Source organism: Palaemon carinicauda, chromosome 14, assembly GCF_036898095.1.
Source record: "Palaemon carinicauda isolate YSFRI2023 chromosome 14, ASM3689809v2, whole genome shotgun sequence".
Taxonomy (NCBI): Eukaryota; Metazoa; Arthropoda; class Malacostraca; order Decapoda; family Palaemonidae; genus Palaemon; species Palaemon carinicauda.
In genome coordinates this window covers 24,453,270-24,525,358 of record NC_090738.1, presented here as the reverse complement: position 1 = coordinate 24,525,358, position 72,089 = coordinate 24,453,270, and the positions used below count along the sequence as shown (strand labels likewise).

Sequence of the window (72,089 nt, the reverse complement as noted above, 5' to 3'; positions counted from 1 at the left end):
ATATATATATATATATATATATATATATATATATATATATATATATATATATATATATTTATATATATACTGTATATATATATATATATATATATATATATATATATATATATATATATTTATATATATACTGTATATATATATATTTATATATATATATATATATATATATATATATATATATATATATATATTTATTTATATATATACTGTATATATATATATATATATATATATATATATATATATATATATATATATATATATATATTTATTTATTTATATATATACTGTATATATATATATATATATATATATATATATATATATATATATACTGTATATATATATATATATATATATATATATATATATATATATATATATATATATATATATATATATATATATACCATCTGTAATTACGAAGGTTAGCTGTCGTTGTGTACTTAGAGTAATTTCAAAAACCAGGTCGCAGTTTATCATTCGAACCACATTTTTAGCTTTAATGATATACTTTTACCTTTCCGTTCGCAAAGTTTAGAAATCAAAGCTATTGTTGACCGCTATAAGCTATTTTTCTTCCACAGGGTCTTCCGTTGTGTTCGAAAAACCCTTATAAAGATATTTTCTTTAAGCAGAGACTATAAATTTTCAATCTCTAACAAGTCGAAAAAAACTGGTGTACGTAAATCAATTTAAAATATATTTAAATTAAGTAAATGCTCTCTAATAAAACAGGTATTCTTACGTAAAGTTCTTGATTTTATAAGCATGCAGAAATATGCTTGTAATATATAAGCAAAGAATCATCTCCATATTACGTGCTATGATAGTGTGAAGTTTATGTTACACTTTATTATTATTATTATTATTATTATTATTATTATTATTATTATTATTATTATTATTATTACTAGCTTTGCTAGTATACCCAAGGGCTCCAACAAGGAAACATAGCTCAGTTAGGAGAGAAAAATATAGAAACAAATAAACTGCAAGAGAAGTAATGTTCAATTAATATAAAACATTTTAAGAATAGTAATTTCTGTGTTTATTGTTTCATCCGGCTGATGCTACATCAGCGGTGGTGTGTAAGGAAGGTCAAGGATGAAGGAGTTGGGTAGAAATACCGGAGCATTTCCTCGTTACTATTGGGTTATTCTCGTATATAGAATAGTACACATACACATGTATATGTGCGCTCATGTATTTGTATAAAACATATCTACGTTTCCATCTCAACAGAACAGAAGGCTACTTACTAAGCATTGCCTTTGTTGTTATTATTATTATTATTATTATTATTATTATTATTATTATTATTATTATTATTATTATGTACAGTAGTAGCTTTTAAACCTTTGAGGATCAATTATATTTATTCTAATTTGTATTATTTACAATGATAATGGCCGAAATTATTTTGTAAATAAGAAGAGAATGGCCTGCAAATGGTTTAATAGCTCTCATTGGATTGTTTTGCCGGATGAATGCGTCAATTAAAGAAAATTCATTTTCAAGTAGCCACCCATTAATCGAAAAGCGTGAAGAATTGGGTGATCTCGATTAACACATTGGTTGAATGGTATTTTAGATACGATCTCGGTGATTTCTTTTATTAAAATTCAGTCGCTAGTTTCCCTGGGAAAAAAAAATCTTGATTGTGATTTCGAGAATCCTGAAAGTTTAGCTGCAATTTTGTTCAGTAATTTGTGCTTCAAGTGCCTGTAGTCGAACACTGGATTTTAACCTTTGTTGCAATATTGCAACATTTATTTCAAGCACATTTATTTTCATTGATTTGTATACAGAAATTTCGTCTTTTGTGCCCTTCTGCTGTCTAAAATACCCCTTCTAAAATAATGCTCCTAATCTTTAGGAACACATGAATCTTTTTTCCTAACGGAGGGAGTGTAGTTACACTTGAGGATACTATAGTTAATTTTTTTTAGTGAGGTAGATTTGCACCGACTCGCAGGGGTGTCATTTTCGCTCGGAAAAGTTTTCTGATCGCTGATTGGTTGGTCAAGATAATTCTAAGCAATCAGATAGCAAGAAACCTTTCCGAGCTAAAAGGGCGCTAATGCGAGTCGGTGCAAATGCGCCTCATTAAAAAAAAAAAATTGAGTTTAGTAAATATTTGTGTACTCAAGCCAGAGACACTGCATTTGTTTTGAAATTGACGGCTCTATGTTATCTAGATGCAGTCATTACAAGCGTAGACTAATGGCCAAGAAAATCCAGTCATGTAAATTGTAATAATTTCGTTGCGAATGTAAGTGATTTTAAGGAGTTATGAATGAAATCGTTGAGTATTTTTTTTACAGTTTGATAAAATATTGCATCAGCAAATGTGATTATGAATGCCAAAGGTAGAATTATTCGTGATGAAAAAGAAACACTGTAGAAACTACTCTTTTTCAGTACATAATTGGGTCTACGGTAGGTATTAAATCAATATGTATTTAAACCGAATGTTGTAGATACTTTGTTACTTATATTCTTAAGTATCGAAATAATGTTTAGATAGACATCATTATATTTGTACTTAGATATTCAAGATTATCTTGATATCAGTAAGCTGGGACTTCCACGTAAGTCTTCCATTGAGAAATATATTTATTGACGCCTTTGCTCTTTGGGATGAGTTCATTTGTTGCCATATAAAATTCATTTTAAAGGCAAACTTTTTTTAAAATTTATTATGAAAGCATAAATTTGTTATGCAGTGATGGATAACGATGAATGTTAATCATCACTGATGTAAGACCACTTTTTTACTCTTTACCAATGTCAGGAATTTACATTATTTTTCTCCTTTTTATTGTGAATTTATTGAGATCATGGTCAGTGATTGGAGTGAACATTGCTCGTTATGGATGTGTATGATGAAATAATAAGCCACTTATTATTTAGTTTTCCTTACATTATTCTACAAAGAACGGATATTCATTGTTATATATAAATATATATATACGTATATATGTATACGCATACAAACAGATATATATATATATATATATATATATATATATATATATATATATATATATATATATATATATATATATATATATATATATATATATATATATATATATATATATATACCTCCAAAATGTAGAATATCGTTTGTAAAGGGTACTTTGAATCATTCGTACCTTTGAAACTGTCCATTGTAGTGAAAGTAATATGAAGGCAACTATGTAGATGTAGATATAAATATGTATGTTAGTTGATGTAGATATATTGTATATAATGTATTGGAATATTTTTGTATAAAATATTGTAAAACATCAGCAATAAAACTTGAATATTAATCTGTGAATCTCCTTTTTCATTCTTTGTTTGAAAAGGAGCCATTATAGTCAAATATTCATTATTACGAATCTTCGCATTGTGTTGAAGCCTCGTTCAGGTGTCCATAATGGTTGGCTCTTCTTTGAATGTGGCTATATATAATGGGTATATTAAATGACAGCGTGTTTAATGCAAGGTGTACATGACTTCACCTTTCTTATATTTTTGTTAATGTCCCCCATACAATAATGCTCGTTTTCTGTGATTAATAGAAAAAGAAAACGAGGTTAATGTATTCTGATAACATTATTGGATCTCTCTGCTTCAGTGCCTGTATGTTATACAGTACAGTATGTAGGATGTTTACTCAGTCTATGCCCATAATAATGTTTTTTTTTTTTTCTCTCTCTCTTTTTTTTTTTTTTTTTTTTTTTTTTTTTTTTTTTACATGATTAAGTAGGAGTAATTATAATTAAACATAAGTTTATAGATACTGCTTTCAGAAATGTGTCGCAAAATCAATTTCCTAATGACTCGTTATTCTGTGTAAGTAAAGATATTTAGTCTTAATTGTTATCCAAATCAATTTTTATATTTGTAAGTCATTCGTTTGGTCATCGTTTAGTTAATTTAGTGGACATTAGATGTTTCTATGCTGCAGTTTATTATTTTATTTTTTTTAATTTTTTTTTTCCATTCTATGTGATTTTGAAAAGATAGAAAATTTTTAGTTTATTCTCGAATTCCCTATGTTTTCGTTTCCTCTTTAGTTCTTGATGTAATTTATTGAACAATTTAGTTCTCATGTATTCTAATTATTTAATGTTTATTCCATCTTGATTTTATTTATTATTTTGTACATATTCCTATGTATGTTCAGTGATATATTGTAGTATGGTCTATTATATATTCTGTCTTATTTCTATCTTTAATAGATAGCCAATGAAGTTCCACTGAGGTGTGAGTAACCTTATTCATTAACGATTTATTCAAATGATGAGGCATCTTTGCTAATATACCCACCAGCTAGTTAAATAAAAATTTTGCTACACAGGTATAAAAGACTTTCAAAGTAGTCTAGTCTTAGTGTTAGAGAGTCACGTACAGTAATTTTTCATGCATGTTTAAGTATTTCTTTATTAAAGCTCTTTCTGAAGTTATGATGTTCTAAGTTCACTATATTTGATTTATATCTTGAAATTCTACTCATGTTATATAGTCATAAGTATTTAATATCACACATTATTGGGTTCCCTTTTCACCCTATTAATATAAGATCTATTTTATTTTATTAATTTTCATTTAGCAACAATGTTTTGATGGCCTTCATTGTTTCCTTGATTTGGTTAAATTATCCTCTGTGTCCTCCATAATGAGTCAAAATTGCGTATCATCTGCACATAACTGGCATAAGTCATGTTTCATAAACTCATACCACTGTATCAAACGTTTTAGTTAGATCAAGCATTAATAGAATTGTTGACTCTTAATTGTATATATGTCTGAAGGGGTCATGTATCACAGAGAATATTATCTATACTTCTTAGTTTCAGCTCCTGCTGTAGCCCCTCCCACCCCCCTACCCCGTTTCTGCATTTTTTTTGTAGAAATGGCAACTTCGATATTGCTTTGTTCACCGTCTTGAGAAACTGCAATGTCCTAATTTTTATGATAATGCTTAATCACAAGTTCTGAGATGAAATTATTCTCATCTCAATTCTAATGTGTGATTCTCAGCAGTTACTGCATAGACATCTATTACTGCTTATGCTTGAGTAAGTATTGGTAACTGTTATATGATTTTATAAGCAGTATTTAGAAACTGAAAACAATTTTATATATTTAATTTTAATTTTGTATCAATTGGTTTTTTAAAGTGCAGTATGGTAGGTTTTTTATTTATGCAGGCCACCTGTATATATGTATGTGTATATATATATATATATATATATATATATATATATATATATATATATATATATATATATATATATATATATATATATGTGTGTGTGTGTGTGTGTGTGTGTGTGTGTGTATTGTTTAGAATCTAAGAATAAAAATGTTAATGCCTCATTTCGCATGAATTCAAAGAAATTCTTTTTAAAGAAGGAAAACGAGTTCATTTACATAAATCGCATCTGAAAATATGATGCAACACAAATGCCAATGAAACTTTTCTTTGTGGTTATTGATTTTGCGGGAAATATTTCATAAAGTATATTCAGGATAAGTAGTATATCAAATTTTTATGAATAAAAAAGAGAAATATACTTTTACTTATTTTATATAGCGTTACGCTTAAAGTCAAACAGACCACTTTTGCCCCAGAGGCCTGGGTTTGCATGGCCTAATGTTTATTTTGTATTTTAAGGCAATAGTGTGATTTTAAACTTTCGTATATTACAACAACAGGTTGTTGTGATTTACATGCACATTTTAAGAATTTACATTTAGAATCTTACTCCGTTAATGCAACTGAATTCATACTAAAGAGAAGTAACTAATTATCCTATTAATTTTTCAAAGGTGGTGGTGAGATTCCATGATGCCCATAATTGTAAAGAAATATCCAGTCAGATGCCCACCTTGCTCTATACTTTCGAAGAATTTTCTTCAATCAAAACTATTCGAAGGTGAGTTTCCTTAATTTATTTATATATTTTTTTTAATGCAATACCGTGAATTAATACACAAATATATCTTTTGTTAAGGAGAAATGTTGAGTCTACTGTTCGCCTACGTGCGAATTCTTTGTGTCCGGTTTTTAGATTTTTTTTTACCAAATCTGTGCAGAATTCGTTAAATAAATAACATTTGTGATGCCCGTATCGTTGTGATGAAAGTGACAGTGGTTTAGACATAGGTTATCAAGTCTAGATAAGATAGTGCAATCGATAAGAACCCACTTACAATGGAGGAATGCATTATTCGATTGGTTGTTATCTGCAACTTTATCATTATTTTCCAGGTCATGAACATTTTGGAGAATAGCGTATTTCATTCATCTTTGACATATTATTATTATTATTGTTATTATTATTATTATTATTATTATTATTATTATTATTATTATTATTATTATTATTATTATTATTATTATTATTATTAATCAAGCTAGAACTCTAGTTATAAAAGCAGGATGCTAAAGCTGAAGGGCTTCATCAAGTAAAATAACCCAGTGAGGAAAGGAAACAAGGAAATAATATACTTATATATATATATATATATATATATATATATATATATATATATATATATATATATATATACGTGTGTATATATATATATATATATATATATATATATATATATATATATATATATATATATATATATATATATATATATATATATATATGAGAAGTAATGAATAAAAATATACAAAAGTAACAAAATTACTTTAGATCAGTAACAACTTTGGAATAGATTTGTCATATTTACACTATGAAGAAAGACTTGTGTTCAACATAAAAGTATCGCTGGAAATTTGAACTTCTGAAGATCCATTTGCTGATTAGGAAGATCATTCCAAAATCTGGTCAAAGCTGGAATATAACGTCTAGAATGCTGTTTAGTATTGAGCCTTATGGAGAAGGTAAGATTATAGCATTAAGCCCTGTCCACACGACAAAGTATGCCCGACGGGCAAACAGTGATACCAGGCCACAATAGTTAGTAAGAATGAGGGTTAAGACGTCAGAAGCGGGAAAACCACAGACAGGGATCTGACATCATACAGTGTTGCCAGATCCCTACCTTTAATTTTCCCGCTTCTGACGTCATCAACCCTCATTTTCACCAACTATTGTGGCCTGGTATCACTGTTTGCCCGTCGGGCATGCTCGATCGTGTGGACAGGCCTTTACCTACAGGATGGTACAGTCCAGGAAGATCTGAATGTAAAGAACGGTTAGACTTATGAAAAATCTTAAGCAACATGCATAAAGAACTAACTGAATGACGGTGCCAGAGATCAATATCCAGATCAGAAATAAAGGGTTTAACAGTCCGCAAGTTCTTATCCAACAAATTAAGATGAGTCAGCAAATAAAGATCAGACAGGAGGTTAATATTCGAAACAAGGTAGAATGAAAGAATTAAAACATTTCTTCAGAATAGATTGATCACCAAAACTCTTTATTATTATTATTATTATTACTTACTAAGCTACAACCCTAGTTGGAAAAGCAGTATGCTATAAGCCCAGGGGCTCCAACAGGGAAAATAGCTCAGTGCGGAAAGGAAAAAAGGAAAATAAAATATTCTAAGAAGAGTAACAACAATAAATATATCCTATATAAACTATAAAAACTTTAACAACACAAGAGGAAGAGAAATAAGATAGGAGAGTGTGCTCGAGTGTACCCTCAAGCAAGAGAACTCTAACCCAAGACAGTGAAAGGCCATGGTACAGAGGCTATGGCACTACCCAAGACTAGAGAACAGTGGTTTGATTTTGGAGTGTCCTTCTCCTAGAAGAGCTGCTTACCATAGCTAAAGAGTCTCTTCTACCCTTACCAAGAGGAAAGTGGCACTGAACAATTACAGTGCAGTAACCCCTTGGGTGATGAAGAATTGTTTGGTAATCTGTGTTGTCAGGTGTATGAGGATAGAGGAGAATATGTAAAGAATATGCCAGACTATTCAGTGTGTATGTAGGCAAAGGGAAAATGAACCGTAACCAGAGAGGAGGATCCAATGTAGTACTGTCTGGCCAGTCAAAAGACCCCATAACTCTCTAGCGGTAGTATCTCAACGGGTGGCTTTCTCATTAAGTCAATTTTGTGCAATTGATAAGAAACAGAAGAAATGTGATTCTCAAAAGTAAACTTGTTATCAAGAATCACTCATAAAATTTTAATTGAGTTATATATAGTTCAAGAAACATCAAGGCAGAGATATGGATGTTGAGGAGCCACTGTTCTCGACCTACTTACAATCTATACTTTGAGTTTTGTTAGCGTTCAAGTTCATGCCCCATAATTTGCACCATTCACTAATTTTAGTAACTGGGTTTTGTTTGTGTGTGTGTATATATATATATATATATATATATATATATATATATATATATATATATATATATATATATATATATATATATATATATATATATATATATATATGTGTGTGTGTGTGTGTGTGTGTGTGTGTGTCATCAACTGTTAGTAGTTAGTAGAATGGCCAGGGCACCAGCCACTCGTTGAGTACTACATTGAATCCTTATATCTGGTCATGGCTCATTTTCCCTTTGCCTACACATACACCGAATAGTCAGGCATATTCTTTACATATTCTCCTCTGTCCTCATACATCTGACAATACTGAGATTACCAAAGAGTTCTTCGATCAAGGGGTGAATTGCTGCACTGTAGTTGTTCAGTGGGCTACTTTCCTCTTGGTAAAGGTAGAGGAGACTCATTAGCTATGATAACTAAATCTTCTAGGAGAAGGTCACTCCAAAATAAAACTATTTTTCTCTAGTCTTGGGCAGGGCCATAGCCTGCGTAATAAGGTCTTCCACTGTCTTGGGATAGAGTTCACTTGCTTGAAGGTACGCTGGGGCTCACTATTGTTTCTTATATATCTTCCTCTTTTTTTGAAGTTTTAATAGTTTGTATATGAATGATTTATTTTGATGTTACCGTTCTTAAGATATGTTAATTGTTAATTACTTCTCTTGTAGTTTGTTTATTTTCTTATTCCCTTTCCTCTCTGTGTTATTTTCCTTGCTGGAGCCCTTGGGCTTGTAGCATCTTGCTTTTCCAACTAGGGTTGTAGCTTAGCAAATAATAATAATAATAATAATAATAATAATAATAATAATAATAATAATAATAATAATAATAATTGTCCACTGCAGAACAAAGGCCTCAGACATGTCCATCCGCTTGTGTGTTTATGGCCTTACTCTGCCAAGCCACACCAGCAAACTTTCTTAGCTCGTCAATCCATCATATTCTCTTCTTTCCCCTGCTTCCTTTGCGATCTCTAGGAACCCATTCTGTTATTCTAAATGTCAATCTATTTTTTCTCATTATTTGTCCTACCGATGTCCATTTCTTTTTCTTACATGTTAGAATATCCTTTATTTTAGTTTGCTTTCGTATCCATAATGCTCTTGTTCTCTCTTAGAAGTATTCCCATCATTATTTTGTTCATAGCTCTTAGAGGTGTAACTAGCGTCTGCTCTAAGGCTTTGGTAAGGCTTCAAGTTTCAGATGCATAAGTTAATACTGGTAGGACCATCTGATTATATACTTTAAATTTTAGAGAAAGATTTATTTCAATTTTCATAGTCTCATTTTGTTTAAAAATAGCTCTCCATCCCATCCTTATCCTGCTTTTAATTTCGACCTTATGTCCTGGGGAAACATCTAGTGTCTGCACTAAGTACGTATATTCATTAACAATCTCTAGAGGTTCGTCCATAACCCTTATTTGTTGTCTCTGCATTTTCATTGAACATTATCTTAGTTTTACTCATATTCAGTTTCAGTCCTACCTATCTGCAATTCCTCCCATTATTCACTAAACAGAACTACCGGTATGTCATCTGCAAATCTTGAGTTGTTAAGGTACTCCTCATTAATATTAATTTCTACATTTTCTCAATTTAAATTTTTAAACTCTCTCTCTCTCTCTCTCTCTCTCTCTCTCTCTCTCTCTCTCTCTCTCTCTCTCTCTCTCTCTCTCTCTCTCTCTCTCTATATATATATATATATATATATATATATATATATATATATATATATAAGATGAGAGTTTTCGAATATTATTTATTTAGGAATCAACAGGATATATTCGATCTAGACACTATTTCTATTCCAGCTTCAATGGCTGTGTTGGTGGGATGTATGATGACATCGCTGCGCACTTTCTAAAACTGTAATCAGTCGATGTGGGTACTTGTCTTAACTGCGCGTAATGTAGATCATTCCTGACCTACCACCCACAAGTCCTCCAACAGTAAAAGGGTACTCTAATTATCTTGGGACTGGCAGCGTAGCGACTAACTCGGGACTGAAAGGTTGCACTCTTCTGCTGCGCCCCCCCCCCCCCCCCCATCAAAGAGGATTGTGGCGTAAGTAGAGAAGGAAGGATAAAAATGTATGTTTACACCCTCTGTTTTATTCAGTGTCAGCCAAACCCTTCATTGAAATTAGTATTTCATAATACCAAAAAAAAAAAAAAAAAAAAAAAAAAAAAAAAAAAAAAAAAAAAAAAAAAAAAAAAAAAAAAAAAAAACAGAAAACCAAAGTTTAGAGAGTAATATTAGGAAAGTGTTAGAAACGTGTAATTTCTCATGGTGAGTGGTTCACTTGTGACTAGCGCTTAGTTCGCGATAGTTCAGTAACATTCCTAGCACGAACCTTTTATAATTATTAATTTGTACATATGTGTAATAACCACACATGTAGCTCAAAACCCCGGTAAGATAATGCACACTTGTGTAGCATTACTGCAACTCCCGTAAGCCTGACTGTTTATATATATATATATATATATATATATATATATATATATATATATATATATATATATATATATATATATATATATATATATATCGGGCTGATAAAAGTCCCGCTTCATCATTCATCTGGTGGACTATTTGCTTTGTTGTACATATTGATGTCCCCTTTCTGAGTGGGAATACCTTAGCGTGGTGGAAAGGGTTTGTGTATCACCATGATCAGCAAAGGTGCTCTAGTCAGAAACACCTGTACTAGGTTGGTTTGCAGGGAACGATCAAACAAACGTATCCCACCATCACCAATCTGCACTGGCTAACGTGGTGATGAAAACTGGTCAAACCCCAGATATGAATTGACATGTGTGAGGCCTTTGTCTTGCAGTGGACTAGAAACGATTTCATTTGCTGGTGTTGTTGTTGTTAATCTTGATGTCTCATTTTATGTTATTCCTTTAAAAATAATCTTTAATTTTCCCTATTGGGATGTCTGGGATTATAGCATACTGCTTTCCCAGCTAAGGTTAGATAGAGATTGTCATATCATGGTGGTAAGAGTAATTCTTGCTTTGTGGTATGTTGCTTTAAAAGCACAGAGTAAATCATCCAGAGCTGGGAAATGATAAAATTATTAACTTTTTTTCAAATCTGAAATACTTTATATACATTTTATTGATAAATATCGATGAAAATGATCAAAATGCTAAAAATTATGAGCTTCTTTTGAAAATCTCCCCTTGTGTAAGAATCTCTGGTCTATCTTTTTGTTTAACATATTTATTCTGTGGCTTAGGTATATGGAATGACGGCGACTGGATTAACGTTAATCACCAAACTCAAAGTGAATTTAAACAAACATTGTATTTTGTAAAGATTATTCCACCTAAACCAAAATTCCAGTGGAGTTTTTTCCATATGTATGATGCTGATATGAGCTAATTTTCATATAAACACATATACTGACACACATACCCACACACACACACACACACACACACACACACACACATATATATATATATATATATATATATATATATATATATATATATATATATATATATATTTATGTATACATATAAATATATATATATATATATATATATATATATATATATATATATGTATATATATATATATATATATATATATATATATATATATATATATATATATATATATATATATATATATATATATATATATTACTTTTTGGACATAACTTCTCATGCAGCTTTCATTGAAGGCGATTTTCTAAGGGGCATCAACATGTTTCTTACAGAAATCTTAGTATTTTTGCAGTTTCTTCAGATTCTCCGTCATACGCCTTTGGTTAAAGGAACGATGATTGTTATTTTTTTTTTCATTCAATTCGATCACAACACCACGTCAAAACTATTAAGCTGGTTGCCAGGACCACCACTCAGGGTGTTTTCTGCTAACTTATTTTTTTAACTCACATTTCCTGATAACCTATGTCTGGGGCTATGTCAAAAACATAGCAACCACCCTCACCTCGGGGCCGTGCTCAGATAAGGGGCCAAAACCCCCGTTTCATACTATGTTCATCTCCGCCTCAATAAATCTACATTAAGCCTTATATGGACGGTCAAAAATATTCAGATTTCCATAAATTTTATTCAGGGACTATTGTAATATATATATATATATATATATATATATATATATATATATATATATATATATATATATATATATATATATATATATATATATATATATATAAACGTATATGAACAGTAAAAATTTTAGTAGCACCTTATATATTTTGAAAGTAATACAAAATGATCACAGACAACCCTAAAAAATCTGGATTATAACATATTTTTCTTTACAAACGAAGGCCTTTCAGGAAGAAATAATTAATCTATTATTACATATTGCATTATAAGTATTTCCTTATTACATACGTTTTCATTTGAGCTTATGTTGACACTTTTTATAGCCAAAGTTTACGTTATACTGGAGTAAATACAATAAACTTTTCTATCCGTTTCAAATATATATCCAAATAATTAATTGATGGTTCTTTCTCCTTACAATTCCCAAACTTATTATAAGGGATAAAGGGCCTTCATTTTTTTTGTAGAAAATTTAAAGGTACTTGTTTATATAAAGTTTTGAAGTTAATATTAATTATTTTTCTTATTTATTTGTTCATTTATTTATTTACGTGTTTATCATGAAAGTTTCCGACGAGAGTTTCTTCGAGCTGGTCGCTGCACATTGTGAAGCATAAAACAAATGCTGAATGTAAGCGAACAAGCCGCCAACAAAAAGATGATATATAGTGATATTTGGTAAATACTGTATATTTTGCAAAGGTGATAAGGTAAAGAAGGTCTCAGGTAATATACATAGTTTGCAGAAGTTCCACTCAGATGGGTATAAAAACATCGAAGAACAGGAAATTGAACTAAATGATAAAAATTTACTATGCAAAATAAAAGGACTAGATCTTTTCGCAAGGGAGGCCCAATTTCATGAGTGCTGACACAAGCAGTATTTAGTGAGACGAATACCTCAGCATCGTTACAACATCACAGAAACTGAGGAAACATCAGACAAAGAAGTATAGAGAAAGCATTTTCAAATATGTAATTTTATAAAGTTATTCACAAAGGTCAGGTTCTAATACTTTGTCGCCTTAGAAATGTGTATAATGAGACTATATACAACAATAATGATAATGAACAAGCTTGTGAAATAACTAGTCAATCTCAGGTTGAAGATTGAACACTGATCTGACTTGAAGGACAGCCTCGACTTCTCATCACCCACGTAAAGGCACATTCATATATTTTGTAAATCTTTAGAATCACTGAAAACAATTGTTCTTCTGTTTATGGTTTGGGAGATGATGACTAGATCAAAGAAGTTAGTCTTGAGCTTCACACTAGATTACTCAATGTCTTCAAAGAAACCAAGACACTTCTATGGCCCACCAAATGTAGTGACTTTCCTTATCCACCAGAGGAAATTCCTGCTTATGTTCTAAAATCTGTGTTTACACTAATTTGTGGTAAGACGGACCCATCAGATCGAGTTAGTCAAGATATATCTAAAGCAGCAACAGGTGGACAGTGGAAGATGAAAAAGCATATCCTACTATGAATGACACTCTGCCATCTCTTCAAATATAAACAACTAACTATTCTCCTAAAGAAACTAGGTCATAGTGAGTCCTATACTTACTCTCTTAAACTGGAAACTGTCCTAGCAAGTCCATAGTTGAAAGTGTTTCAATAACCTGTAACAGTGATGTGTTTAAGGATCAGCCTGAAGGAACAGTGTTTCATGGCGACTGGGACAACTTTGATCAGCTGATGTCTGATGTTTATGGAACCGAATCAGTTCACGGCACTGTCAGAATCTACATGCAAGATTTTGGATTCTGTAAAGATGAGGCCATGAAATCAATACCTCGTATGTCTGAACCCATTCCTAATACCCAACAGAAGAAAAGAGAAAAGATTCTAAAGACCAGTTCAAGGGTTTGCACCATGCCACCAAAGAAAACGGTCAGAACCAATCCTCATGGAGCCCTCAAACTGTGCTGAAAATTACATCAAAGCTATAGTATTAAAAGATTCGTTTTTTTTTTTTCAAGATTATTGCTAGTCATATGCACTTTATGGATCAATACATCCCTACTATATCGGGATCTGTGTCTAGTACTGGCAATACTCCAAACTGTACCACAACTAATGGGTATCATTCAATGATTAATGCAGTAATTACGAACCTCAAAACAATTCAAGAATGTTTGAGGTGCAGTCAAGAGGCATCATTCGAAGTAGGACAAGGTTACACAATTACGACATTTGATCTAGGTATTTGCATGAAAAACTTCCCCCTGATATGTAGTGAGCCAGAAAAATATACTAAAGGCATATCATACTCATTGGTACTTTTCACACCTATGAAACAGTTGCTACGGATAATTAAAGCAATTCAGGGTTTTATCAACCCCTTTCAATTTGAAATCTCCCAGTCTCTGACATGTTTATCCTTGGGAGCATTGAAATTTGAAGAAATACGGCATTGTGGACTAAACGCATTGAGTAAGGGCCGATCACAGAAAGAAAACTTTGTAAACGACTGCCGTGTGAAAAAAAAATATGTACCTTTATTCGAACCCATGAAGAGAAACAAGTTCAAAACAATGTTGTTCAGAGCTGTTTCACAAAGGATTGTAACAAAAAACGAAAGAATCCAATACAAGTCAACAAGTGGGTTCATTTTCAAAGTATTTATCAAAACACAGCAACAAAAAATACATATTAGCATTAGTGACCTATCCCCTGTCTGCAACCCCATGTTCCATAGCAACAGTTGATGCTTACTTTATAAAAACAAACAAAGCTTAAGGAATGAATTAAGTGATCAAAAATATTGAGAAGGGAAAGTTCCCTCCATCAAATGAATGTGCTTTAATTTATGATGGGACTTCTTCCTTTTATATGAGAGAGGTACCCCTACAATGCAAACTATATCAGAACGTATTTTCCAGAATATACCTACTGCGGCTAAGACAATATTTAGCACAGGCCCATATGCTGACAAACCCATCGAGCGAGACCGAAGAGGCTGTGGTGGTAGGTTCATAATTGATGGACTGAATATTCACCGCCCTATAGACTGGGGAAAAAAAATCACAAATGATGACACCAAGAAATCTTTCAGTCTGCTACATCGCCACTGGTGCTCTAATGATATGACAAAAAGTATCATTAAAAAACTTACGATCTTCACTGAGGGAGGTCAAGCCTATAAACTGACAGTAGCTTAGGGAGAGGCTTTCAAAAAGCAGTGCCACTATGAAGAAACTGAGGTCAGGCTTATCATTTATATCAATTATATTTAGACCAAACTACCACACATCAAGACGTTGAGAGTTAGGGCACAGGACAAGGAAATTTTTTTTTTTTTCATTCTTTATTACGCTAAATCTTTTCACAGTCACCATTCTCCTAAATATGGGAGAACGACTCATCAACATTAACTAGTTAGTAGAAAATTATTCTCAGGACCACATTACAGCCCTTCTGTCTCCTCATGCCTTCACTGGTGCAGATTGTACTTCAGCATTCAAAGGCAGCGGAAAGATACGATCAATCAAACTCTTGAGCCAAAAGTCAAGGTCTATTGATATTTCTGCAGAAGTAGGGAAGCAATGGGTTCTTGATGACGTGAATGTTATGAGATGAATTGAAGAATTGAAGCCCTAGAAATAAAGGCCAAGAAACTCAGGGGATCAACCATAGTCACTTTTGAACTTTGCAAAGTTTCCCCCCATGCAAAAGAGTTTTTGTGCAGCATGTAAAGAGAGTTAATTACCAAGTGTGCATTGGGAGTAGAGCTCATGAACAATATCCGAAAGTACCATTTCCTCACGAGTTTGGTTTTCACATAATTTCTGACAGAAAAAAACTTGAACCGTTATGGTTTGAGGGAGACATCATCTCCAAAGATCTCATGGGTGTATTAGTAGAGGAGGAAGGAGACGAAGCAAAGTGTGACGATTTTAATATAAGTGATTATCATGATAGTTAGGAATTTCATGATGACAAGAATGAAGATGAGGAATCAGACAGTGATCAATCATGTGCTATTGACATGATATTTTTTTTAATTTGAAAAAAAAATCTACAATTTTGTTTTACAAACAAAAATGTTATTGTAGATAAAATTAGCCATTCACTTATGTTAACATAGTATAATTTAGCTTAGTATGACTCAGTTTAGCTTAAATGAGTACATTTTATACAAGCAGTATGCAAGTAGGCCGTCATGAATATTGGACTGTGGACATTTATCAATTCATATTTTCTCAAGTTTGTGAAAACGTGCGTTATTTACCACCGTGTGTTCTGTATTCTACCTACAACTGCTAATATAGACTCAAAATAAAGATGATATAATATGCAAGTTTTTGTAAGAAGCATTTGCCTATAGATTTGTTATTTTTTTATCTGAAAGGACTTCGTTTCCAAATGAAAATGTGTTAAAAACCAGATTTTGTTTTGGTTTGTGTGTACATTTTGTATTACTCTCAAAATATATATTATACTATTATAATTTTTGCTCTTTGCATGTTTCTTTATATATTGCAATAGTTCCTGGAAAATTTCATGAAAGTCTGAATATTTTTGACAGCCCAAGTAAGGCTTAATGTAGATTTATGTAAGGCGGCGTTATCAGTAAAGTTAAACGGGGTGGTTTGGCCCCCTATTTGAGAACGGCCCCGAGTTGAGGGTAGTCGCTATGTTCTTGACATAGCCCTAGACATAGGTTTTTAGGAAATAGGAGTAAAAAACAAAAAAAAATTAACAAACATCCTGTGGGGTGGTCCTACCACCTTCCCTATATGTCTTTATCAAGTGATTACTAATTAATTCCATTTTCTATAATATGAGATTCAGTTAAAATTTCGATGATTTTGAAATTATATTTTAGAGGAAATGAAAAAAGAAAACGGAAATTGATAATTCAAAATGTCAGAGATTCTTAGATTATGAATAGGAAAATGACTGAGTATATACTTCACACACACACACACACACACACACACACACACACACACACACACACACACACACATCGTCACAGAGACCACCAGCCCCGAAGGTCAAGTGGTGAAGGTCACTTTGACGTTAGAGACGTAACAGGCTCATATTATTATTATTATTATTATTATTGGTGTTGTTGTTGTTTTATCATTATTATTATTATTGTTATTATTATTGTTGTTGTTGTTGTTATTCTTGTTTTTGTTGTTATTATTATCATTATTGTTGTTATTGTCGTTGATTTTGTTGTTGTTCTTGTTTTTTTACTATTATTATTATTATTATTATTATTATTATTATTATTATTATTATTATTATTATTATTATTATTAGATAAACCACAGCCCTAGTTGGAAAAGCAAGATGCTATAAGCCCAAAGGCTCCAACAGGAAAAAATAGCCCAGTGAGGAAAGAAAATAAGGAAATAGATAAACGATGCAAGCGTTCCTGCCGAAGAGCGCACGATTTCACTCGTTGAGGCACCTCTCACTCAATTAGAATCCTGTTGAATGTCCAACATTGGTCTTTGGAGGGCGATGCTTACATATCCAGATGTCATGAGCCGGCTCATAGTAGTCTATGTTAATTTTATGATAAATAATTTGACTTATGAACTCCTTTTATTTTCATTTTATTGATTTAAATTTTTCATTAATTCTTATATCTTTTATTTATTTCCTGGTTTCTTCTCCTCAATGGGCTATTTTTCCCTGTTGGAGCCCTTGGGCTTATAGAATTTTGCTTTTCCAACTAGGGTTGTAGCTTAGCTAATAATAATAATAATAATAATAATAATAATAATAATAATAATAATAATAATAATGCCACTTCGTAATTAGACTGTTAAGTTATTATTAGGAAGCAGTTCATTATGGAAATGCCCAATAACATTTACATATGTTCTCTTCACGTATAAGCTGGGCTCTCCTTAAGAGTTGGGGACTTTCGATTTACGAGTAATTTTATCTTTTTGTTTTCTTCCCATCTTTCGTTAACTACTACAAACTGCCCAGAGAAAAGGAAATGTTCTTTATTTTAATAGTCAAAAGAGAATGTTTCACAAGATGGAATCTAGATGATCTTATATAATGATTTCCAGTTATGTTGCTTCCTACAGGGATCATAGAGAAGAGATAGAGGAGGACGATGCTGATGCTGTAACAACTTCATGACGACTTCGGCGACAGAGGCGACGACTCCAGTGACAACGACGACTTCGACGACTTCAACGACGACGACTCCAATCCAATGATACCGAGAGATCCGAAACTTAAGGTAAGATAAGATTCGACATTATTTTCTTATTTTACTGTAATTCATTTGAATGAATGTAGGGAAAGTTGGGGAGATTGCCATAAAGAAGTCATTTGCTTAGAAAAATAGGCTTTCATAGGTATTAGATGGGATTAGTTATGCATATTTTTAAATTAGATACTCAAAATTGCTTAAAATGTAAAATTCAGTACTTATTTATTTTGGAATATGTAAAAGACAGAAAAAAATATTTTACATGCTACCATTAACAGAATAATAGCAAACTTTACTTGAGGGCAGTTTCAGATTGCACTTATAAATTATGACTGCAAAATTTTTAATTGTAAACAATAGTGACATTTGACTAACATGGTGACATAGAATATTAGTTATAATCATTATACGTATATATTTCTTGCCTAGCTAAGTTAATATGTTTAGTTACATGTGGGGTAAATTTATTTTTTATCTATTTTATATTTTCATATTTCAAGTGATTAGAAACCAGATTAATATACATTCATAGTTTTCCCTTGAGAACCAACATCCTTGATTCAGAAAAAAAAAATGGATTTAAAGTAGAAAATCATTATACATATTCTTGAAAACATTAAATTATACTTGTCAAATCAAATTTTAACTATTATAAATCCTAGCCAAATATAACCTAACCGCTGATATTTACAATGAAATTCACTCGAAAAAATAGGATGGAAATTCTTATTAAACTATTCCTATCAAATAAAAGCAGTACAGAAGAAAAGTGTTTCTTGTATGAGAAGAATGTGCATCTATTAGGTTTCATTGTTCAAATTCCTGTGCATATTAATAACCCTAACCATCTCTTAGCTCGCTAGATGGCGTTGCGCTTAACAGTGCCGACAAGCTTATGTCAGTAGGTCTAATTCAGAGGAGAAAGTGTTAGGCTGCATTAATCAAATGTTAAAGGTCTGAGTATTTGCAAGATTAATATCTTACATAACTCCTATTTGAGAAAAAAAAGAAATGGCTAATATTTCAGACAACTTTCAGTAATGATTTAACTCTATTTCAGTTAAATCTTGCTCCAATTCGTCCCATTTCCCATATTAGTAGGACCGATTATGAAGTTTACACGATTTTCATGCCATATCGTATACCATTAATAGTTTATTGCATTGTAATTTATCTTATATTTTCTTGAGAAACCGAAGATTTTGGGCGATTTCTCACCTTTGCTTCTTTGTAGTCACTAAAATCGAAAACATGTTTGTTGATAAGGCTATCGCATCATGTTAAATAGCTGCTTTTAATGATTTTATTTTCATGTGAGATATCTCATTTTTAATTATATTTAATAGTTCTTTTTAGGTATTATTATTATTATTATTATTATTATTATTATTATTATTATTACTACTACTACTTGCTAAACGACAACCCTAGCTTGAAAAGCAGGATGCTATAATCCCAGGGACCCCAACAGGGAAAATAGCCTAGTGAGGAAAGGAAACAACGAAAAATTAAATATTTCAAGAACAGTAGCAACATTAAAATAAATATTACCTATATAAACTATAAAGATTTTAACAAAAGAGGAATAGAAATTAGATAGAATAGAGTGCCTGAGTGTACCCTCAAACTTACTTGCTTAATAATCATACTCTTATTGTCAATTTAAATAGATTTCATGAGCATTGTAAGTTATTCCCGCGACCGGGCACAGCAATCCCATCTCATAAGCACAAATGTAACTATAAATGAATAGTAGGTGTTTAATGAGCTCTCCGATCCAACAGCTGATGGCAACAAGAAAGATAACGACGATTTAGAAACAGTACACCCTCTTACAGTTGTCCACAAACCCAGTGACCGGTGGCTTCAAGGTCGAGAGAGAGAGAGAGAGAGAGAGAGAGAGAGAGAGAGAGAGAAATTAATTGGCAAATCAACATTTCGTTAACATTGCTCGGTTTAAGAAAGAGAGAAATTTCTCTTTGCTTTTTAAACATTTAGTCTCCGGAGAATTGAAATATAACTTGTTTAGTCTCATAAGAGTGAACTAGGAATATCTCTCTCTCTCTCTCTCTCTCTCTCTCTCTCTCGTTGAATATTCTTCACATTTTATTTTAGATTGGTGATTACTTCTTATATCATTTATTTATTTCCTTATTTTCTTTCTTCACTGGGCTATTTTTCCTTGTTGGAGTCCTTGGGCTTATAGCATCTTGTTTTCCCAACTAGGATTGCATCTGAGCTAATAATAATAATAATAATAATAATAATAATAATAATAATAATAATCTATACCTTTATTTTTATGAATGTAACGTAATACATGATTAAAATCAATAAAAGATAATACATTTTTTTACAGTTGCATAAATTTGACAAGATGTTATGAAACTAAAAATGTATATAATAATAATAGGTGCTTGGAGAGAAATCTTGAAGAGGTGCTTGAAGAGGAATTCTTCATTAGAAACTATATTTGAAATCCTTGCAACGCGCATGCGTTAAATATGGCAGTTGCGTCACTGGTATTGTTTATGTGGTGACGCGGCTTTTATATAGTGTGACGTTAAGATTTTTTGCTTTAATTCTACGCATGGATTTAGGACTATGGTGAGCATCCTATGAAACAACATAGCTCTTATGATTAAAACGCGCTCTCTCTCTCTCTCTCTCTCTCTCTCTCTCTCTCTCGGCAGCAGCTGGAAATATTGTTACTGAGCTGCGCATAATTGTTTTTACTAACCAAAAGGCGATTGGATTTATGCGTCTAGTTTTCTATTTACAAACGTGCCATGTGTGATATGATATTTGATCCACTGGGAAAGGGGTGAGATGATGCTAGACAACATAAAAGGGATTTAATTCGAGCATTCGTACAGTTAACATGCCATTTTAATAACCATTCTCTCTCTCTCTCTCTCTCTCTCTCTCTCTCTCTCCCTCTCTCTCTCTCTCTCTCTCTCTCTCTCTCTCTCTCTATTAATTTATTGTTACCTAGTGAAAGACAGATCTTTGAAAATTTATCTTATAAAATCGTAGAGGTTTATCATCACAAATTATTGAGAATGTATTCAGCTCTGGGTATCATATTTCACGTAAACCTTTTGAAGTAACCCTTTGCACATTATACATAAGTAATAGATAGTAATTTTTACACACAAAAAGATGATGGAACTTATATGATACGGCAGCTTTGGCACAGTGCTATATCCGCAAAGAACTAAAAAAAGGTTAACGCGATAGACGACCCTCATGATTATCAAGGAAAAATAAAACCCTTATATGCTAAGTGGCATCTTAACTCTCCTTCCTACGTCACAGCGTACCAGAATTTTTCATTTATTCGTTTGTTCCGGATTAAAAACGTAGAATCCTTAAGCTACAGGTTAATTTGTGAACGGTGTATCTCGCACAACTTCTCTCTGCCTATGTTTTGCGATAAATTTCTAGTGAGAAATTGATTAAATCAGTTTTCTCTGGCAGTAGAATGACTCGGTTGTCAGGCAGTAAATATTATTCAAAATAGTTGCATGGCATTTGCTAGGATAAATTAGTGAATCCCTTTTTTATATCAATAGCCCTTCACGTTTTTGCACGAATCAAAAGACACTTGGAAAGTCTTGCACTCTTGTTCCTAAATTCCAAAATTAAGAACTTGACAACTCAACTCTAGCGGACAGGTATCCCGTGATGAGGTCTGAGGCGAAAGCTGTTTTACTGCTTCTTGAGGTCTTACCTGTTCGGTAGTTTTGTTAGTTGGTGGAAGTCACTCATCCCCGGTAGACGTGTTGTTACATTCAGTTCGTATTTATGTGGTCGTGTCTGACTTAATACTGTTATTCCCCCATTGTCAGTGGGAAGAAGCTCTGAGAAACCCCAAGACTGGCTGGTATCAACCAGTAACTCGAGAACGCTCTTGGGAGAAGGTCAACAACCGTAAGTGTCTAGTGAAATCGAGTTTTGCAATGTTGCTTGTTTGTTGAGATGAAACGGATAAAGGTTTACTTCCTTGTTATGGAATTATATAGTTTATTTACAATATGAGCATAATTACCGTACTATAGAATGTAATTGCATCGACTTTTGTGTCAGTATTAGCATGTTCTTTTGATTAAAATATAGATTTTACGTGTAACCGGATGCACGTGAAGCGTATCAGAGGATGTCAATTAAAGCTGTTGGGAGATGGCTGGTTTTTTTTTCTATTATGGACACCGTGTTAGTTGGATGGGCCCATTACTACGTAATCCAGTAATTAAACGCATGTTTGGTGTTTATTGGATTGAAGTTTGTGTTCCATGTTTTTCTTGAAACAAATCGTATCTTCACGGGATACAATGATGAAAGCGATGGAAATCATAATTTTATTATTATTTTTTTTTCATTTTATCCCTCCCCAGTGACCAAGTTTTTAGATAACCCAGAGTGTAAAGCGGAAGTTGTTAAGACTAGAAGAGGCCACTTGACTCATCGTTAATTATTTTCCTTTCAAACGGCGAAAAACCAGCTGTGGGTTTCCCATGTACCATTGTCGAGAAGGTGGGTTGGTAGAATAATTAATAGTACCCCCAATATCGTGAATTATTCATAGAATTAACCCCATTTCCCCTTAATTAGGCAGGGAAGTTATGTTCATCTAAGAAATCTCTCTCTCTCTCTCTCTCTCTCTCTCTCTCTCTCTCTCCATGCAACTATATTCATATACTACTTAATATATTGTATATATAAACACTAATATTTTTTACATATTCATATACCACATATCAGTGTATACTTAAACGTATAATTATTCACCTCCATTACATCAGTGTAAACATAATTGCTTAAATTACATATGCATGTGTATACGTCTATTTGTGCTAATGTAAAACCGTTCAGTACGGCGCCTTAATTGATTAAGCGCTATGCAATGCTTGACATCTAACCTAGTTTCTTCCTGGAGCTCTTGCTTGTGAAACTTTCCTCGAGTGATTATCATCTTCGTGTTTGTGGGTCACACCAGTTCTGCCTTACGTTTCTACTTTTCTCATTGCTGCTAGTTATTTTGTTCCTGTTTGTTTGCATCTTGTATGTAAATAATTATGGCCTTTTCAGACGAAATATGACAAAAGTTAATTCTGCACCCATTCATGTGCCAAGTTATTTTATTCATTTGTTCAAGTCTCTAAGTCAGGTAGAAAAGTTCCCGCAAGATTTCATGGAAATGTCAGAGTTCGAGCGAGATTTATAGATTCCGAGAATAGATACGTTTTTGGTCATCCTTACATTTACTTGAAGAGATAATTGCCCAGACTGATTCCTTACAATTGGCAAATAAAAAAAATAAGTCATAAATTTTAAAGACTATAATTACCCTGTTTACAATGCATGTAAATTTGCCCTGCAATTTTCTTCATTAATATATGTATATTGAGAATTCTTAACAGAGCTAACAAGCAATTCTTAAATCACCATAACTGTAAGTTAGAAAGTTGTACCCGCTTTGGCTCGGATGGGAGTGGGTTATCCGAATTATTGCTCCCGATTCATGGCACCCATTGTGGTCCTTTTCCTGCGGTACTCCAAAGTGTTTATCTAATCAACGTCAATGTAATACTTCCACCTGCACCTCGAGCCAAGCCTCTTGCCAAGCAGTGGTATTGGTAATACTTCAAGGGTGATAATATAGATGTCCTTTGAGTAGATTTGTCGTCTCTAGTTTTGTTTTACTTTAGAAGTTTCCTCCCAGTGACGTGTTAATATCCGCCTTAAGCATTTTTGCGCTTGACTTGGAATAGTTATTTTGTTTTTTTACCCTGAATTTCAATCCTTATATGAACTCACTCTCTCTCTCTCTCTCTCTCTCTCTCTCTCTCTCTCTCTCTCTCTCTCTCTCTCTCTCTCTCTCTCTCTCTCTCTCTATTTGTAGTATCAGAATAGTATTAATTGGACCGTGAAAGACAGCACATTCATTTGTAGTTAGTGTACAAAGAAAGAAAGAATGGATTGGCAAACCAGAAAGCACACTCAGATATGAGAATCGTTAATAACGATAAGATAAGAAATTTTAAAGGTATGTTTCCTTTTATCAGTTACACACAGTTGGCAAACGACGTGTCATGCACTGTAAGTGTTAGATATCAATTCAGAAAGGCTTTTACTGCACCGCCCGATTATCATACGTAGATTGTTTTACTACTACTACTATTATTATTATTATTATTATTATTATTATTATTATTATTATTATTATTGTTGTTGTTGTTATTGTTATTCATGATAAAGGGCTCCAGGGAATTACTTATCTGGCCTGGTGTTTCCGCAAACCACACCGAATGCTATTGTTTTTTTCCAGTCCTGATGTTTCCGCAAACTACACAGAATGCTATTGTTTTTTTCTTCTGTGAACTATTGTCTTATTACTATACACGGCATCATCACCTCACCATTTGGTAATTTAATTGCACAAAATTCTTCGTTGCTTGTTTCCTCTTATGTGCCAAATATTTTGTAAGTTCTCTCGGTTGTTATTTTTTTTTTATTTATTTGCTTTTATTTGTGGGAATTGTAAGTAGTACTTTAGCAGCTTCTCGGCCATTTTGGCTTGTTCCATGTTAGCGCTATCTCTTTACGAATAATATTTAACGTGCATACAACGTTTTACTTTTCGGCCATGGAAACAGTTATGTTCTTTTTCATATGAGCAAATGTGGAATATGGAAATAACGAAGGAAATGTCATATCCACAAGTGATTAATTAATGCCAAAGGTTGATGGCCGGACACCATTCCATAAGGAACATGTGTAGACCAGGGACGTGGTAGGAAGAGAGCAAAATGAGAAAGTAGTGCTAATGGCCCAACCTTGTGGGAACCGATAATAAAAGTATGGGAAATACAGATGGTTGTGAAATTAAGAATACTTAAAGCCTAAAAAATATTCTCTAAAAAGCTGCCACCATACATTAGAAAAAGGGCCTGGAAATAGGATACGGTCGGGGATTTTGAGAAGAGGAAGAAGTATCCTGAATGTAAGAGCAATTTTAAGAGACGGGCCTAGTATCTTAGGGGAAAAAAATACTATTTGTTTATTAGATACAAGCCTCGCTTTAGCTGCAAGAAAAAATGTGTGAATTATCTCAGGCAAGTGTTAGGTAATTTTGTCCAACAAAATATTTCTGGTTAAGTAGATAGAGGCATGTGGCATTTGTTTTTAGAGTAGTATGTCATTCTAGCTATAGACTTTTTCCATTTAAAAATAGTCTAAGGAGATATAGATGAGACTTTTAGCCAGTTTCCGCTCATCCTGCGACCCACCCAGTCGATTGACTGGAAACATGATCAAGTTTTCTCTCTGGGATACAGAACTTTAGCACTTACTTTAGTTAGCCAAAGGGCTTTACTGTCTTAGTATTAGCTCTTTGAGCGTGGTGAAAGCCACTGAGCTACATAATGGTTTTATTGTTACGTTTACTCTTACCTAAGTATAGCCTTATTTTATGTCGAATTATTGCTTATAACCCAAAACATCAAAACAAGTGAGTTGTTTATCGCTTCTCAATTAGAGTATGATGCTACTTTTGCTTACCTAGTAGTCTATTGTCTTCCTGAAATAAGTCGGATGCAATCGGTTCCAACGGACGAGGAAGCCCTCAGGGACTAGCTTACCTTGATCTGTTTTGGTAACTTCAGAGGATGCGCATGTTAATTAAACGGTTAAGTTGCTTCCTTATTTTGAAGTGCAACTCAATATTTCATTAACTTGATATTGTACTCTTTACATAATCTCTCTCTCTCTCTCTCTCTCTCTCTCTCTCTCTCTCTCTCTCTCTCTCTCTCTCTCTCTCTCTCTCTCGTACAGATGGTTACTCGTAATTTAATTTAATTTCGTTTTGTTTATGACGAATAATCAATTTTTTCAATATCCAATGGGTGTAAGGTCTGAATAATCTTCATAAGATCTGTACATATGCCAGAATATCCGGTTGTTCATAGAGACTTCATTTGTTTTTATATAGCCTAACGAAAGGGATAATGGAAACAACGAAACATACACAACTGTACTATTTAGACAAAGGGCCACAAATTGTTTACAATAATTCCAATCCTTTATCTATTTTCTTTTCATGAAACTTAAACAAAGAATGATGCCCAACTCGGCTATACATTAGTTTCGTGGATAAGTATATTCATGTCATTAATAGTGGAAAAATGCTTATCATACAGTATTTGGTGAATTCTATTTTAATTTTATATTGTGAGATTTAAAATTAGTCTTGATTGTGCTCTGTCATGTGAATTTGTTTTTGATATAGATGAAAAATCATGAAGATTAGACTAAAGGCTGGCATGAATAGAATTGAATAAAACGGATTGTTTATCAAACCAATGAAAGGAGGATCGGTAACGACAGCCACAAGCAGACGCGAAACGTTATCAATAGCGCTTTGTATCTCTTCTCAAAGCATACCAGGTACGTGATGCCAAAGGCTGTTTTAGAATTATCTATGAAGGGATAGACACTCGCTTGTTGTCGTCTTGTGACATCGCTTACTGTAAAGTAAAAGGGTTACGGATTAAATGTTGTGATGTGCGTTGACAAAGAAGGCTGGGTCAGTTTGCATTTACTTAAGCAAGTGACATGGGGACAAGAGAGATTGCCATGGCTTATATCAAAGAAAAACTCTGTAGATGAAATAATAGATTCGTAATTTGTCCGTTAATGAGAGAAAGTTTTAACTGAAAAAAATATAACTAGACGACTTTGGGATGTAGGACTGACTGACCATCTCTTAAACTCAAGGTCACCAGAAAGTATAGCTTTTTGTGTTTGGACTAAATGACCTTCAAGGGTAATTGCAAGGTCCTTTAAATATTAAAGGACCTTGGGTAATCGAATAGCGTAACGAACTACTTCGCTTCAAGATAGTTTTATTATTTATTTCTTTCTTTTTTCAGTTTTATAATAAAGGAACTAGCGATGATTAAGAGTTGGTGCAACAGTCTCGGTATTTCACCGTAATTAGCATTATAAAAAAATAATGCATTTTATGAGAATTAGTAAGCCTGTTATACTGTACACTTCTAGAGTTGTTCGGCAGGTTGTGTGATTGTTACGTGATAAGCCAAAATCAGTCCTTATTTAATCCATGTCACGACAATTTTGTGAATTATAATTTGGCTTAATTTTTTTTTCCACCATGCGATACGAAGAGCATGATTTTTTTTTGCTAATACAGACCAGATTAAATGTCTTTGCCTAATCATCCATTGATGGTTTATCACTTGTAAGAGAAGCATTTTGTTTTTTTATACATATTACAATAGTAGTTACTCTAATAACAGTAATAAGAACACTGAATTTCTGCATATGCATATTTTTGGTATGGTTATCAGATGTATGTATATGCTAGAGCAGCTAGAAGCTCCTCCCTCTCTTATAATTGTTTAACAGATCTACAAATTAATGAATGTCTGTGGATTTTAATTGAACAAAACTGATCTCGTCTTATTTTTCCAATGCTTTAAAGACTTTTTCTTTAAACTTGCACCCGACTTAAAAGCAATTAGGCCTGTCACCTGAAAAAACAAACTTTTTATCCGCAGAACAGTTAATCAATTGATTGAAAACTGTTATTGTGCGTTGAGGTGCCTGGTATGTTTATTCGTTTGAGAATAGTCGACTGAGATACTGAGAAAAGAAACTGTTCCAACAAAGCGAAGGTCATTGCCGAGGTTAGACGATGAAAACGTGTATCCTTACGAGATAAGACCATAGTATATTCTTTGTCCACTGCAATTTAGCAAATCGTGCCAGGTAACTTTAGAGTATTTTTATAAAGTTTCACTCAAGTAACTCGGTTGTATTTCCCAAGTTATACGTATGAGGTTTAGTTATTTAGTTTAGTAAAGTTTTCTTTTAAAACAGGACCCTCATTTTTTTGTTTTTAGTTATTTGTAAACGACTTTCATCGAGGGAGTACGTACGTATTCAATCAAATTGTTCCCGAGGTATTGCTAATTCAGAATGAATTAGTTTCGTGGTTTTGTGAAAAGTCAATCGAACAGTTGTATATATTTTCCATTGTTTCTTGCACGCACAAAAGTCTTCCTTGATATTAATAAAGATAACCATATCTGAATAATTACCATCGAGCTTTACTTACGTTCATAACTTGGCCAATTCAATAGCTTAAAATGGTTTTCATTCAAACCAAATGATATGTAAAGTCGTAAGATGCAGTTAAGATTTATGAGGACGGGTGGTATTTCATGGGGTCTAAATACTGCAAACTAACATCCTTGGGCCAATTTTGCTTCTACCTGCGACTTTGAATTTGTTCTTTAAATATTGGAAAGGGGGCCTTTTAGGTTGTAAACTGCCTCAGGGTGTTAGTATTTAGCCTTGGCTTAGGTGGTACTATACCAAGGCCCTATCGAGTAGACCCTATACTCAAACCAGGCCGTCGTGAGGGTTTTGTGGGATCAAAAGTCATTTATGTGCTCGCCAAACTTCTATTCCAAGGAAAATTTCATGACAAGCATAGGTCTGTTTATTACAAAAACTAGCTTGAATTACTCCGGAATATTTCAAAATATTACGTATTTATAAAATCAATACAATCTCAACATATATGAGAAACGTGGCATGCATAGTGCAACACTACAATCTCGATTCTCGGGTAAAGTATTGGAATCTGCATCTGTCAGTAAACCCCTTGTTAATCTCTTGTGAAAGGTCAAATTTTAGAAGCGCTCCAGCCTCTAAAATTTGACCATTCACAAGAGATTGAAGGTGAGGAAGGAATTCTGAAGTTACTTGAAAGCTAAATATGAATGGGAGATACTACCGCTAGAGTTGTTGGACCCTTTGACTAACCAGGTAGAACTATATTGGATCCTCCTCTGGTTACGACCCATTTTCCCTTTGCATGTTCTCCTTAGTCCTCATACAACACTTGAGATTACCAAGCAATTATTCTTCGCTCAAGGGATTAACTACTGCACTGTAATTGTTCAGTGGCTTCTTTACTCTTGATAAGGGTAGAAGAGAGAGACTAGCTATGGTAAGCAGCTCTTCTAGGAGGAGGATGCTCCAAAATCAGACCACTGTTCTCTAGTCTTGGATAGTGCCATAGCCTCTGTGTAATGATGTTCCACTGTCTTGGGGTAGAGTTCTTTTACTCAACGTAACACTTGGGAACACAATTCTTTCTTATCTTATTACTCTCTCTCTTTTTTAAAAAGTTTAAATAGTTTATATATGAGAGATTTATTTTAATGTTGTTACTGTTCTTAAAATATTTTATTTTCATTGTTAATCACTTTACCAGTAGATAATTTTTCTTTATTTTCTTTCCTCATCGGGTTATTTTCTGTTAGAGCCCTTGGGCTTACGGCATTCTGCTTTTCCAATTAGGGTTGTAGCTTAGCTAATAATAATAATAATAATAATAATAATAATAATAATAATAATAATAATAATAATAATAATAATAATAATAATAATAATAATTGAGGAAAAATTAGAGTAAACCATCTTGCCAAGATCGGGAATATGTTTTTCGCTTTTTAGATGTTTCAATTCTCTTCATACAGTTGCGTTCGCTTGTTGGTAAAGTTGAAAGTATATTATTTTAAAAGGACTCTTTTCATTTCAGTTGAGAAACGCGGAAGCCTCATACTCTGATGTCATGCTTTCGATGCATTGAACCGAAGGCAAAGACAATGCCAGGATGAAGATGTCAGGACGAGCGGTCTTTCTCAATGGGATTTTCCTGTTATTCGTCGCATTTCTAGTCTCACTTCAGATATATCTTCAGGTAAAATGATTTTTTCCTTTAAATTTTGTATCATTGTCTTGATATGATGTTTTGACTCTCAGTTCGATTTTCTTAAAAAAAAAAATCTATATCAGTGAAGGTAAAGTATGTTTGACATGATTATCTTTCGTATTGGGGATTTTTTTGTGGTTAATTTTGAGTGTGCGTGTGTTTTTTTAAATATTTCTTACCATAAGCAATCAGTAGGCATCGGCTCAAATTATAATGCTTGTAAAACCGGTAGATCAGCAACTTTTTAAGTTACTAGCCAAAGTTCGTAATGAAGAAAGGATAGCATAATAAAATTTAAACAATAACTAAAAGTATAAAATACATTTAGAGATCCAAGAGTAGAGGATTGCTTCAATTCTACATATACCTATCCATCAACAGTTTTTATCCACCAACTGTTTTTTCTCATCGTGAAATTCAGTTAATTTTGTAACAGCGCGAACAAAGAAAACTTCCTTGTACTCTGTAAAGTTCTCAGCCCATTGACCATTGCAAAACCTGACCAGACCAGGAAGAAACCACGCCCAGTTATATGGTTAAGTTAACCGTAAGAATGTTTTAACTTTTTTTCCCAACGTTGAATACGAATGAAAGGTCAACGTTGGTTTGTTGTTACTTATTGTTGACTTTTGGTATTCAGAAAGATCACAAGTTTTAGTTTTCAAATATATGTCGTTGTAAATATAGTAACATTTCAGTCTCCTCGTATGATCCTGAGAATGGGTCAATATGATCGCGCAGAACCACTTTTAAGGTTATGATTGACTTATGTAAAGGATACTGAATTGCCGGTACGTTAAATATGCTACTCGTTTCTAATTATATTTAGATTTAACGATATTTGAATAACTGAAGGTTATGCTCAGTTTTCTTTTTTGAAATAGCAGTCTCTGTCAGGGATAGGTCTACTCTTCCAAGAAAATTATACTTAACTTGTTTAAATTTTGTCTCCGCCATTCATTGCCATGAAAAAAACTATTTATCGTAATCAAAATCCAAGAATGGTAATGACACAAAACACTGGTGCTTTGGTTTGCCTGTCCTTCCGGCCGCATTAAAAAAAATATATATTTTCAATACCATTTTCTGTAGTCTTTCGTATCCGTGCTTATCGTACTGCAAAAATCTCCGAATTGAGCATATTACGTTTTTAATAATTTATTTAATGGTACCAGATTGGTCTTGTTGATACCATTATGGAGTTTTAAAAGGCCTACAGTATATCCATAGCTACAGAAAAGTTTTTGATGCCAAGCTGGGATCCTAAGCTAAGTCGTAGAAAATGGCATTTGAAATTTGGTTAGGAAGTAAAAAAAAAAAAAAAAACAAAAAAAAAAAGAAAAAAATAAAATTTAGGGGTAGGAGACATGAAAAAATGCAATATCTTCATAATTATTTGGAATGTTTTAACGAATGGCCAGACATTGTTTCCTTTGAGCCAACCCCTCTAACATCAAAATCCATTTTATGCAAATTAGGTAATTATCTGGGTCACAAGAGGTCATGAAGGCAATTTTTTTTTACCATTGTTTAAATATTTGAGTGACTATGGAGTGTGGGGGGTACAAACCTTAAAAAAATTATGCTAGATAAAATGGTTTATCATACTGCTAAAGATTTGCATAACAATAAACTGAGAACATTTATCATATAATATGGTTAACTAACCAGACATCTTTAACCTTTTAACCTTTTGGTGGTACAAAAAGAACTGGCCCATTCTCCACTAACTGGGAAATCAATGGGTAAGGAAAATGAAAATCTTATAACTGGAACTTTTCCGAATAACTGAACAAATTTTCTCTTAACTTGTGAATGATTCTATTCTATCAATCAGGACCTGTTATGCAATTTAGGACCATATGTGGGTCACTAGAGGTCAATGAGTTACAATTTTTGCTCTTGATTGAATTTGGGTAATGACTGTAGAATATGGACCGAAGCCCACAGTGTATAAAAAGAAATTCTGTTATAAAAAATGGCAGTTTTATAAGCTACATGTAAATAGTTACTCTAGAATAAATTTGATATAAAGTAGCAAAGCCTATTTTTATAAGTACTATTCAGAATTGCTACACAAAGTACCACTTTCTTGTTTGTAATCCTGTCATAGGAATATATACTATGCCAATGGATTCAGTTCCTGTCTGTCATTGCTGGTAAAAGATAAGCATTTTACTGGTGAATTTACCACTTTTCACTGCCTTTGGTGAATTCAACAAAACTTCTTATGCACCAAAAACATTCAAGACTACACAAACCCTAGAATGTTTATTTATTGGAAAGCTCTCATCAATAATTTTTCAATGAATACAAACTTCCTTTGGTCTAGGGATTTTAAAACTAGTTTCATTTTTTCAAAATTTACCCAGTACGTAGTACACGTTTATACATGTACATTACTGTACACTTGCCAAAATATATTCCTTCATTAACGCAATGCTTATACTGTACTGTGATAGAAACCAAGGAAAAACTAATAAAGAGTACCGTGGGTTACTTAGTGTGTTAGTCGACTGTGCAACCCATTGCCCATTGGCTAATGGGCAATGAGTTGGTAGGTTTGGAGTTAACCCACCCTAGGGCAGCAAGTTTTTGCGAAATCTTGCTTTTCTCACCTGTCTTGCGTAACCCCTGCGAATAAGGAGGGCTGACTTTCTATCATTTAATATTTTATACCAAATTTATTTTCGAGTAACTATTTACCATGTAGCTTATAAAACTGCCAATTTGTGTAATTTCTTTCTATATAGTGTGGGCTTCGGTCCATATTCTACAGTAAAAGTTGTGACCCCTTGACCTCTGGTGACCTATGGACCAAATTTGTATAAGAGATTCTAATTATTAGAATCATATGCAAGTAAAAAGTGGAAATTTGTTCAGTTATTCTGGAAAGTTCTGATGTTATGATTTTCATTTCTCCTATCCATTAATTTTTATGATTTCCCAGTTAATGAAAAAAAGTGTCTTGATTTTTTTGCACCACCGCATGTATAAGCATATTATATGATTATTGAACACGATTTATTATTAAGTACTGTATCTCTTTAGCAATACGATAAACCATTTTGTTTAGCAGAATCCCTCTTTTTAAGGTTTGTACCCCACAGTCAACGATTATTCCAGGATTCTAAACTGGTAAAAAAATTGTCCATGACCTCTTGTGACCTTGTTAATGACCTAATTTGTATAAAATGATTTTGATTGTTAGAGGAAACATAAGCAACATAATTAGTGGTTTTAAGTTAAAATTTTCAAAATAGTTGAAGATATTGGATTTTTTGTTTCCCCTATCTCTAGATTTGTCCATTTTTTCATTTCTAACTAAACTAAAAATGCCATTTTTTACCACTTAACTCTGCATCCCAGATTGGCCTTAAGGCTTTTCTGTAACTATCGACATAGGCCTTTGAAAAAAAAAAGATGGCTTCAATTCCTCCTAGGTGGTACCATGGGTCATACTAGAGAATCTAGCTTATGTTTCGCTACACACGCTACTTAGGCTAGTATTTTAACGTTATTTTAATTGTGTTCTAGCAAGATGACATTTTTGCTTGCTTCATGAATTAGTTCCATGGGCTAGTATTTACAATAGTTTATAAAAGTTTGGATTGTAATTTATTTTGAAGTGCGTTCCAAATTCAGTGTTGCTTGACTTAAAATGGTAAAACAGAAGACCAGCTAAATAAATGTAATTTCTATCATAGTACTTGAAAATATTGTATAATTGACTTAATAAAACTAATGTATTGATATACAAACTTAACAAATGATTGAATACACACTTAACAAAGGGTCTAGTTCAAAGGTGAGTTGTAGCTTGAAAGCTTTGTGCTCTAGCATCTGTTCTAACTTTAGACTTTGCTTCCATTTCCAATTACTGTATCATAATAGATATATCAAACCCATGTTTCTACCCTAACCTATAATAATTAACATGATAAATAAAAGAAAAGCTTTGATATCATTGTTTATTACAATATGGAAAAATAGATTATCAAGAGCTTTAGAATATAAACAGGCCATTATTTTGTTCAAACAAGTAACTTACGACCAAAGCTAGGAAGCATCATGGGCAGCACTTTTTTCTGAATTGTCTGGTGGGAGAAGGGTTCCATGGCAGGTGCTATGACAATAAAAGGAAAACAGGAATCCATTTTATTAAGCTCTGTAACTCTGGTAATAGTGGTTTCTGACAGTTGTACAGGTATTTGGGATTCAAAATACTGTACTATATATATAAATATCTATTCAATTATGCAAGTTCTAATGTCCTACCAAATATTATATTACTGTATTTTATAATAAAACTCCTAATGGAAAGACATGCAAGCACACTTTCTTTTTTTCTTTGAAGTAATTAAGGACTGCCATGAGAATATTATCATGACATACTTATACATGACAGTACAGCAGTGTTCACAATTACTAATAATAGTTTTACAAAACTTTTATATACATTCCTTGAAAAGGGTGCGACTTGCAGGTAAACTCCACACATTTATTTTATTTACAAATAAATACTTTACATAGTTTGTCATCAATATGTGAATTTTTATATTGAATAAGTTATTGTATTACAAGTAGGATTATATATAAATTTTTTGTCCTTTTTATTAGTTATATTGCTGTAATGTAGACTAAAAAAAGGTTTTAGTTATGATTTTTTGTACCATAAATGTATAGGCTTACCATATATTATATTTATGTTCGTAACTTTCCAGTATGTCCAGAGAAATATTGGAGAAGCGGCTTCTGTAGATGTAGATAACATTGAAAAATCATACCAAAGACGGTCCGAAGATTTTGTTGGAGGAAATATAGTCTCTCAAATAGGTGAGAGATACTGTTAAGTTTGTTTTCAAGTAGGATAACTTTTTTTTTTATTGCTTTTAATTCTAATTGTCTGGCATTGTTAATTAGGACTGAGTATCCTGCATCTCATAAGTCCTGCTATAATTGGAGATGTCATGAGATGCAGGTCATAAGTATGTGATGGGCCTAACTACTTTTTGTTAACGCTATTGGAATCCAGACTTGGCTGATTTCACCTTATATTGTATTTTTACCATTATGACAAAGATACAAGATGATGATAGAAATACCTCTTATGCTTGGTGATTTCATCACTCACCATAGGGAGTAGTTGAATTTTGTTTCTCCTGCTGATCTCTATGGCTTGAGAGTTTTGGACTTTGCTCATGAATCAGGTTGTGAGTAAAACATAAGTGAAGCTACTTGCATGTCTGGTAACTGCTAGGATATAGTATACACTGACTTCCCTGGTGTCGTAACAAGAATGGTTCTCCTGTTGGGATGTCTGATCATGCCTTGATTTTGTTAGTATTGTAATAAAGACTGAAGACTGAGCAGCCTGTTCCTGATGTGTCCTAATCGTGTGAGATGCATGTAAAATCTCAAGCAGACTGCTGGAATATAATTTTGAGATATCTTTAGCATTTGAATTGGTCACAGTTGTATAAAAGTGTTGAGCCTGTTGTTCTCTTGACTGAAAATCTGGTCAACATAATTGAGAGGCATATCCCAACTTGTGTTTTGACCATAAAACAAACCCTTTCTGATACAACCCAGAAATGTAGATGGTTAGTTACCATTAAATCTCCACTCTTTGGTGTAGACTTAACAGTTCCTCCTTTATTGAAACCAGATAGCTCTGTCAGAATTCCTAGCTCTCCTGATGAAGCACACACACCTGTTACGGGATCTGTGCAATGAGTTAGGGATCCAGCTGAACCTCCAGTAGTCCAGCCTCATCACCAAACAATCCATCAGGTATCTGGTAATGGACATAGAATCAGTGCAAGCCAAGGCCTTCTCTGTTGCAGATAGTGACAAGGTTCTGGATTATGTTAGCAACTTTTATGAAAAGGGACCTCCTACCTGCCTGGACGTGGCAGAAGTTGCTAGGTCACCTCCCCTCGTTAGAGAAATTTGTCTCCCTGGGGAGATTGTATCTGCAGTTAGTGTATTTGGCCCTTGAAGACCCAATGGTCTCAAGCCTCAGACCATCCTGCAACCCTGCTAAGAGTACCTCAAGAGGTGATATCAGACTTTCTGTGGTGATTGAAGGAAGAGAACCTGTTAACGGGAACACCCCTCCAGGAGTCTCCCCCCCTAGTTTGTGCTGTTCATAAATGTATCTCACCAGGGATGGGGCACATAAATGGAAAAGAAACTGATCTTGAGCCTATGGCCAGTGGAAGACAAGATCTTCCGCATTAACTTAATGGAAAGGAAGTGGTGCAACTAGCGTTACTCTACTTCACGAAGACTTGACAGGTCAATCTGTGGTATTGAGGAGCGACAACTCCATGGTGCTGACCTAAACTTCCAAATATGGTGCGTAGACTTTCTCCTGGTATACAATCAAGCTGTATAGATTCTCAAATGGACACAGTCCCATGTTCTCTCTCGCGGCGAGGTTTATCTCTGGGAAGAGCAATGTCATTGCATACCAGTTGAGCCATCGAGGGACGATAGTTGGTTCAGAATTGTCTTTGGTTCCTCTAGTGGTGAAGAGACATGTGACTTTGTAGGGTTCCCCTTCTTTGGATATTTTTGCCACCCACCTGACCCACAAACTTTGGGTGAATTGCTCTCCAGTCCCAGAGCAAGCTGCAGTGATGGAAGATGCATTTCATTACCCACTGGATGGTCTCAACCCTCTACGCCTTCCTGCTATTAGTTTTATTAGTCAGACACTGAACAGAAGCAGAACATCCAAGGGAGTCGGGAGTAACACTAGTTGCCCCAGGGTGGCCAGCAACATAGCGGTATTCAGACCTGCTGGAACTTCTCACGGAAATATCGAGAGAATTCCCAGAATGGCCAAACCAGCTACGCCAACCTCGCATAAGAAAGTTCCAGGACGCAGTACGTTGCCTGTGCTTTCACGGTTGGAGACTATCCAGCGTCTCCTTCAGAAGGAAGGCTTGTAAGACCAGCTGTGAAGTAGCTTTCCGGATACCTCCAAATGTCTTCCGCAGCAGTTTACCAGGCAAAGTGAAAATATTCTGTGATTGGTGTTGTAGGGAGAATATTGCTACACTCAAGGCCATTATTCCCATGATTGCAGACTTTTTGGTCTTCCTAAAGAACAAGAAGGCCCTTTCAGTCACTGTGGTGAAAACTGAAAAGTCTGGACTTCTCAGATTCTTGGTAACACTCAGCATTGATGAGTAGTTTTGAGCAGTCTTGCCCTCCTCGAGAACTGAAACCCCACTCCTGGAATATATAAGCCTATGCATAAAGCCTTAAACAGACCTTACCTTAGCCTAAAGACAGTCTCCCTCCTTGCCTTAGCTTCAGCCAAGAGAGTAGTTTTGAGCAGTCTTGCCCTCCTCGAGAACTAAAACTCCACTCCTGGAATGTATGAACCTATGTATAAAGCTTTAGACAGACCTTACCTTAGCCTAAGGACAGTCTCCTTGCTTTAGCTTCAGCCAAGAGAGTAGTTTTGAACAGTCTTGCCTTTCTCAATAACTAAAACTCCATTCCTGGAATGTATGAACCTATGCATAAAGCCTTAGACAGACCTTACCTTAGCCTAAGGACAGTCTCCCTCCTTACCTTAGCTTCAGCCAAGAGAGTAGTTTTGAGCAGTCTTGCCCTCCTCGAGAACTAAAACTCCACTCCTGGAATGTATGAACCTATGCATAAAGCCTTTAACAGACCTTACCTTAGCCTAAAGACAGTCTCCCTCTTTGCCTTAGCTTCAGCCAAGAGACTAGTTTTCAGCAGTCTTGCCCTCCTCGAGAACTAAAACTCCACTCCTGGAATGTATGAACCTATGCATAAAGCCTTAGACAGACCTTACCTTAGCCTAAGGACAGTCTCCCTCCTTACCTTAGCTTCAGCCAAGAGAGTAGTTTTGAGCAGTCTTGCCCTCCTCGAGAACTAAAACCCCACTCCTGGAATGTATGAACCTATGCATAAAGCCTTGACAAACCTTACCTTAGCCTAAGGACAGTCTCCCTCCTTGCCTTAGCTTTAGCCAAGAGAGTAGTTTTCAGCAGTCTTGCCCTCCTTGAGAACTAAAACTCCACTCCTGGAATGTATGAACCTATGCATAAAGCCTTAGACAGACCTTACCTTAGCCTAAGGACAGTCTCCCTCCTTACCTTAGCTTCAGCCAAGAGAGTAGTTTTGAGCAGTCTTGCCCTCCTCGAGAACTAAAACCCCACTCCTGGAATATATGAACCTATGCATAAAGCCTTAGACAGACCTTACCTTAGCCTAAGGACAGTCTCCCTCCTTACCTTAGCTTTAGCCAAGAGAGTAGTTTTGAGCAGTCTTGCCCTCCTTGAGAACTAAAACTCCACTCCTGGAATGTATGAACCTATGCATAAAGCCTTTGACAGACCTTACCTTACCCTAAGGACAGTCTCCCTCCTTGCCTCAGCTTTAGCCAAGAGACTAGTTTTGAGCAGTCTTGCCCTCCTCGAGAACTAAAACCCCACTCCTGGAATATATGAACCTATGCATAAAGCCTTAGACAGACCTTACCTTAGCCTAAGGACAGTCTCCCTCCTTACCTTAGCTTTAGCCAAGAGAGTAGTTTTGAGCAGTCTTGCCCTCCTCGAGTACTAAAATCCCACTCCTGGAATATATGAACCTATGCATAAAGCCTTAGACAGACCTTACCTTAGCCTAAGGACAGTCTCCCTCCTTACCTTAGCTTTAGCCAAGAGAGTAGTTTTGAGCAGTCTTGCCCTCCTTGAGAACTAAAACTCCACTCCTGGAATGTATGAACCTATGCATAAAGCCTTAGACAGACCTTACCTTACCCTAAGGACAGTCTCCCTCCTTGCCTCAGCTTTAGCCAAGAGACTAGTTTTGAGCAGTCTTGCCCTCCTCGAGAACTAAAACCCCACTCCTGGAATATATGAACCTATGCATAAAGCCTTAGACAGACCTTACCTTAGCCTAAGGACAGTCTCCCTCCTTACCTTAGCTTTAGCCAAGAGAGTAGTTTTGAGCAGTCTTGCCCTCCTCGAGTACTAAAATCCCACTCCTGGAATATATGAACCTATGCATAAAGCCTTAGACAGACCTTACCTTAGCCTAAGGACAGTCTCCCTCCTTACCTTAGCTTTAGCCAAGAGAGTAGTTTTGAGCAGTCTTGCCCTCCTTGAGAACTAAAACTCCACTCCTGGAATGTATGAACCTATGCATAAAGCCTTAGACAGACCTTACCTTAGCCTAAGGACAGTCTCCCTCCTTGCCTTAGCTTTAGCCAAGAGTAGTTTTGAGCAGTCTTGCCCTCCTCAAGTACTAAAATCCCACTCCTGGAATATATGAACCTATGCATAAAGCCTAAGACAGACCTTACCTTAGCCTAAAGACAGTCTCCCTCCTTGCCTTAGCTTCAGCTAAGAGAGTGAGTGAACTGCATGGTATATTTCGCCTTGTCGCATTCAGGAGGGCAGTGAGAACTATCTATTGTATCTATTGTTCCTGAATTTTTAGCCAAACTCAAAATTCAGTTGGTAATGATATCGGATTTGACTCTCTCACAACCTTATCTCTCATAGAGGTACAGTAATTGATGACCCGGATTACATGTTACGATGTCCTGTAAGAGCAGTACGTAAATTTCTAAAAATGACACTGTATCTCAGGCCTTGAATCTCCAATTTGTTTGTGAGCACTGGCTGTGCATTATAAGAGTGTATAGGAGTATAACGAATGGTGATTTTGATCAAACTTGAAACCCTAACTTAAAATATCCCTAATGCGGGTAAGAATGCCTTGTTTGTTGACTAATATATTAATTATATATTGCATATATTAATATTAAGTCCTTTAATGTTCATATTACTTCACCCTGGTAAATCTCTCTAGAACAGAAGGCCCTGCCTCGTATGAGCCGACTGCACTGTTCACAAATACAGTAATTCACTTTGATCTCTTGCTGTTACTATAGTAATTGCATCTTGGGCTAAAGGGCTGACCTCCTACAGCATGGAGACTTGCTCCCACCTAAGGAAGACTCCCCATTAAATGACTTGGAAGTTTGTATCTGTGTAGGAATAAACTTTTTATAATTTGTATTTTTCCTAGCTATACAAACCCGAGTCATTTACCAAATGTCCTGCCTGAGTCACCCTTCAAGTCTTTAACCAGAAGTGGTGTGATTTGACGCTTGAGACAATGACGCTTGAGACAAGTTTAGCCTGTCATGCGCAGTAGCGGCCAGCAATCTACAGATTTTTTTTTTTTTTTTGTCTGGCTGTAGAAAACAAAACCAAAGTAACCCCATTAAATGACTTGGGGTTTGTAAAGCTAGGAAAAATACAAATTTACATAAAATTTGTAGTATTTTTTAAAATTATAATTAGCTGTTATGGTGTATTACTTTTTTAATGCAATTATATAATCTGATAATTAGAGTTCACGAGGAATGTTTTTACTACAACTAGGGGTTTTTAAAGCTAGGAAAAATGCAAATTTATATAAAATTTTTAGTATTTTTCTTAAATTATAATTAGCTGTTATGGTGTTACTTTCTTAATGCAATTATATAATCTGATAATTAGAGTTCACGAGGGATGTTTTTAGAATTCCAGCCTTGTGTTTTTAACTGAAAAAAAGGGGAAATTGAACATTTGATTTAGGAATTACCACCAGGTGGAAAGCCAGAAATAAGTGTGCTGGCATTGGTCATTCTCAGTTCATGGGCTCTCAAGGAAGGTTTTAATAAAGTTCCAACATATATTGGTTACTTGTAATAAAAATGAATCTGAACCCCCTTTGGAAGCTGTTAGCAGATATAAAGCCATTTTGACATTCTCCAAGCAATTACTTTTTCAGTATTTGGGGTTTACTTTTTTCATATCTAAGCTGAGTTTTGGTCCAGCAGCAATACATTTTTGAGATGTTCAGGTAGGCACTACTTAATTAAGGGGGTCAAACCTATAATTTTTAAATCTGAATAAACACATTGGGCTAATGGTCTCGATGGAACATGCGACTTCTCAGGTCTGATTTCAGCACTTGTACAGCCACAGATACACCACATTGTGCTCATATGGTAATCAGTAAGGATCCTCTTTAATCAGGCACAGGCTTTTACTTAAAGCTTCTGCATGACATGTGGTAACATGCTCTCCAAACGCTAGGGATTTAGTATCCCTTGGCCTTGGAGAGCACGAGAGCCAGAAGCAGTTCATCGAAGGAAATCCACCAATGCTCATTTATCCTCTATATGGGATTATAATTCATCATCATCATCATCATTACTAGCGAAGCTACAACCCTAGTTGGAAAAGCAGGATCCTATAAGCCCAAGAGCTCCAACAGGGAAAATAGCCCAGTGAGAAAAGGAAACAAAGAAACAATAGTGTGCCCAAGTGTACACTCAAGGAAGAGAACTCTGACCTGACTGGTGAATATCCTAGGGACATGAAGGATTCTCTGAAGAATGAGATAATCTTGGGCCTTACAGCACCTAACTTGCTCAGTTACCTATGGAGGCAGAGATCTTCAGACTTAGTCAACGATCACTTTGCATCCATTCATGAGTTTATTGACCTTCGAAGGTAACTGCGACTTCTATCGGGAGAGGGACTGCCCATCTATTGCCATTTTGGCACCTTTCAAAGATCTAACAATCCCTTGAAGTGCTGCTGTTGGTTCTTTCTCAGAGTATCGTTAAGATCAAGTCCTATTTTTCGACCCAAGGAACTTTACACTCCAGCCGATCAAGTAGAATCTGACCCTCTCTCTCTCGACAACAGATATTCTGCATATCTGAGCAGGTGGTCCTCCTCCATTGACCATTATTTCATTGATAGCAGCGCAAACAACAGGGAATCGATAGAAGACTTGGGCACATATTTCTTGGACCAAGAGTGTACTGCCATGGAAACTGATTCCAGGACCACCCTAAACAGTTTCCAGTTTTGACCACTGATAAGGTGCAGTCATTAACTTTGCCTCAACCCAGAATTCGCGAAACGCTTTAGTATCCCGACTGTCTTCTTAGACAGAGACTTTCCTGACACTGCAGCCATCTTACCAATGGTTCTTTGGGTCATGAAGGAATGTGAGGAAGAAGAATGTAAAGTTCTCTGGCCTTTTACAATCTAATTTTCCTGTGAAGAAGTTTTGGGGCCCAGGGGCTGATCTTCCTCCCCTTCCTTGGCTCTGTTCAAGATGAAGTACTGGGTGGTCTGCCATCACGAAAGATGATTTCTTGAGCACAGTAAACCTGAAGGATATTTACATTCTAGATACTACTGCTAGAGAGTTATAGGGTTCTTTGACTGGCAAGTCAGTACTGCCTTGTATCCTTCTCTCTGGTTATGGTTCACTTTCCCTTTGCCTACACATACTGTACATTGAATAGTCTGGTATATTCTTTACAGATTCTCCTCTGTCCTCATACACCTGACAACACTGAGATTACCAAACTATTTCTCTTCACTCAAGGGGTTAACTACTGTACTGTAGTTGTTCAGTGGGTACTCTCCTCGAGACTTTAGCTATGGTAAGCAGCTCATCTAGGAAAAGGACACTCCAAAATCAAACCATTGTTCTCTAGTCTTGAGTAGTGCCATAGCCTCTGTACCATGGTCTTCCACTGTCTTGGGTTAGAGTTCTCTTGCTTGAGGGTACACTCGTGCACACTATTCTATCTAATTTCTCTTCCTCTTTTTTTGTTTAAGTTTTTATAGTTTATATAGAAAATATTTATTTTAATGTTACTGTCTTACTGTTCTTAAAATATTCTGTTTTTCCTTGTTTCCTATCCTCACTGGGCTATTTTCTTTGTTGAGACCTTTGGGCTTATTATATCATCCCGCTTTATCAACTAGGGTTGTAGCTTAGCAAGAAATAATTATAATACCATAAAAATACCCCCCATCCATCAGTCTTACAGAAATTACCACCTCCTCGTCCTCAGGGCTTTAGATACAGTTCAGAACCCAGAACTTTGGGATGTCTACAGCTTCCGAGTGCTAATGCTCTCTTCTTGTAGTGTCTACATGTATGATATTCCCCTTTTGGAATCTCTTAATGATAAACTTTAATATATCCCCCCCTGGAGGCTATGCTCCAGGACGAAGACAGTTGGCTTTCAATTTGCCATGATCCGAGAATCTTTTTCAATTGTTAATCTTGGTCTGCTGGCCTAGACTAAGATAGGGGACCGGAGTATACTGATAAAACATTGAAAGTTAGTATCGGCAAATGTAGTGAGATAGTGCAGGCACTTCCGCATGACTAAGAACTTCCGACTTAACGGTGGTATTATCATTTGAGACTTCTTTTGTCATTGGAAAACTTTTTCTATACAAGCTAAAATCTTGAACTAGTAATCACTCAAGGTTGGTTAGAATGGTTCCTGTTCAGCAGCTAGCAATTTCCCTACCTTCTGGTTTCATTGACCAGTAAATATGGGATGATCTGGCTTGATGGTTAATTGAAGAGATCTTCTCCAGGGGAGTTCCACTCATATCGCACCTTCAGGGATCCTGCTATTCACAGACTTATCCAAGGCAAGGTATAGGGCAACTGGGGAAACAGAACATGTTGGAGACCTACAAGTGAAGGGGTACTATTTCACAGACCCTTGGCGATTGGGCAAGAAGAGGTACGCACCTGGCCAGCCAGCAACACGATAGAGCAGTCAGCTAGATCCATTCCAAACAAGAGGAAGGAATGTTCTTACAGACATGTTAAACCACCAGTGTGTGAGGTCCCTATATTCATGCATGTAAGAAAGGCCTCAACATAGCGCCAGTTCACCTCTCATTTGATCAAGAACGTCCAGTATATAGTACACATCAGTTACTTCTGGATGCCTCTCTTTCCATCCGTTTACTTGGTTTACCGTCTGCTCAACAGCCTATTGACTAACGGCCTCGGGATAACCATGACGGCTCCCAGGTGCCACACACAGCATTATCTCCAGATTTGCTGAAGTTTCTCTTCGAGGTACCGGGAGAACTATCATCTGGTGTTAGTGGTATCATATAAGGGATTTTAATCTGCTAAAGTCCTCTCTGGACCGGATTGCGGTTCTCCTCTAACTTTGTCAAAGAAGCTCCTCTCAGTTTCTGCATTAAAGGCTGTCACTCACCCTTTAAACAGATCTGGGACTGAAGAGCTCTGATCCTTCTCCTTCAGCTCAGTTCTGTGGCACTGAATGATCTTCACTTTCTTGGGAATAGAGACCCTTTTGGAATGACGCTTGATTCCTAGTGTATCTTCAGTGGACACTGCAAAAACCCTTGATCGGACATCTGAAGAATTTGATGCCAACACTACTCGTGAGCCTCGACCTCTGTGATACGAATGGGCGTACTGTTTAGAATTTTGGATGTCACGAGTCATTCTCAACTAGGGGAAAGCTGCCTCTTCCTTTGATCTGGAGTTTGTCCAAGAGCCAGAATTTGCCAAAGTTCCTTAAGGTTTCTTCTTTACAAAGTTGGGCCCCAAATGATTCTGGATGTTCTGTGCGGACTTGACAATGCTACCTAGAGAACGGTGATCCCCTTTTGGAGCTCCAGGCTCTTTCCTGCACTAAAAGGGTAGAGATTTCCAAGAACATTGCTTCTTCTGACTCGTGCACCATCAGACGTGCTGGCCCAACAAAAAAGAGGGAAGGACTATTCTGAATAGAGCTCTCAAAGTTAGGGATATAGTATCTACTCTAACATTTATTAACAACCTATCGGTGGTGATAAGTCTTGAAGGAAGGAGTCTGGTACGACTGGGATCTTTAGTTGTCCACTACTAACAGGAGTTTACACACAGATTTTAGGATAATCTTATTTTTGGTTCTGTGGAACCTACTCCACTAGTTTTGCAAAGCTAGCTTCCTCATTGGACAAGTAGCCTCTCATAATAGATAAGTTGTAATGTAAGTTTAGAAGAAGGAAGAATGTCTTGCCATTTTCCTCTTTTCACCACCATTATGTGTTGGACTGAATGCTAGATGCAGGTGAGCCTCATAACCGAGTAACTAAAGAAAAGTTTGTCCTTCCATATGAAAGGGAGGATGGATGAAATGTTGCAAGTCCGTATAATAATGTCCATACATTCGCACAACATATCCTTATGAATAAGATTCTTCCACAACTGCCTGCCAGAGAAACCTGGCCTAACACTGGCGACATCTTCGTGTTCAGATAGTTATGAAGTTGACAGGAGTCCTCATTTTTGTTCTGCAGGACCAGATTGCATTGGCACGGTTTGGGCAAGTAAACCAGCCAGTTTGGTTTTAATGACTTCCTCCCTTTGTATTTAACTACATACCTTAGTCATCAAAGTTACTATACCCGCTTCAACCACCCCACAAGTCCTAATTTAGTCAAAGCGAAGGAAACTTTATTTAGGAAGTCAGCGGGGCCTACCCTCAACTTGGCTAAATTCATAGTCCTATTAAAGACCTTGGATATGATAGTAGAAAAAATACAAATTGTTTTTAAAATTGGTTTTTGTGTAAAATTATGAATGCTTTTCAAGGCCTACGATGGTGATTAAAAGTCCTGTGGCTTGTGGCAGTGAACCCAAGTGCCATTGGAAGATGCTTGCTATAGCAGCAGAGGAGATTAAACTCGACATGTTATTGGAGAAGCTATGCTGATGCAGGCACCATTACAACATCAACAACTGTTTGCTATATTAAGAATTAAAATAAAATGGCGATGGCAAGTCGCTTTTAACAAACAAGTGTAAAGGGTATCTTCCTACTATAAGACCATAATGAGAATGGAGTCTACATTACCCTTTTGGATCCATGACTCCAGGAAGAATATTTAATTGGATACCAACTCCATAGGATGATCCAATCTTGGACTACCTACGGCATCTCCAACTAAACCAACTTGATTTAATACCAGCAAGAGCTGGTTTTATCAATTTCAAATTTCAAGAGGTTGAACCTTAAGTGTGTCGAAGCTGCTTCTACTGACAAACCCACCACAATGGAGTACTTGACCATACTAAAGGAACAGGGTTTTCATGTGAATAAAAATCTTCATGGAGGAGACAGGCCTGTCTTGGGAACTGATTCCATTGCATACTTCAAGTATGAAAGAGGTCACAGCTCCTGGATATACCGTAGAGCGTACAAAACTATCCCCACATTTATAAGGAAATTAATGGATGACAAGAGCACCGACAATGGATTAATTTCGCGTGTTTCATCCCCCAAAGTTGACTTTATCTTGCAGAAATATTACTTAAGTAGGGGTTCTCATGAAAAATGCTGGAGACCATGCTATATTGACCTGTTGTATGGAGGGTGTAAAGATCAAATTCTTACCGTCGAATATCTTATCATTGGATTATGATAACTAGGCCTAATCACTGAAGGAGTATGGATGCGAGTACACCATTGCAACATATCTCCAATAGATTCAGAAGGCCATAAAGGATATTTCATTCAATAGATTCAGAAGGCCATAAAGGATAATTAGAATGAAATGTTGAATGTTTGCTGGAAGAAATAGCAGCCAGAAGCAGTCAACGTCTATAAAAAGATTCTCCACTGACAAAATCAACCACTGTAGGACTTGATGCAGCAATGCTGGCAAAAGTGCTAGGAAGTAATCAATATGACTACCGACTTTGTAAGTTAAGAGGATGACCATGAGGAACCTTGGGAAGAAGTTTTCCTAGTACTAGGACTCTCAACTCTAGAAAAATGGCTAAAGAACTAGAGAATGTCCGAAGATTAGGACTCTCAGATAATTCTTGCATTACAGATCAGAAAAACCCCTGTTGCCTCTTTAGTGGTTGCATGTTGAATAGTAATTGGATCTGCTAATGATCCTCATCAAGCTACTGAGAAAAATGCCTGTATGCCTTTTACTCTTCTAAGTAAAAGGCTTATGTGAGGCACTGCACAGGAGTCTGGATACCTGCGAAGGTCCTCGGCAACTGTCTACCAGGTTAAGTGAGCCACCTTCTGCAATTGGTGTCATGGAAGGTATACTTGAAAGGTCTGTGCCCCTCTGCAATTGATTGCCAATTTCCTGTTCATCCTCTATCGAGAGAACCTTTCACTCTCCTTGGTGAAAGGCTGTTGCTCAGCATGATTGAACCAGGTTTTGAAATTGTTACAAAGACATTTCTTTTGGGGAAGTTTTCTATGCTCATGAGGAGCTTTAAGCTCTCTTGTCCTTATCAGGGAATCATGCCCTAGAATGTTATGCCCTATAATCCCTAGGTCTCTCATGTGAGCCCTGTCAGATTGAGATATGTCAAGACTTTTCAGACTAGGCAAGCTTCTTGGTATCTTTTTATGCCAAGTGTCATTCAGTAGGATGGAAGGCCTCCTTCTTTGTAACGAAGTTGGTGGCCAAGACCTAGCATCCAGCCGTTTACGACCAATGATTTGAGTCCTCAATCCCTTCTCTACAAGTGACTAGTGAGGTTCAAGAGACTTTCACCTTCATCCTGTTAGGGCAATACGATGCTACCTAAGGAGCCATAGTACCAGAATGAGTTTCACAAAACCAGAAGGGTTAGAAGATATCAAAGAGTAGTTTCTATCTGTCTGCAATCAGTGAAGGGATGAAGAACCATCCTGGGCTCGAGTTAAAGAAGTCCAGGGCATCAGATCCCCCCCTAGAAGTCAGGGAAAATCTCTTGGTAGTGCAGGTCTTGGAGTCAGGAAACTTCTGACAAGCTTCAGTCCACTATCTTCGGGTATAAACCCATAAGTCCTTGGATACCTTTTTTTGGGCCTGGCTGTACTTGACAAGTTGGATAGTGAACTTAGCACCCTTCCTGGACAAAATGCATCTTATCCAAGGTAGCGATTACGACCTAAGTCTAGAGTGAGAGTTTCAATGACTGGCCTTCCCATAACTTGGGTTGCATCATTTGTACCATTACATGCTTGACAAGAAGCCAGATGTAGGTAAGCCTCAGAATAACTACTATTCTTTTAAGAAAAGTTTTGTTTAGTAACTTTCCCATCCTCCTAGATGAGGGAGAGGATGGATAGTATGTATCCAAACCTATTTATCCTAAATGATCATACATATCCTCTACATACATGAATGTTCTTCCATGACAGTCTACCAGTCAATTGGGTGGGGCCTAACTTAACACCTATGACATCATGCTTGGATGGTTGAAGTTGACGACAGTTGTTATTTCTGCTCCTATAAAAGACCAAGGGCCATGACAAATCCTGGTATAACTATCCAGTCAGTTTTGCTTTGAGGGACTTCTTCCTAAGGATGTCTCCTATTAAAGGATGATGGTTTGGATTCGTATAGAAACAAATTTTATTTTTTTCCTGCAAATTTTAAATCTTATTTTTCTTAACTACATATACAAACTGGAGTTTGTTACAATTAGACCCTGCAAGTCAAAGACCTATGGTCAAAAGTGAGTGAATAGCACTGTCTAGTGGACAGAACTTTCCCTCCTGCCAGTAACTACTACAATGTTGAAAGTTTTAATGGCCGTTTCTGCAGAGCTTAAGTCATACTCCTATTAAATTACTTATTTTTGTATAGCTGGGAAAAAAAAAAAGATTGATTTCAGCATATTATATTTCATTCCTTTCATAAATATTGAAATAATAATTATATAGGCGTGAGTTATATTCTGTATTGTAATTTCATCTTTTTGAAACTCCCAGGCATTGTTTAATACATGGCATGAAAATGATAAATTTTAAAAATGACTTATTTTTCCTAACTCTACAAATCTAAGTTTATTATATGGGTAAAATAATAGCAAAAGCCAAAATACACTAGTTAACGGCAGGTTAGTTACCCCGTTGGTCTCAGGGTGATTACTGCCACCCCTCCAGCTCACCCCAACCTCAATTGAATTGCAGCCGGGACTTATTCCAGGGTAGTAATGGCAGGAAAATTTGAGTAAAGAACTCTGGTTTGTATAGTTAGGAAAAATACAAATAATTTAAAAAATGTCACTTGCTCTTATACAAATACTGTAAAAGCTAGTTCTTCACTAAAAGACTCATCCTTATGAGGGAGGAAGTCCCCATTCCAATTGATTGGAAACTAACCCTGGAATCTCAGGCTTAGCATTCGATACAAGGTCTGAGTTCCCACACCTTGTAAATCAAAAAATGGCTGATGGTAATCACTGCCTGTGCAAGGTAAAGGGAGAAGAGATTTGAGCTGTACTTCACTGTGTTGAAACCGGCTAGACTCCACTGCTAATAAAAAGAAAGTAACAAGTTTCCTTGGTTCATCAGATTTTCCCTCTTAAGAAATGTGGGGAACAGACTCAAGGGTGTTTGGTACACTCTGTAGCTGAACCAAAATGAGGTTACCTATCTCTGATAAAGTCCAACTGGAGAGAGTTACAATACAGTAACCCAAGCAAAGGAAAATAGAAAGGAAAGGAAAGCCAATCACTCTTCACTTCCATCCCAGACTAAAATGTAACCTCAGCCCTCGATATGCAGATACTGGTACTCAAGGAAGGTAAATCCCATGCTTGGCAGCTACTACAGCGTAAAGTGAAGGTGTCCATAGTCTTGTGGGTCACATCCCTAGGGTAATGGGCTGTTTAGGTAGTGTGTCTTTCAAACCCCTGCCTTATCAGCGTGTGATACACGTTTTCTTGAAGGCTAAGGAGGCTGCAATGGCTCTGGATGCCATGGGCCTTGATACAAGAATTTGTTGTGGAGGATTCCAGGGATCTGGAAATAACTAGTAGATGGTGTTTTTTGAAATTTCTTCTTGATTTTCCCTGAGCTCATTAATAGGTTCTGCAGGCGAGGTCAAGCTATCGTGGTACGCTTAAGATAACTCCTCAATACCCTAACAGGACACAGTAGGAGCTGACCAGGATCAACAGATACCCCACAAAATAATTTACCTCGGTTGCTATCTGACAACTCAAAGACCATTTTCCACCAATTCTCCGAGTCCTGCTCAGCTGATCCACTATGAAGTTCCTTATGCCTGAGAAATTACATTGTCCTCTGCTCACTGAAGAATTTCTGCAGCCAGCTGGCAAAGCTGATGGGAAACTGTGCCTCCTTTTTTGCAGATGTAGGATACTATGGTGGTGGTGTTGCTCATCAGCACTAGGTAGAAAAAATGCTGCAATGATAACTTTGCTGCCTTCATCTTGAGAAAATGACCTCAGATGTCAGGATGCCTGAAAACTTTAAATCAATCAATCATCTTGAGAAAATTGATGATCTGCAAACGATTAGTTCCAACTACTTTCCTGACATTAACTGCAGGCCAGGGGGAGGGCACCCTTCAATGAAAGCATCCATGAAGAGACTGATTTCCGGGAAAGCTACTGCCCGGGGACACCCTCTTCTGAGATTTGACCGATCTTACCCCAAGTACATCAGTATCCGAGTCGGTGATAGGACAGAATTTTCCTTAATCACAATCCTCGGATCTTGAAAAAACTCGAAGCCTGTCTCAGTGATCCAGAAAGGTCTCTACTGAGTCTCTGAGCATCAGCCAGTTGTCCAAATACCATAGTAGACAAATCCTATTTGTGTGGGCCCAAGATGATATCTGTTCAAAGAACCTCTCAAAGATCTGCGGAGTTGTTAACAGATTGAAGTGGTGGACCTTGAACTGGTACACTCGACTCTACTACCTTACGCAGCCTCCTAGTTGCCGGGTGTATCGGGAACAAAGTATGCGTCTTTCAGATCTAGTGACATGAAAGTCTCCAAGTCAGATGGCTTGAACGACTGTATTTGATTTCTCCATCTTGAACTTGGTCTGCCTGATGACAAGTTCAGAGTAGAGGATCTCAAGCCTACAGATGCCTTCTTGACAAGAAAGAGTTGACTGTAGAAGCCAAGAAACCTGATGTTAACCCTCGGGAGAGCATTCTTTTCACTCATCTTTTGGATCTCCTGTTGGAGAGTGTGATGTTTGTTAGAACTCCCTCTGTATAACAACGATGTTATTGGTGGAGGAATTGGGTGGTGGTACTCGGACCGCAGGACATATATGGTACAGTCCTCTACACTGTATGACACCTACATCACCTCCAATTCCTCTGAAGCTATCCCCCCCCTTGTTGTGAGGTGAGGGAACTTCCAATCCTAATGCTAGTTCCTACCTCTTCTGTTACCTCTCCTCCGGGGTTGATCATGACCCTGTCTGGGTTGCAAAGGTTGGACTGGCTTTTTCTGGGTTGAAAAGGTTGAACTGGCTTTTTCAGTATAGACTGGATCTTTGATGCCTTCGTCATGATTTACTGAAAGTGAGCCAGTGGTCTGGCTGCACCCGAGATAGAGGGTTGGGGCCGTAAGAAAACTGCCCCCTCCATCACAGAGTACTGCTTTGCTTTCCGCCAGTTTTCTGTTGGTACAGAGATGTCATGCTGTGGAAAAAGAAGGGTGCTACAATGATGCATTCTTAAAGTTCATATGCCCCTGCTTTCCAATCTTCTTCAGGAATCTGGCAATGACTGCATCTCGGCATTTTAAAACCCAATTGGCCCATCAGCTGAAACATATAGTATTCCACATCCTTACCTCCTGAAAGGATGATGGCCAAACCGTATTTGACCAGTTGTCGATCCATGATGCAGCTTGATGAGTGTTAATTGTGATTGACTCCATGTTAGAAGCTTCTGCCTGGCTAAAGGATACAGGAATGGAGAATATATCTGGAGAGCAACCTGGGGTGAGCGTAGCTACCACAGGATTTAGAGAAAGAGGAGAACGATTAGCGTCCGATACACGGTACATTAATACTTCCTCATCTTGAGCATAGGGGTACAAATCAGACGAGAGGAGCCTATAGATCCTAGTAAATCTGGGTTTGACACCAGGAGAGTTGCACAACAAGTCAAAGATGGCTCTTCAATCCTACAGAAAAGGACACTGGTGACTCGCCAAATAGTTTAAAGTACTGCTACAAAGGTTGGCTCAGCCTCGTCATCCTTATACAGAGGACTTGGCCTGCTGGGGAAATATCACCAGCTGAAACATCCAACTTCCTGTCTGAACTGCTTTCCTCCTGGTCTAGGTCGTTAACATACCACTCCTAGCAATCTTCAGTCTGAGAAGAAACCTGTAGAGGTAATGGTCTCCTGCTTGGGTACTCGTCCTGAAAACCTGAAACTGCTGCTGGGGTCTGGGATTGTTGTGATGAGTCAACTTACACTTAGCATTAAGGTCTTTACTTTCCCTCTTGGCTTAGCGGTGAGAGGAGGAGGAACACACTGCTTATAAACCATCTCTGTATGTTCCCTGAGAAAGTGATGATTTAACCTGCAAATATCTGTAAAAAAAATCGCACTAGGAGATAGGAAGCCCTATACGTACGAGGTCTGGCATCTCCACAAGTGTTGTGACAGTTTTGACTCCTGTGACACTTCCTGGAACAAGATGGGTCTGGATCGACCTAGAGCGTTAGTTTCTTGAAGGTAGATGATGCTGCCCAATCCAAGGTTCTCAATGGCCAACGAAGAGTGATGGGGCAGAGTTCCCTCTGAAAGACATGAAGAAACAGTTCCTAGGGGTAGCTTACCTTTGCCTACTCTCTTTCTTGCAGGTGAGGGTTCAAGTTCCTCTGAATGGTGATGTTTAGGAGAAGGACTTCGAGAAGGTCTTGGTTGTCTGTTCGAAGTTCTAGTTGACTAATTGCTGGAGTGAAGAGATTGCACAGGAGTGTAGCACGGTAGGAGTAAGTTGCGTAATGATCAAGCAATTGCGGAGGTATGACGAGTAAGTGTGACGGCAAGATACGGTATGGACGGGATGGTTTAGAAGAACGCCTGGCATGGGAGGGCAAGCTCCGTCTAGCTTGTGAAGGAGAAGTCCCATCGTGAGCGTTGAGGAGAAGAACGCTTGTAATGCGAGGGTGAAAATCAAACGTAGCAAGATCTCTTAGAGCAACAGGATGGCAAGGTTATCTATGGATCCTCTGATGGAGGGAGGTACTGAAGGGTGACCTAGAGCCCTGATGTTGTCTGTGAGGCAAAGGGGAGGATGTACCTGGAGTGCCACAGGAGTGCAACTCAATCCTCTTTGAAGCCTGCAAGGGACTACAAGAGGGGGAGTTGAACCCCTTGCACGCAAAAGAAGCACTAGCAGGTAAGGTCCTATGACCCAAAGGTTTAGCGAGCAGAGGTCTAGAAGATGAAAGGCAAAAAGTTGGTTGGTGACCATCTTGCAGGAGAAGAATTAGGTCTTGCAGGTAGCATAGATCATCTAATAGAGAACAAGCCTAGCTCCCCTCTGAAGAGGATCATAGGTGAAGACAGCTTTGTGAGAAGGCATTGAAGAGCTGATAGGCTCTCCTATGGAACACAGAGTAGGTTTAACACAAGTTAACCGGAGGTGGAGACTTCAGCTGGTGACAACTTGCAGACACGCCTGCATGAACAAGAGCAGCACGCTGAGGAGAAAATGGCATCAAAGCAATATCCTGTCAATATTTCCTTCCATGAAACATTGGAGCTTCTGCTATGATGAGGAGCCTGGAATACCCAGGGAAGGCTACAACAGTCGAAGAGTGCATATCCTTTGTAAAGTGAGAAGATAAAGCAGTAGAGTCACAACGTCTCACTAGGGGGAAATGGCGGAGGTTCTCTGCCCCTGAGCTTGTCCACAAGTCGGTTGACTCTTTCCAACCACCCTCCGGAAGAAGTTAGCAGGGAAGAGTCCTAAAGGAACGTTCTTGGAGAAGAGGAGACCTAGACATCTTAAACTAAGAGGAAAACCTTTTTGCCTTTATTCTTCTAACTCCTGGTGAACACCACCCACTGGGAGGATGGCCACTCCCTACTCTCCTCACATGGTTTAATGTCTGAGCTTATGTGCCCTCGGCACAAGCGGCATAACTGATGAGGGCCTACCTTGACTTTGCTCATGAGTATCACACAAGGCTTAGGGGGAATCCCAAGATACATCGCATAATCACACACAATCAGCAAACACACAGCTGGAAAAAGGAAAAGAAAAAGTTAATGCAAAGAGGATAAAATTCTCACCCAAGAGAAACAAGTTCTATGATTGCTGAAATTCCATTTAGGTTTAAGTGAGCTGGATTGCAGCTGACGGGGTAACTACACTAACGGTCGTTTACAACTTGTAAAATTTTTAACTGCGGTATTCCAGCTTTTACCGTTATTCTACTCCTACAGTCAAGAATGAGAATGGGGTTTTTATTCATACAGGGAGTTTGTATTCATACAGGAACAATTGAAAGTTTATAATTTATATTACAACACTCATTGCAATTGGGAAAACTGAGCTAATAGCTCAGTTTTTCAATGGCCCAATAACTTCAACAGGGAGAGATGCAGACGTAGGTTTTAATAAAAAAATGGCCCAATAACTTCAACAGGGAGAGATGCAGACGTAGGTTTTAAATTTCTTAATTGAAAAAGCTATCACACTATGTAGTTTTCAACATAATTAGTGTCAAGTATTAGCCATAAGTTGTAATGTATTAGATTGCACACAATGATGATGAGGCCTTTCATTCTGATTTGTTCATTAAGACTTGTTAACAAGTGAAAGTAAAAATTTTAATTTTTAATCCTAGATCACATTGGTGAGGAGGTTGCTGCTGCTCCTGTGTTTCCTAACATCAGAAAGTCATTCCCCAAAAGGAAGGCTCCTTACTTGCGGAAAGGAAAGAAAAACAAAAAGAAGAAACAGAAGATGAAGAAAGGCAACCAGCAAAAGTATGGAGGATCTGTCAAGGAGGATATAAAATCAAATACACTTAATAAAGGGAAACGCCCAAACTTTATGAAACTTGAAATAGAGCAAGGGAAAAAGAGAAAGAATGCGGGTGGGCATAAAAAAGTTGGAAAGAAGTCGCATTTATGAGGAGTTAGTTTTCTTTTTACTATATGAAGGAAAATATATTTTTACACAATTGTTACATGAAGCAATTATTTTAGTGAGATAAATTATACGATGAGAGATTGTGCATTATAGTGTTAAGGTAAATCCTTTTATATAAATATTCTCTAAGAAAGATGTCAACTGGAAAACAGGGTATGTACTGTAATCATAATTATTGACATTTACATTACTGTACTGTATTTTGAAATATTTTCCTATTAGTTTTCTCTAGGCATCTATAAACTTATCTAGCATTTGTCTTCTATAATGAATTTTTTTTATGTATTTAGTACTTTATTCATTAATCCTCTTTGATTTACTCTAAAGTTTTTTTAAATGGTCATATGACAAATTTGTATTTTTTCCTAACGTACAAACTTTAGCTATTTAAAAGGGATTATCTTTTCGGGGAAGGTGAAATAGCGGTAGGGGTAGGAAGGGGAGTCAGGGTACCCGGCCACACTTCTCACACAACTGTGTATTTTGATCACTTGATTGCAAGAAGGGCTTATGGGGGACAGGTGATGGTGGGACAATTTGATTAAATAGCTACTTGAATGTAGGTTAGGTAAAATATAAATCTCTTCCAAATTTGTCATTTGTTCCTTCACTATTTGATAGGGATGACTCACCCATTAGGAGGGTGGAAGTCCTGACTAACTTGGCAGGTTTTTTACCAGGGGTTTTCTCGTACGTGCTCTGCACATGAGAGAAATCCTGACACATCGCTAAACTAGATGTACAAAGCACGGTTAAAGGCCTGAGCAATTTTGGTGAATAAGTGATGCTAGCAGTGTGGCCAATCTATGGAACACATTTTCAGAAACTTAGGAATCTAAGAAGTAACCAAAGACTTTACCCAATCCCACCTCACCCAATCCCACTTCACCAGGAATTATGGGGCTGTGACAAGTTTGTAATTTTATACAGGTAGTCGTTGACTTTGACTTTACCACTTTTTTTCCAAAATGATGATGTCACAATTGTTGGAGACGGGACACTAATAGGACAAATATTTCCATGGAAATAATCTATTTTCTTGTATAAAAGTTAACTTATTTATTTTGGTGAGTTAGTGAAAGAGGGAAATGGAAGGTCGTTAAAAGGAGAGGAGGCAAGGAAAAGGTGGGTGGAATATTTTTAAAGTTTACTGAATGTTTAGGATAATAGTGAGGCAGATATAATTGCTGTTGCAGGTGTTGAGGTGCTGGTGATAGGTGAGAATGAGAGAGATTACAAGAGAGGAAGTGACAAGAGAACTAGATGAAACAAGAGTAGGAAAAGCATCTGCTACGGATGGTGTCAGAGCTGAGATGTAGAATGGTTGACGAGATTGTTTAATGTGTGTTTTGTGTTGTCCATGGTACCAGTAGATTGGGTTTGTGCATGTATTGTATCACTATTTAAGGGTAAGGAAGATGTACATGAGTGTTGTAATTCAAGGGGTATTAGTTTGTCGAGTGAAGTTGAAAAGTGTATGGTAGAGAACTGATTAAGAGGATTAAGAATATAACATAGAATGCAATCTTAGAAGTAGAGGGTAGTTTTAGAAGAGGCAGGGGTTGTATGAATCAGAATTTTACAATTAGGCAGATATGCGAGAAATATTTGGCAAAAGGTAAGGAGGTGTATGTTGCGTTTATGGATCTGGAGAAAGCGTATGATAAGAGTTGATAGGGAAGTAATGTGAAATGTGATGAGGTTATATGGAGTTGGTGGAAGGTTGTTGCAAGCAGTGAAAAGTTTCTACAAAGGTAGTAAAGCATGTGTTAGGATAGGAAATGAAGTGAGCGATTGGTTTCCGGTGATAAGTGGGGCCGAGAAAGGGATGTGTGATATCGCCAAGGTTGTTTAACTTTTATGTTGATGGAGTGGTGAGAGAGGTGAATGCTTGAGTGCTTGGACAAGGATTGAAACTGGTAGAAGAGAATGACCATGAATGGGAGGTAAATCGGTTGTTTGCGGTGTGAGAGAAGGAAATTGAGAGTTAATGTGGGTAAGAGTAAGGTTATTAGATGTATGAGAAGGGGAGGTGGTGCAAGGTTGAATGTCATGTTGAATGGAGAGTTACTTGAGGAGGTGGATCAGTTTAAGTACTTGGGGTCTGTTGTTGCAGCAAATGGTGGAGTGGAAGCAGATGTATGGCAGAGAGTGAATGCAGGATGCAAAGTGTTAGGGGCAGTTAAGGGAGCAGTAAAAAAATAGAGGGTTGGGCATGAATGTAAAGAGAGTTCTGTATGAGAACCAACTGTGATTTATGGATTGGAGTTGTGGGGAATGAAAGTGACGAAGAGACAGAAATTAAATGTTTGAGGTGAAGTGTCTAAGGATGTAACGCTGGTGTATTTCGAGTAGATAGGGTTAGGAACGAAGTAGTGAGGGTGAGAATGGGTGTAAGAAATGAGTTAGCAGCTAGAGTGGATATGAATGTGTTGAGGTGGTTTGGCCATGTTGAGAGAATGGAAAATGGTTGTCTGCTAAAGAAAGTGATGAATGCAAGAGTTGATGGGAGAAGTACAAGAGGAAGGCCAAAGTTTGGGTGGATGGATGGATTGAAGACAGCTCTGGGTGATAGGAGGATAGATGTGAGAGAGTCAAGAGAGCATGCTAGAAATAAGAATGAATGGCGAGCGATTGTGCTGTAGTTCCGGTATGGCCTGCTGTTAACTCTGGTGCCTTAGATGACCGCGGAGGTAGCTGCAGTAGGGGATTCAGCGTAATGAAGCTTCATCTGTGGTGGATAACGGGGGAGGGTGGGCTGTGGGACCCTCGCAGTACTCACCAAACTCAGTCGAGTCCCTTGTCAGGCTGGGAGGAACATAGAGAGGAGAGGTCCCCTTTTTTGTTTCCTTTGTTTGATGCCTGCTACCCCCAAAATTGGGGGAAGTGCCTTGGTATATGTATGTATGTATGTATGTATGTATCTTTTATTGATATACAGTATCCATTTTCAGTTTATATCATATGTCTGGTGACTTCATATTTTTTGGCGGAAAGCGAAATGGCAATAAAGTGATTTGCTAACAATTGGTATTCCCATAATAAAAATATCAAGTAACGACACAAAGTATTTTGGGGGGTCTGTATCGATTATTACTGGTACAAATTAATGTAAATTTGACCACGCTAACTTTATTTCATTTGGCAATAGATCGATATTTATCCAACAAAAGCACACTAATAGGATTAATATTTTTCTTAGAATATATTTTCTTTTACATTACACTATATTATGGAATAATCTTATTTGGTAAGTTATTTTCTTTCAATTCTTGCAAGAAAAAAGAAAAAGGGTCTTGCAAAATATCTGTCAAGTTCACATCACAGGTCCTGTGACATCATATTTCTGGTGAAAGCCGTCCTAGCAAAGGGAACAATTTACTTTTGGTGTATAAATAGCGAGTGATCTTAATCCCATCATTGAAACATCAAGTAACGATATAAAGTTCTTCAGTGGTGTGTATCGGTTATGAGAACAATACTACTTATCGTAAATTTAAGAAACGAAGTCATAAGATATTTTGATATTGAGAAAATTGCATAAACAAGTGTTATTCATATTTTCCCATAATTGCACTACGATAGCATGACCTTAAGATCAGCTGATGACTACCAAAGTAACACAAAAGTAATTGTTAATTATTGAAATGCTCCCAAATTTGAAAAATAGAATACAAACATTCTTTAATAAAATGCAATGAAACAAAACTGTCTAATGAAATATGAAGGTTTAATAATTAAATCAAAATGAATTGCAAACACACACATGGGAAGAGATTATGTATTTATATGATAACTAACATTATTATTACTTGGTAAATTACAACCATAATTGGAAAAGCAGGAAATGTTGCTCGGTGAGGAAAGGAAATAAGGAAATAAACTATAAGAGAAGCAACCAACAAATAACATAAAATATACCAGGAACAGTAACAACATTACGTAATTACATATGTAAATTAGAAAACTTTAAAAAACCAGAGAAAGATGAACAAGATAGAACAGTTTACCCGAGTGTACCATCAAGCAAGAGAACTCTACCCCAAGGCTATGTCACTTCCCAAGACTAGAGAATGATGGTTGTGTCCTTCTCTTATAAGAGCTGCTTACCTAAGTTAAAAGTGTCCCTTCTACCTTTACCCAGAGGAAAGTAGCCACTGAACAATTAAAATGCAGAGGTTAACCACTAATGCAAAGGAGAATTGTTTGGTATTCTCAGTGTTGCCTAAAGTGTATGAGGTCAGAGGAGAAGGTGGAAAGAAAAGGCCACACTATTGGTGTATGTATAAGCAAAGGAAATGTTAGCCATAACCAGAGAGAAGAATAAGCAAAGAAAATGTTAGCCATAACCAGAGAGAAGGATTCAATGTACTATTGTCTGGCCAGTCAAAGGACCCAAATAACACACTAGCCGTAGAGTCTCAATAGGAGGCTTGTGCCCTGGCCAACCTACTACCTATGAAAACTCTTGATATCCTGTAACACATTGATGCTAATGTAATATTCCTCAAAGATATTTCGAATAAATTAAGAAATTATATAAAACAATAGTCTCTCAATACGGTAGCGGGACCTTCAGATCAGCTGATCACAAGCAAAGGTTTATAAAAAAAAGTTTATAATTGTTTAGTTAAAATACTTCCGAATTTGAAAAATAGAATACATAAATGCTTTAATAGAGCATATGTTAATCCTATGAAACAAGAAAATTAAATGAGTCCAAAAATATAGATGAAATATGATTTGGATGATTGCCGAATCATAACGCAGCATAATAAATTTATGGAAACTTTACTTTTTAAGTTCGACACTGTCCACATCGACTTACGACGAATCTATCGGTCCCTATCTCGGTCGAAAGTCGATGACTACTGTACCTGTACTAGGTTACACAAGGGAAACTGCTATACCAGCAGACAGTGGAGGTCAGCTTTACAGAGTACCGCAAGAGCTATTGCCCCATAGAGGGAGGGGAAGAGGAAAGAAAGAGCTGGGCATTTTTGGCCAATCATCCCAAGCTTATCCATGGTTATTATTACAGTATTATTTTTGGGCTCAAGCCATGTCATCCTGATTGAAGATCCTTAAAGTAGCTTCCTAAGGGATATATGTACTACAGTACAGTGATATTCCCAGAGAATTTTACCTTTAGGTATCCAGAATTCTAACTCCTGGCGCGAATATCCTTAAAATTTCTCTCGAGGATGTCGCATAATATCAGAGGACGTAATCTTGACACGCCACATAGCAATTTTCACGTTTACGCTTCGAGGGGGGTGTGGCATTATAGAAGGGGAGCCGTATCAAGGATACCCCCGTTCTCGTACTACTATTGAGTATGACAACAGCGCCATCTCTAAGATGGCGGACATTCCTTATTTTGTAGCGATTTCTCTCGGTGGTGTTCCCTGTTGATCTAACTTTTTCGATCGTTTTCAAGGATTGTAATTATGCTTTCTCCATCATCCGCCTCTGGGAAGTTGAGTATCGGGTCTTTACAATGAGTATATTTTAGCTCCTGTTTTACAGTGAATTAGAGTAATTTATTGTGCCTAGGAGCTAGGCCTGTTACTGGAGACACCATGGGCAATGTCGTTCGTTAGGCATGTGTTATTTAGTTAGTAGAAAGACTTTTTCTGGTTTCAAATAGCATTAATTAATTAATTATGTAAGTTATTTAGGCAAATTATACTTGTAAAGATATTTATAATGTGCATTATTTCCTTTTCCATGTCGATCGTATAGTTAGAGTTTCGGCGAGTTAGGTAACCAAGATCTCGTCTCGCCTAGGTAACCTAACCTAGGCGTTTTATTATATGTTCAGACATTTCCCCGGTTACCCTCGTGTATTGTTTTTCAATTCAAGTGGAGATAGATATCTCCAAGAATTATATGAAACATAACACGTCTCCATGGAAATCTAAGGGTAATCTCTCCTTCCCTCTGAGCGTAGCTTCAGGCTACAACCATAGTGGGTCGTGCCCTGAATTTTATTCAGGCATGACTAGCCTAGGGTTTTTCCGTCTCTTCCCTTAACCGCAGGTTGTGGTTTACCAGCAGGTTTTGGGATTCAGTCAGAATCTCAGAGTATTTAGTCTTGTGTCAGCGACCTTCCGGCAGGGTGAATGGGTTGTAGGATACCATCATTCCCCTGCCGGCTAGGCTGCCGACATTGGAGGCTAGCCCTCCCTAGCCGCACTTGAAGTGATGGTAGGATACCAATTTCTCTTTGCGGTCTAGAAGACTAGTCCTGGCCTCGCAGCCCCCTAGGCTGAAGAATAGTATTCTTCTTTTACCTAGGATGGCGGCGGCACTAGAACTCTGTTTCTCTCTTGTTGAGAGGAGGCGGCAATGCCACCGTCTCCTTAACTGTATTGGCAATCTAAAGGTTGGAAAACCGAGTCTCTCCTGTCACCTAGGATACTGCCAATACTGAAACAGAGTTTCTTTAAGGTGTGGTAGGACTGACAACTTTGCCAGCTCCTTCCACACCTTATACAGGACCCTGTTCCCTCCCCCTCTGTTCACTTTATGATGGCCGAGCCATTGTCTTTCACTGGGCCGGCGTCCTGCAACCTTACCGTTGCCGGTGGGTTGCCTGGGCCGGCCAGACTCCCTCTCTACGGCCGTTGTGCGGCTGCCGGTAGCTATGTTAGCTGCAGGCAGCCATGATAACTGCCGGTGGCCATGTTGAATGGCGGTGACCATGTGTCTTTCAACTGCCGGCGGCAATGCATACTGCCGGTAGCCACATCATCTGTCGGCAACTATGATCTCTGCCAGTGGCTGGCTGCTTCCGGCAGCCATGATGGCTGTGAGTGGGAAGTCCCTTCTGTCCCCAAGGTTCTTCAGTTCTCCCTTGGACTGCTAGCCACAGGTTCTGTTGCCGGAGTACCGCCGGCCAGCCCAGCACAGATACGTGCTAACTCAGACGGCAGCACGCCGACTATACTGGTACTGCCGGAGGCTAGCCTGCCAGCAGTGCATCGGCGGCACCTTGCCGGCAGTGTATCGGCGGCACCTTGCCAGCAATAGTACTGTGGCTGTATGGAAGCCTGAATGGTACATTCTCCCCTTCCATTTGAACCTTCTTTCTGGAGAAAGGAAGTAAAATGAGACTTTTACATCGTTAATTACTGTATACATACACAGTAAGGAGTAGCCTTTACTCTATGCTATCTCTCTCTCTTCTAGCTAGCATGCTGGATATGCCGGCAAGATATAGCTATGCTGGCGACATGCCGGCTGAACTACAGTATATGCTATACAGGTAGCCAGTATATCGTCAGTATAGAATGTACTGCAGATAGAAAACTACTATATATATTATACTAGTAGTTATTTCCAATATATCTTGGGTATCCCTACACAGGTATTTGCTGAGCCCAATCCCATATTGAATGAATATAATTTCTTCAATATTCTGATTAGAAATCAGTTTTTGGGTTACCCTACAATATTAAATATTTTCAAGGCCGGGGTGTTACACTCCTAACCCTTAAAGGGTAGAGCCTTTATCCTTGAGTCTCCCTGATCAGGAAACTCTGTTTTAATATTGTAAGGAAGGCCACGGCAAATAGGTTGGGTGGGATACACAAATATGTCTTTATTTTTCCCTAGTCCAGTTGGCATCATGCCAACTGGACCGTGCTATCAAATGCCTGCTACAAAAACAGCATACTGGCTGAACTACAATATATAATTGTACAGTAGCCAGTAATTTGCAATATATATATACTGCAAATAGAAAACTACAGTACGATTATACAGTAGTTATTTCTAACATAGCTTGGGTACCCTTGCACGAGCTTCTACTGGTACCGCTCCTATATTGAAAGAATAGTATTTCTTCAATATTCTGATTGAGAATCAGTCATCCTGACCCCACAGTGTTAAGAATAAAAAGGGACAGTGAATTTGTACTTCCCTACCCCTAGGGGTAAGAGCCCTTTTAGTTGGAGTTCCTTGATAGAGGAATCTCCCTATAGTTAATACTGAGGGGAGGTAACAGCATTTGCTTGCAGGGGGTACACAAGCATGTGTCTCCTACTATCCCTTTATAGCTTACTATCCTAAGCTATTCTGTTAAAAGATGTTGATTATCAGTGAGATAATCCACTATATACTCATTCTGTTTTCCTTTCTTTACAGGAGGAACACCAGATGACTTATGCTGCAGTCTTCTGCATGGCCAAGAGTATTTTTACGGTCATGATACTTGCAGGTTTCATGCCCCCTGCAATATTATTTCCGAATCCCTAAATTATTGGAACCCACAAGTTTGCAATATATGTCGGACATTAATGTCCGAAGGTTTCGAGAATCCCACGTCTATAGAGACTAGGGATACAGCTCAATACAAATTACGCAACTGGGTGAGAGGCTTCCAGAAAATCTCTCCAGGACCTTACCTACCTAATGATAAGATGCGTAAGCTACTATTTCCGAAGGCAAGTAAGGAAATAGTGGTGCCTCAGGCACCAATTACATCCCCCGACAGCCAGATAGCCTTTGGGAAGGAGGGCAGAAAGTGCCCGGGGGTAGAAGTAGAAAATGTTGTCAGAATTGCCTCCGCCTATGCCGGCTCTAGAGCCATTAACGTCGACATCTTCGTCTTCTACCCCTCTATTAGATAGAATGAAACAATTATGTGCCCAAGTGAATAATCTAATAGAGCGCTTTCATAAAAAAGATGAAAAGCAGGAAGTAAAATGCAAGATAGAGCCTCGCAAAGCTTCTCTTGTCGCTTCCCAAGGGTCATTCAAACAACCCATGCATCAAAACCTACCGACATGCTCCAAAACCAATCCCTGGAGGTTTGCGGAGCTGATGCCGATTTTAAATGGCAAACTCTACATCTCAGAAAAGATGGGTGCTGTTCCTTTGGACAAAATCCAGTTTTGGCCAAGCTTTGATGCTTTCCTTAACTGTTTTGTTCGACTGAGGTATGAACCAAAGTCAAGAAAAGGAACGGAATCGAAGGAGGTCATGATTCTCGACCATGATAAAGCACAGGCTATCCTGTCAAGCAGCCTGAAAAAGGCGGGTTACTCGAAGTCGAAGGTATTCTCACTGGATAACAGGCACCCTTCCTTTCTTGCTCCTGCTTCAATCTCATTCCCCTTTATGGGGAAGGCATTTAAATCTATTGCCAAGGCAGTGGAGGCGGGTAGGCCATGTCCTGCACTCGAGGAGTGCAAGCCTCTGTCATCAGCTTTTCCCAGACAGGAGGAGGACTGGAAGGAAGTCCATTTAACTTTCTCAGTAGGAAGATTAGATGCGGATGTCGCCAGTCGACAATTTAACGAACGTCTCCCTAAACTATCAGAGTTTCTCTTGTATAATGACCAAGAGACAAAGGAGAGACTTGCAGCCTCCCTTTCTCTACAAAACTAGAGAGAGTTGTGTTCAACCTATCAAAATACCCCAGACATGCTCATGGTCCTAGCCAAAATGCATATGGCTGCCTTAGTGAAGGACCTTTACGCCTTTATGAAGGCCAGGAGAGCATGTAAAGAGTTTGTGTTAGCTGCTGCAATAGTGAAACACGAAACAAGGAAGCTAATATCTTCCAACATTTGGGGTAAAGACCTCTTCCCAGACGAGGTAGTTAAGAAAGTGATTAAGAGTGCCACCATGGAGAACATAAGTCTTCTCCAAAAGTGGGGCATCCTTTCAAAGAGAAAATCTTCCATGGTTGTGGGTCCCCAACCTAAAAAGAAGACGGGAAAAGCTGGAAATATCCGGGCTGTTCAACAACATCCCACAGTTCCAGTGACCACGGTGCTACAGGCAGGTGGTCAAAAGTTTAAACCTACTGATTATTCGAAGCATGAAGATCCTTCTGGTAGGAGGGAGGTTCCTTCAGGATCATCGGACCTTCGATCCTTGGGTCCAAGGCCTAATCAAGATGGGACTATGATGGGAAACAGAAATGTATCCACCATTATTTCCTTTCCTTATCCTACAATCCAAAACCCTCCTGGAGGAGTATACCTGAGAGCTTTAGAGCATACAGGTGGTAAGGAAACTATAGTCCATCAAGTTCCAGGGAAGGCTGTTTTGTGTTCACGAGAAGGACTCAAGAAATCTCGGAGTCATTCTGAACTTGTCGCCACCCAACAAGTTCACATAAATGAGCAAGTTCAGAATGTTAATCCTTCTGAACATATGGACCTTGTTTCAAAAGGGGTGTTTGTAGTCTTGTCAGACTTGAAAGGTGTCCTTAGGAAACTTCCAGTCAATCACCCCCTCCCCTCCTAACTAGGATTCAAGTTACAGATAGTAACGTACATCCTAGGAAAGATACGTGTCGGACTAGACACAGTCCTAAATATCTTCATAGGATTGGTAGACCTAGTCACGTAAAACACAGCCTAGAAATGGTTCAGGCAACAATGTACCCGGACGAGAGGGTGGGGTGGGCAGCACTCGAAGTGGCTGGTCTATGTGCATCCAAGGAAATGACCCGGCTCCCGGGACATCGCGGATGCAAGATAAGCTTATAGAAGTCTCGATTCTCTCCAGCTCAAAGGTTTCAATGGCTGAGAAACCATTGAAGCCTGTGGTCACTTCAACTCTCCTTTCCCTTGGGAATATAAAAGGAGATAGCAAGGTCGGTCAAGAGACTCGGGTAATCAGTCAGTTTTCCAAGACGCTAACAGGGAGAAGCTCTGAACTCTCCCCAGTTCGCAATAGTGACAGACCTAGTGCTAAGAGCACAGTGGAAAGATGCGTCAAGAGCCTGGAGAAAATACGCATCAAATGCTTGAAGAGATCTAAAAAGACCGATATCGATCCCTCTTTAATCGCTTCTCTAACAAAAGTCAAAGCCCGAAAGTCCCAAGACTATGCTGGTCCTGTCATGAGTGGGGAAGCTCTCTCTACACAGATCAGACTTCCTTCGACTGATCTGGGACACCGAAGCGATAATGAGACGTCGCAATCGACAATGCTAAGGAACGTCTCATACAGTCTAAGTGAAGTTAACCATCCCTTTCTTAAAGGAATGGCACCTGTCAGCAGTTCATATACAATTGATCCACAATGTGACAGTGGATGCTCTATTTCGGTTCAAGCCAATAAGAGTTGGAATGGTCCATGGACGCAGACCCATTCCCTCCCACATGGGAACAAGTCCCGGAACTGCAGATCGACCTCTTCATCACAAGCGTCTTCAAGAAACTACCTCGTTATGTAGCCCCATACGAGGATCCTCTTGTGGAGTTTATAGACAGCATGTCTCTAGTATGGAAGGGATGGACTCAGGTATTCCCGTTCATCCCATCCAATCACCTGCTGAAGGTCCTCAACAGGCTCAGATACTTCTAAGGGGGAGTAGCTCTATTGGCTCCCGAGTAGCCCAAGAGCAATCTGTCCTCCTTAATGAAGGAACTGAAGCCGAGGCTGGCCCTAGTTCTGAACCTAGGTCTATTTCAGAAGGTTCAGAAATTGATTGCCTTCGTTTAATCACCGAGAACCCGAACCCTTCATTTCATGATTTTCTTTCCCTAGGGGTTAGAAAAAGACTTAGGATCTCAGAAGGCAATATAGAATTCTTAGAAGAATACAAGTTTAAGTCAACTAGAAGACAATATGAGTCTTCTCGGAAAAAGTGAATTGCGTTCGTGAAAGCAAAAGGACTGAAAGAAATTTCAATTAACTTCTGTCTGTCCTTCTTTGTCCACCTTCATAATCAAGGTCTGGCGGCCAACACGATAACTACGTGCAAGAAAATATAAAAGTATTAGTTAAGCGAAAACAAATGGTTCTCAATAGGTAGTTCTTGGAATCGAGGTAGCCACATTGAGTTGGGCTGGCATCGAGTTGTCCCATTCCCCCTTCTGGAGTACCAATAGCTGTATAATCTATGATAAACGCCCTGGATAAAGCATAGGTAAAAAACACTTCCCAGGCACATACATGCTATCAAGAGACTAATATTGCAACTGTAGTAGCAACTGCTACTGCCTCGTTAGGAGAATAGAAAATACAGTAGAGCCCGTCTACTTTTCCGCTTAATTATGTTCTACTGAAAAGAGTGCACAAGAGGGAGTGACATTCAATCCAGATTGTTATGCATCTGCCTGGTTTAAAATCTGCTTTCTAATAACAAGTCAAAGAAATGTAGCAAAGAAGGTTGACCTAAAGATTGTTTTCTACACTTGATCACTTTTTGTCATGCTTTTATCTCCACTATCATGAAGATTCATTTTTTGAGTAGTTAAAGTGAGAAGATTAATTTGTGGTAATGCAATGGCCTTAAAACAAACTTTTTTTTTATTTTAACATAAGGATGCTTTCAATTTAGATTTATCTTGTATAGACTTTGCAAGACAACTTCAGTTTTCAAAGGGATTTAAGCAATAATATGAGCCATTATATCACTTCTCTCTTAAGTTACTTGGAGCTAATATGCTATATCAATATACCCACTGCCAGACTTTCAATTATGACTTGCTTTCATCCACAATAACCATATCACCTGCAATTTCATAGACAACTGTATTGTCAGAGGTTTGGTTTTGTATTTCTCTGACCTGCTTTCTGCTACAATGATCACATCATCTGTAAATGCTTAAATAGCCACATATCTGTAAAAGTTTGATTGTTGCGCTTTTGTATTATCTTGCAGGGTGATTACTAGATAATGAAAGAAGTGTAAAAAACAGTGATATCCCTAGGATGCATATACCAATAACAGCAAAGTGCATTTTGCCAGTACGAAAGGGCTTAAACATTAAGGTTGCTCTTGGTCTAAAAAGATTTTTAAAGTGCTGTCTTTTACTGTAATTACCAAATTATTAACTCACTTAGTTTACCTCACAATATGAATGCAATGACACGCTGCTCAAGTTATACTAAAGATGCTTTCAGTGCTGTTAATCTAGCAAATGGTACTTTACAGTTGCGCCAGATTTCAGGTGGACCCCAAAAAATTTAATTTTTATAAACAATATTTTGTGATGGTTACCAGTAATCATTAGATCTCTAAAGTATTGCTTTTAAGTGTTTACCATTTCCTGTAACAAAGAATCTGTTTTATATATTGAAAAGAAAAGTATACAAGATAAAAAGATTTTTTTACAACAAAGTGTAATCTGTATCATAATTCAAAATATTCTTATTATATGAGTTTTGTGTTGTCAATGGTACCAGTAGATTGGGTTTGTGCGTGTATTGTACCACTATACAAGGGTAAGGGAGATGTGCATGAGTGTTGTAATTCAAGGGGTATTAGTTTGTTGAGTGTAGTTGGAAAAGTGTTGGGTAGAGTACTGATTAATAGGATTAAGGATAAAACAGAGAATGTAATCTTAGAAGTACAGGCTGGTTTTAGAAGAGGTAGGGGTTGTATGAATCAGATTTTTACAGTTAGGCAGATATGCAAGAAATATTTAGTAAAAAGTAAGGATGTGTATGTTGCGTTTATGGATCTGGAGAAAGCGTATGATAGAGTTGATAGGGAAGCAATGTGGAATGTGATGAGGTTATATGGAGTTGGTGGATGGTTGTTGCAAGCAGTGAAAAGTTTCTACAAAGGTAGTAAAGCATGTGTTAGGATAGGAAATGAAGTGAGCAATTGGTTTCTGGTGAGAGTGGGACTGAGACAGGGATGTGTGATGTCACCGTGTTATTTAACTTGTATGTTGATGGAGTGGTGAGAGAGGTGAATGCTCAAGTGCTTGGACAAGGTTTGAAACTGGTAGACGAGAATGACCATGAATGGGAGGTAAATCAGTTGTTGTTTGCGGATGATACTGTACTGGTTGCAGACGCGGAAGAGAAGCTCGACCAATTAGTGACAGGATTTAGAAGGGTGTGTGAGAGAAGGAAGTTGAGAGTTAATGTGGGTAAGAGTAAGGTTATGAGATGTACGAGAAGGGAAGGTGGTGCGAGGTTGAATGTCATGTTGAATGGAAAGTTACTTGAGGAGGTGGATCAGTTTAAGTACTTGGGGTTTGTTGTTGCAGCAAATGTTGGATTGGAAGCAGATGTACGTCAGAGATAATGAAGATTGCAAAGTGTTGGGGGCAGTTAAGGGAGTAATAAAAAATAGAGGGTTGGGCATGAATGTAAAGAGAGTTCTGTAGAGAAAGTGATTGTACCAATTGTGTTGTATGGATCGGAGTTGTGGGGAATGAAAGTGACGGAGACAGAAATTGAATGTGTTTGAGATGGTAAGGAGTATGGCTGGTGTATCTTGAGTAGATAGGGTTAGGAACGAAGTAGTGAGGGTGAAAACGTGTGTAAGAAATGAGTTTGCAGCTAGAGTGGATATGAATGTGTTGAGGTGGTTTGGCCATGTTGAGAGAATGGTAAATGGCTGTCTGCTAAAGAAGGTGATGAATGCAAGAGTTGATAGAAGTACAAGAGGAAGGCCACGGTTTGGGTGGATGGATGGATGGAGTGAAGGAAGCTTTGGGTGTTAGGAGGATAGATGTGAGAGAGGCAAGAGAGCGTGCTAGAAATAGGAATGAATGGCGAGCGATTGTGACGCAGTTCCAGTGGGCACTGCTGCTTCCTCCAGTGCCTTGGATGACTGCGGAGGTAGCAGCAGTAGGGGATTCAGCATTATGAAGCTTCATCTGTGGTGGATAATGTGTGAGGGTGGGCTGTGACCCTGCCACCCTAACAGTACCAGCCAAACTCGGTTGAGTCACTCATCAGGCTGGGAGGAACATAGAGGGGAGACGTCCCCTTTTTTGTTTCATTTGTTTGATGTCGACTACCCCTCAAAATTGGGGGAAGTGCCTTGGTATATGTATGTATGTATAAAATACCTTGAACAAACCATACAGAATAACACAAAGGGCTGAGCATATAGCTTTCCTTTTAATCTCCTCATTGTATCTTTATATATTGTACTTCCAAATCATAAAAATTTATTATTTATTGATAATGTTTAAGAAATCTAACCAGAAAAAGATTTTTCTAATACTGTACTTGATGTGATATGAATTTACAACCTGATTATGTCATTTATTCTGCTACTCAACAGGCAATAACGTTGACAAGCAGATCAAAAATTATTTTCTTTCAAATGTAGAATCCACAAGGTTTTGACATCCATACTCGAAGTAATGTTTAAATTTTAATCAAAATTAGTGTTAGTACCAAATATAAAGCAAATGAAGTTAAGTATAACTGACAATCTAGACCTCATACCCCTTGAATATACAGAAAAGCATCTTAAAGGTGAGCAAACTTTGCAATAACAGCAGCATATTGGCTAAATTTGTATTGTAAAGCACCTTAATGAAATAAATTCCAAAATATGCAACTATATAACTAAGCAAAATTTTCTAACTTCAGTAAACTTTGAAACCAATTACAGAATCTAACTAAAAATACAGTTTTATACTCTATTCATTTTTGTAAATAGTTTTCATTGTCCTATACAAAATATTAATAAATTTGGGGATTTAGATCCAACTCATTAAAATACTTCTATTGCAAAATAAAACATAAAAAATAGAACTTATACCTGTGGCTTATGAATATCATTATAAAAGTATGAAATAGAAAGCTCCAGTTCCAGATAATTACCAGTTCTATTTACGAGAGAGATGAGGATATTCTTCCTCCACTATAAAATAAGTGCGACAATTAGGGCAGTTAGACTGTCTCTTTAGCCAATCTTTAATGCATATCTTGTGAAAAACATGGTTGCAATCTAAAGTTAAAGTTTTGTAACCATAGAACCCCTCCAAGCAAATAGAACAAACTTCTAATGAGCTTTCATTACTTTCAAGGTCTTTCCACTTTGAGCACTTAGGTAAGGGTGCTGCTTCACCCTGGGTTAAATCAGCCCAAGGGGCTTTGGATCTTAATTCAGTAGGTGCTCGAAGTTTCAACTGGAGTTGAACCTTCTCAAGAATGGTATCCAAATTTAATCCCAAAAATGAGTTGTTGTTCTTAAAACGGACTTCGTCCACAGCACGTTTAATATCACTCCTAAAAAAGAAAAATTTATAAGTATCATTTCAATTTTTAATTCAATTATTAAAACTATTATAAGTACTTATTTAATAGTAATGTTGAAATTATGTAGGAATAAGACTACTTAAGCACACTATGACAATGTTGGAAAAGTTGCTGTTTCCTAATTTACTGAAAAATGTTTAGCCTTCATACTACTTTGTCAGAGAAGCAGTTTTTATGAATCTATAGAGGAAAAGTACCACATAGAAGATTAAACAACCTGTGTGAATCTTAAATAGGAATTAGAGAGTACCAAGGAAAATAATGTTTCTTTAATAGTCATGAGACATTATTAAAAGGGCATGACAATAGCCCAACATTTATAATAAAGAAAAGAATTCCCTTGTGATAGATAGCCAGACCTGAGGAAAATTGAGACATTAGTGTTCCATTGGAAGCACTGGACTTGAAGCATTAATTGAGAGCAGTAAGACAAGAGAAGCTGCAGCATGGATGAAGTGTGGTACTTTATCTAATAACATAGGTGGTCTGGAAATGTGATGAGACAATGAGGAACAGTTGCTATGAAAAGGAATATATATGGAACAATATGAAAGTAACATGATGAACCCCCGGTATGTCATGAAAATAGGAGATAAATGAAGATGTAGTTTTGTTAGGAGTTCAAAAACACAAAATAGATGTGTAGAGAGAAGTTACTTTACTTCCAACTTCTTGAAGAACACTAAAACTAATGTAAAAACACTTTTTGATCACTACGCTCATGTTATTGCTGCAAGGTTGAGTGGTTGGAGGTATTGAATTTGGGACAAAAGAGAGAAAAACCTGGAGTTACATTGTGAAGTAATAACTATGAGAGCTTGAACAGAAAAACAGATAAAAGCTAAAAAGTGGGTGCA

General features: G+C 37.0%; 2 protein-coding genes across 4 annotated transcripts in view; one reads left to right on the top strand and one right to left on the bottom strand.

The window, feature by feature from the left end:
* The first annotated feature begins 22,320 nt into the window (after positions 1–22,320).
* On the top strand, positions 22,321–55,534 carry LOC137653490 (uncharacterized). Its single transcript, XM_068386935.1, has 4 exons — positions 22,321–22,555; positions 30,258–30,419; positions 35,156–35,267; positions 54,938–55,534. Exons 2-4 carry the CDS (start codon positions 30,333–30,335, stop codon positions 55,225–55,227), a joined length of 489 nt encoding a protein of 162 aa, XP_068243036.1. The 5' UTR covers positions 22,321–22,555; positions 30,258–30,332; the 3' UTR covers positions 55,228–55,534.
* Positions 55,535–70,326: 14,792 nt separating this feature from the next.
* The window catches only part of LOC137653488 (E3 ubiquitin-protein ligase TTC3-like), a 216,890-nt gene continuing 215,127 nt past the window's right edge, over positions 70,327–72,089 (bottom strand). For all 3 annotated transcript variants that reach the window (XM_068386934.1, XM_068386932.1, XM_068386933.1), the window contains one exon: positions 70,327–71,202. In XM_068386934.1, the coding sequence (XP_068243035.1) occupies positions 70,800–71,202 (403 nt within the window). In that variant the 3' untranslated portion in view covers positions 70,327–70,799. The remainder of the gene's footprint in view (positions 71,203–72,089) is intronic.

Excerpts from the sequence above, each read along its gene's own strand:
- LOC137653490 (XM_068386935.1), top strand. The coding sequence starts at position 30,333 with ATGAAGATGTCAGGACGAGCGGTCTTTCTCAATGGGATTTTCCTGTTA. Across the intron at positions 30,420-35,155 it reads CACTTCAGATATATCTTCAG|TATGTCCAGAGAAATATTGG; the intron begins GTAAAATGATTT and ends GTAACTTTCCAG. Across the intron at positions 35,268-54,937 it reads AAATATAGTCTCTCAAATAG|ATCACATTGGTGAGGAGGTT; the intron begins GTGAGAGATACT and ends TTTTAATCCTAG.